Source organism: Agelaius phoeniceus, chromosome 19 (genome assembly GCF_051311805.1).
Source record: "Agelaius phoeniceus isolate bAgePho1 chromosome 19, bAgePho1.hap1, whole genome shotgun sequence".
Classification (NCBI taxonomy): Eukaryota; Metazoa; Chordata; class Aves; order Passeriformes; family Icteridae; genus Agelaius; species Agelaius phoeniceus.
In genome coordinates, this window is record NC_135283.1 from 2,439,152 (window position 1) to 2,510,574 (window position 71,423).

Below are 71,423 nucleotides of genomic sequence, written 5' to 3' on the forward strand. Positions count from 1 at the left end.
GTGCCGTAATATTTCCTCTATTCACTCTTCTGTTGTATTTTTGATAAGGTTTAACAACCCTTTTACATTTTTGGAAGTCAGTAGCGTCTCTCCCAGCCCAGATCAGCCCCCTCTGCCTGCAGGGTGCTCTCCATGGCTGGGGAGGTTTGCAGCCATCGATGAAGGGACTGGATCAATGCACAATCTGTCTCTCCTTTGTGCCTGGGAATCCTTCCAAAACCAGTTGAGTGCTGGGCCAGGCCCAAAGGAGGATGCTGCAGCTGGGGTTCATGACCCTGGCAGATGCCTGCTCCTCTCAGGCCACCCTGCCTGTCCCAAATAACCCCAGGGGTGACTCCCAGCCCTTGGGAAGGATTGAAGGGCACAGCAGGGCTGGGATGCCAGCACAGGGATATCAGTTTACCATCCTGAGGCAGCACAGCCACCTGCACACACCCAGCAGCTCCAAACTGGAATAATCTTCACCCTCAGTGTGATCCCAGCCCCAAGCCCTTGAGAGGAATGGCAGATTTGTCTTTCCAATCCCGCTGCTGGTGGATAAAACCAGCACTGGGAGATAAAAGAAACAATGGGAAGGATTCCACTGAGTGGTGAATGGAAAAAGATATTTGTTTTTACAGATAAACTTTAGTTTTGCTGATAAATGAAACTGGGTAGTGAAAGATGAACGAAACAATGAGGAAGAAAAACCTCTAAATTCCATAAGAATTAAAAATTAAAAGGGAGGGTTGTGCATTAGGGGGGAACCTCTGGTATTAGGTGTTTTGGGAAGTCTGAACCTCTCAAATACCTCAGCCAACGTAGGTATTAACCTTAACTCCACCAAACCCCTTAAACAGGAGGTTTTAACCCCTTAACTCCACCAAACCCCTTGAACTGGAGGTTTTAACCCCTTTAACTCCACCAAACCCATTTAATAGGAGGTTTTAAGCCCGTAACTCCACCAAAACCCCTTAAACAGGAGGTTCCAAAGGGCTCACCCAAGAGTTTTAACACCTTAACTCCACCAAACTCCTCAAACAGGAGGTCTTAACCCCTTTAGCTCCACCAAACCCCTTAAACAGAGGGGTTTAACCCCTTAACTCCACCAAACCCATTTAATAGGAGGTTTTAAGCCCTTAACTCCACCAAAACCCCTTAAACAGGAGGTTCCAAAGGGCTCACCCAAGAGTTTTAACCCCTTAACTCCACCAAACCCCTTAAATAGGAGGTTTTAACCCCTTTAGCTCCACCAAACCCCTTGAACTGGAGGTTTTAACCCCTTTAGCTCCACCAAACCCATTAAACAGGAGGTTTTAACCCCTTTAACTCCACCAAACCCTTGAACTGGAGGTTTTAACCCCTGAACTCCACCAAAACCCCCTAACCAGGGGGTTTTAACCCCTTTAGCTCCACCAAACCCATTAAACAGGAGATTTTAACCCCTTAACTCCACCAAACCCCTTAAACTGAAGATTCCAAAGGGTCCACACAAGAGTGAGGATCAGCTGCACAGCACCATCCAGAAAGAAGAACTACCTGGCACTTCTCTAGAGTGATTAAACCCCAAAAGAAGGTGATTTCCTAATGCTGTGGGTGTGTCTGGTTTGTGCAGAAGCTCGAGGGGCCACTGGTGGCCAGCTCTGTCCCACTGCTGGCCATGAGCTGTGCTCAGTGAATCCCTGGCCATGATTCTCATGCAAATGGGCCAGGCTGCAAGAACAGATGTGAAACGTTTGTTTCTGTTCTTGCTGGCTTGTAAAGAAATAATGCAACTGGAATGGGGTTAAAAAGGGGGCCAAGCAGGGTGTGGGGGAGAAAGTTTATAACAATGGTTCTCCCTTGGTGGCCCAAAGTGATGGAGTTTATGTCAGGCTGTGCCAAATTCCTATCTCTGAGTGAATTGGACCAGCCCAGCCGGGCTTTGAGGTAGGGGCAATACACAAATATTATAAATACAGGGAAGTGTGGAAGCTGTGTCATGTCCAGTGTGGAGCCATCAGTCATCCCCTTCCCATCCTCAGTTTATAAAGTGGTTTTTGATGGTGCTTAGGCAGTTTACAGCAGCTGTGTGGACAGGCTGGAAAAGCTGACTGCATGCTCCAAGTATTCCGTGTCTGCTCTTGGGGAGCAGCAGCGATGAGGTGCCCTGGCAGGTTTTGTTGATATTTGCAGCCAGAAAGAAGTAAAATCCATTGAAGCAAAGAGACAGGCAGCTGGAAAGCAGAGCTGACCTGGTGGCACTCCTGAGGGGGGTGCCCATCACCTCCCTGCCACTGCATTGCTCAGGGCAGGGCTTGGGGAAACCAGGCTGAGGAGAAAACCCCAGAGCTGCTGGGGTGGTGTTCACAGGGGTCCCAGGACGAGGGAAGAGATGAGAATGTTGACTCCATGTTTCAGAATATATATATATATATATATATATATATACATATCTTTATTTAGTTATTTCATATATGTTTCAGAATATATATATATTATATATCATATACATATGATATATAATATATATATCATAAATTTATTATTTATTTTATATATATTATATAAATTTATATATTATATTACATTATTTATATATTATATTATATTATATTATATTATAATATAATATTATATTATATATATTATATAATATATATTATATTATAATATATTACATATTATATATGTAATATAATATATTATTACATTACATTATATTATGTTGTATATTATATATTATATATATAATATAAGCGATACTAAAAGAATAGAAGAAAGGTTTCATCAGAAGGCTTGAAAGGAAAGAAAAAGAATGATTGCAAAATCTTGTGACTGACTGGACAGTCCGAGACAGCTGGGCTGTGATTGGCCATTAATTAGAAACAACCAACGTGGACCAATCCCAGATGCACCTGTTGCATTCCACAGCAGCAGATAACCATTGTTTACATTTTCCTCTGAGGCTTCGCAGCTTCTTAGGAGAAAAATGCTGGCCAAAGGGATTTTTCAGAAAATATAATGGCTACACAGAGTGACACGGTGTGCGGTGAGGCTCCATCCTCTCTGAGATGTTCTTCATCCTGGAGCTGTAGTCACTGAGCTGCCCACTCAGATATAAATGTGTTTTCAATGAGAGTGAGGCTCTTTTTCTGCAGATATCCACGCAGAGAAACCCCTGAAGAAGCAGAGCCCTCGGTGAGAACATGCCTGACGTGCTCAGAGCTCACACAGTGCAACCACGTGGGTGTCCCCCACAGCAAAACACACACCCACACCTCTGCCTGTGCTCCTGAGTGCACTGGAACACAAATATTTACACAGAGAGAGGAGAATCCCTTGGCAGCACACATCCTGAGCTTCCCTTTTCCCATCTGAGCTTCCCTTTTCCCTTCTTTTCCCTTCTCTTCCTGCTGGGAAGGGTTTTCCACCCAGGCCCTCGTTGGTGCATCCCTGGCTGTTTTTTCCAGCCTTTTGGAAGCCTGATTCAGCCCTCAGTGCTCTCCAAGCGTGACCTGATACCAAATTAAATCCATTTAAAGACTGCCCTTACCTTCAGAGCTGCTTCATAGAGAGACAAAGCATTTTATGGAGGAGCAAAGTGAAGCTGGGAGTCAGCAGCTCTCACCCCCATGCAGGGCACACCTTTCCAGTTGCTGGGGTAATTTTTCCAGCTGAAACGTCCATCCTGGCCTGGAGAGACCTTGCCATGTATATATCTTCATCCAAGCCAACCCCAGTCCACAGAACACACCACTTTGCCCAAAAGCACATTTTTAACAGAACCAAAACATTTTATCAGCAGTTAGTAGCCAGCCTTCCCTGTGTGTTTAATGAAAAACCATAAATGCAGATTTAGGGTTTAATTTTCCTTGTATTGTTTTCATTGCCTGACTTGGATTTTTTGGTTTTTTGGTTTTTTGTTGTTGTATTTTTTTTTTTAATGGAGAATAATATTAAAAAGCACAAAAGGCCTGGAAGGTATTTATTGTTGTTCCACTCACAAGTGTATCAACCCCAGCACAAGGAAGCACGCAGAGCAGAAATAAAACGAGACACAAACAAAGGTAATAAAAGAGACAAGTATCTGTTTCCAGAGCACTGGAAGAGCAGCAGGAGTGTAACTACTTCATGTTCCAGCTAATATAGCTGTCTGCAGTGATCCCCAGCAAGCTGCACCAGGCAGCACTTCATAGGTTCCCCTTGGAGAGCTCCTGGAAATATTTGCCTGCAGTGGCTGAGGGTTTTTGGGAACATCCCAGGCTGCCAGCCCCACAAGAACCCCACAGCTTGGGGTGTCCAGAGCAGGGGATCACCTTCAGAGGCCACACCATTGTTTTCCTGTTGTTCAGTAACTGAGGGATCTCACAGCTTGCTTTCATTTCCATCTCACTTATAGTTTCTATATTCTCAAAATCTTTTGCCAAGCAATCATATTTGTGAGGCTTTTTATATTTCATATATATAATCATAATATATAATCATAATATATAATCATATATCTATACATCTATATATCTATATATATATCTAATATATATCTATATCTATATTTATATATATGATTATTTATTATTTATATTTATATTTATTATTTATATCTATATATATGAATATAATAATATATCTATACATCTATATCTATATCTATATATGTCTATATATATGTCTACATCTATATATCTATATATCTATATATCTATCTATATAGATAGATATATAGATATATATAGATATAGATATATAGATAGATATAGATATATAGATAGAGATAGATAGATAGATAGATAGATAGATAGATAGATAGATAGATAGATATAGATAGATAGATATAAAATCATATTTATAAGGCTGTTTCATCTTCCCCAGCACAAGGCTGCCCTGCCTGGCTGTGCCACATGCACAGGGGGCCACCAAAGCCACAGCTGGGCTCAGTCAAGAGGGGAGAACACAGAACACAGACCATGGTCGGGCTGGCCCCAGGGCTCCATAGCCCTCTCCAGCCTTTGGGAAACTCTGCTGCTGGCATGGCAGGCTGAGCCCTCAGCCAGGCTCTGCCCTCCTGCATGGCACAGGTGTCCCCTGAGCAGGATGGGCACCTTGGGATGGGCACCTTGGGAAGGGCACCTTGGGAAGGGCACCTTGGGAAGGGCAGGAGCCCATCCAGAGCAGCCAGACACCGTGCAGCTCCTGCCATGGCTCTGAGGCCAATCCAGCCTCCTCCTCTTTCTGGTTCTTATTAATTCATGCTCCTGCTCTGAGGCCTCCCAGATGTCCTCGTGCCCTGTGCCAGCTCTCCAATCAAGCTGGCCCAGTCCCAGCTGGCCAGGAGGTGTCAGGACAAGGTGCATTCACTCTGTGCCATGGCAGGCAGCAGGTACAGGGATAGGTGGCCCCCAGCCCCAGCAGGACTCAGATTTCACTGCCTTTCTGCTCACAGGCCTGCTTGCTTTTGGGCACAGGCATTGCAAATTACACAGCAGACCAAGTCATTCTGTCAGGTTAGGAGAAGGCAGAGTGAAAATAGTCTCTCAAAACTTTTCTTTTTTCCCTGGTTTACATGGTATTTCCTGTGAGTACTTTTGTCCTTCCAAAAGAAAAAAAAATATTAAAAACCAAAGCAAAATCCCATCCCTACATTTTTAGTGTCTCTCCCTCAATATTTCAAGGTACCTTTCCAACAAAACTAACAGGCCTGGAGTTGATAATCAGGTCTCCAACACTTCTCCATCACCTGTCCCATCTGCTTGGACTCTGTGGATGCTCCTTGGGGATGCAGCTCCTGTTCCCAGTGCCCCCATGGCTCTGCTGCTGCCCTGAACACCCTCAGCACGTGCTGTGCCCAAGGAGCCCCTGCTGCCCCCTGTGCCCCCACAATTCCTATTTTTAATGATTTGGCAGCATTTGACTCTGCCAGGCTCTGGGCATCCACACCTTCTCTGCCCCTGCTGGAGCCCAGGACATTGCTCTGGGTGCCCTGGAGGACTCCAGACCCTGCCAGGGGGCTCAGAGACCCCAGCACAGAGCCCAAGACCCCTGTGCCTTTGATTTTGACCCATGGAAATAACTACCAACCTTATATGAGGATCTGCAAGCCATGAAAGTTCAAGTAGAATGACAGTTAGTTTATCACAGAGTGAAAAATAGATTTTTGAGGTTTTTAAAATGGCGGCTCGGGGTCCCATGATAGAGGAATCTGGGTGTGCCTTGTCCTTCTTCTTTCTTCTTCCTAGCCTCCATCTTTTGGGTGATGCTGGCACTTTTGGATTGGTTTAAGGTAGAAGCTCACTGTCTAACATAGGTGATAGGTATTGGGAAGTTATGGTGAATAAAGTACACGTAGTTTTTAGTATAAAAAGCCAACACCACTGTCACTGACATCTTTTATGAAAAGTCCTTTCCTTAGGATTTTTTCTCCTGAGAAGCTGAGAGGCCTCAGGAACAAAATGTAACCAATGGTTATCTGCTGCTGTGGAATGCAACAGGTGCATCTGGGATTGGGCTCATGTGGTTGTTTCTAATTAATGGCCAATCACAGCCCAGCTGGCTAGGGCAGAGAGTCTGAGCCACAAGCCTTTGTTATCATTCTTTCTTTTGCTATTCTTAGCCAGCCTTCTGATGAAATCCTTTCCTCTATTCTTTTAGTATAGTTTTAACGTAATATAGATAATAAAATAATAAATCAGCCTTCTGAAACATGGAGTCAGATCCTCATCTCTTCCCTCACCCTCAGACCCCTGTGAACACGGTCACACACCACCCCAAGGGCAGGGACTGTGCCACAACCCAACCTGCTGGACAGACCTCAGCAGGTCAGAGAAAGAATGTTATAGATAAGAAATAATAAACAACCTTGAGAATGAGAACAGAGGAATCCTGACTCCTTCTTCGACTGCCGGGCTGGGAAACGAGACTTGTACCCATCTCAGGGTCACTCTGACCAAGAAAAAATCCGAGATGCCCCAGAAATCCCAGTGGGTTTGGAAGCCCCTTGGCAGCTCTGGGAGCAGGGCAGCAGCCAGGGTGCTCCTGCCAGCACTGGCAGCCCAGGGCTGGGGACATGGCAGGGCACAGCAGCAGCAGCTCCCAGGGTTTGGGACATGGCAGGGCACAGCAGCAGCAGCTCCTCCCAGGGCTGGGGACATGGCAGGGGACAGCAGCAGTGGCTCCCAGGGCTGGGGACACGGCAGGGCACAGCAGCAGCTCCCAGGGCTGGGGACATGGCAGGGCACAGCAGCAGCTCCCAGGGCTGGGGACATGGCAGGGGACAGCAGCTCCCAGGGTTTGGGACATGGCAGGGCACAGCAGCAGCAGCTCCTCCCAGGGTTTGGGACATGGCAGGGCACAGCAGCTCCCAGGGTTTGGGACATGGCAGGGCACAGCAGCAGCTCCCGGGTTTGGGACATGGCAGGGGACAGCAGCAGCTCCCAGGGCTGGGGACACGGCAGGGCACAGCAGCAGCAGCTCCTCCCAGGGTTTGGGACATGGCAGGGCACAGCAGCAGCTCCTCCCAGGGCTGGGGACATGGCAGGGCACAGCAGCAGCTCCTCCCAGGGCTGGGGACATGGCAGGGCACAGCAGCAGCAGCTCCCAGGGTTTGGGACATGGCAGGGCACAGCAGCAGCAGCTCCTCCCAGGGTTTGGGACATGGCAGGGCACAGCAGCAGCAGCTCCTCCCAGGGCTGGGGACATGGCAGGGCACAGCAGCAGCTCCCAGGGTTGGGGACATGGCAGGGGACAGCAGCAGCAGCTCCCAGGGTTTGGGACATGGCAGGGCACAGCAGCAGCGGCTCCCAGGGTTTGGGACACGGCAGGGCACAGCAGCAGCAGCTCCCAGGCTGGGGACACGGCAGGGCACAGCAGCAGCGGCTCCTCCCTGGCCTCAGCCTGCCCCAGGGCTCTCCCCGCACACCTCAATGGCTCTCCAGAACAATGCCTGTTCCTACAATCTGAAAGCAAAAAGCCCTTGAACTTTCTGTCTGATTTCAAGGGGGGGAAAGCCCAGGAGATTATTGGGATCAATGGAGGATTTGGGTGGAACGGGAGCTGTCATTGCCTCCTCCCTCTCCCCTGGCTCTCAGATCCGTGGCCACTGCTGGCCTGTCCCCGTTAGCCATTGTTCCCATTCATTTTAGATGAAGGGGCTTTTGTTGTGGGAGCCTATGTGGGGTCACATCACCCCCTGGTTATCAATCTGTTTCCCTCTGCTCTGTCCCATTCTCCATCTCCCCAGCACAAAGGGATGTTTTCTTCAGCAGCAGCTTCCTGACAGGCAGGGCTTCCCTTTCCCTTCAGACCCTATAATCACTTGTTAAGTTGCACTAGCCCCGGGCTCCCGGGCCCTTTTCCACCACAGTCCCAGTTTAACCCCTGATCCCATCTGTGCCACGGGTCACTGGGAAAGGGGAACAAATGCAGCAATCCCAGTGGGGCTGGCACGGGTGTTGGGTCTGTCTGTCTGTCTGTCTGTGCCCCGACACGGGCAGGGCGGTTCTTGGGTGGACACGTTTCAAAGGACGAGTCTGGACTCTTCAGCTTTTCGATCTTCAGATTGTTTATTGTTTCTTATCTACAAAATTTTCTGTCTGCCCAACAGAGGTCTGACCTGCAAGGCAGCCAAGGGCACTCTGCCCACCCATGGGGCGGTCGTGTCTTTTTATACTAAAATCTACGTACATGATATTTACCTTTATTTTCCAATACTTTTCACCCATGTTGGCAAGTGCACCTTCACCATAAACCAATCCCCAAGTGCCAACATCATCACAGGAGATGGAGGACAAGAAGAAGAAAGAAGAAGGACGAGACACGCCCTGATCCCTCCATCTTGTCTCCATAACCCCCCTGTACCAAAAACCTTAAAGTTTATATTTCACCCTCTAAATGTGTCCCTTTTACACCCTTCACTCTAAAGTGATTCTCATGTCCTCAAACTCTTGTTACTTCTGTGGATGGATCAAAATCAAGCCACCAAACACTCTTGGCAACATTCCAGGATTTCTGAGACCCCCAAGGGTTCTCCTGGCATCTCTGGACATCGGGAGCGATGTGCTGAGTTCCCACACACACGGGCTGCTCAGAGCCTCTGAGGTGCAAGCCTTTCCCTTTCCCAGCTCTGGGGAAGCACCTGGAAACGTCTGATGGTGGAAGCAAAGCCTTCAGCTCTGGTGTCCCAAGGGGGCAGAGAAGGTTTTGGTTGCTCAGTTGAAGCCAGAGGTCTCTCCTGGTGAGCAGGCGTGGTTTTTTCAGTGAAGGGCATCCCAAATCTGCCCATTTGGAGTAGGAAGCCTCGCTGCTGAAAGGAGGATTTTGGCACCAGCCAATGCCAGGAGAGGAGCCCCACTCACCCCCCTCAACACCCCAAAATGACTGGAGCAGGGTGGAGGCATTCCTGAGGGGGAGGCAGGAGTGCAGCGAGGAGCAATAAAATAAATGAATAAATAATAAAACTGCGAATAAAAATAAAAAAATAATAAACCTGTAAATAGATAAAAGGAGAAAGGAGCAGGGCAAAGTAAGGAGCAAGTGGAAAGAGGAGCACAGAGGAGAGGGAGCCTGCCATGGCAGCAGCAGGACTGGTGCCAGGGAGCTGAGTCACAGCCAGGGGCACAGCCCGGGGGTGGCCACAGTCCCCTCCGCCCTGCCAGCACTGTGGGCACAGTGGGGAGGGCCCATGGGGCCAGCACAGGGGGCAGAGCTGCCCTGGGATCCCCCCAGGCTGGCTCTGTGATGGGTGCAGTGAACAGCTCCGACAGAAATTCAAGGGGCAGAGAAAGAGGCTGCTCTGAAAATGTTAACTCCGTTGTGCAAGGGACTGAGTAAAATGAAAAGCAACTTTTGCTGCAAGCTCTAAGTGGTTCAAAACCCCTGAAGTGATCCCTGAGAAGGGTTATTTTTGCAGCAGGGCTAAAACAGATAAGAGGAGTAAGTTCTCAGCGCTTGATGCCATGATCTCAGCCACATAATTTTTCTGGCTTTATAGTACACTGTTCATCAAATGCTCTCCGTAGCAAGAAAAACTCATCCAGAAATAAGGTCCAAAGCAGTCTGCTGCTAATAAAGAATCTCAGATTTGCAGCTGTACTAACAGAGCCCACAGCAATATGGGTGGAACTATTTCCCTGTATTGCCCTTTCTAAAGCATTAAGACACCTTCCTTCTTGGAGAGCTGTTCCTGGCTGCAGAATTACTGCTGCCTTCAGCCCCAGGAGGCAGAAACCATGAGTCAGGGTCTGTAAAAATATCACAAGTTTGCCTTAAATATCATAGGGCTCTTTTAAATATAGATATATTTAGCTTATTGCTTTCTAGACACTGAAACTTTTTATACAGGCTCTGGTCATATTTTCCCCAGTCAGCTAGTGACTCTTTAAAGGAAAGCTGAGATTCACACAAATATTTCCAGGAAAAATGCTGCAAACATAAGGCTTGCAATGCAATCCCAGCAGATACACGCTCTAAGCTCTCTCACACCAATTTCCCTTATCTTTTCTGGTTTTCTCCATTTGAAATGACCATTTTTTTTCAAACAGAAAGCGTAGCACTGCTCTAAGTGTCCAGGAAAAAAGTATCAAAATGAGAATAATAAGAAGTGAAACCACTTTTACCCTTCTGCAGGGCCCAGTCCAAAGCCCATTGATGTCAGCAAAGCCTTTTCATTGATTTCAATGAGCTGGATCAGAGCACAGATTTATAAAGGCATTTAGGTTCCTAATGATGTAAGAAGTTGCCTAGAGGTGTTGGTGGCCTAACCTGCTTACAGCATTTTGTAAATCTGCTTATATATTGGAGCACTGAAATACCTGAAATGCTACAGTATCTTGAAATCACCAAACACACCAAAATCTAGCGGAGTAATTCACTGCAAATAGCATTTGTTATTAATTTTGGTCTGTTTACTATTTGGAAACACATTTTTATTAGCCAGCCAGCTCTGCAGATGGCTGATTATAATTCAGTGCAATTTTTCTCCCCTCTTTTCATTGCATAATTTGTGGATACACCAGCTTTATTTCCAAGCAGTTGAAGTTTAAGTCCTCAGCTAGGTCCACACCAAACAGAAGGAAAAAAAAAAGATCTAAGTCAAGTGTTTCATGTGCGAGTTTGTTTGAAAATTCTATAATCTATGACAAACATTTCAAATTAAGAGGGCATTCCCACAGGCAATGAAATAACGAAGCCCTTAGAATCAGGCAGCCGAGCCACGGAGCTGAGAGCTATTTCCACATTTTATGTACTCTCAAAGGAGAAGAGCAAATTCCAAGAGCAATATCGTGTTGCTTTTGTAGATATTTCTTACCAACCGTGGGCCAGATTCTGCAGCCAGCCCAGGGGCAGCTCGTGCAAATTAGGGGGGAAAAGTCTGATTTTGGGTGTTTCTGTGTGCTGTGTTCTGCATGGAGCTCAGTGGAGCTGTTGGTTGTGATACCATGAGAGTGTTTTACACCCCTCAGTGGCTTTGCTGAGCTTTAGGGGGGCTGTTCTACTGTGCAAAGGTATTTGTGCCTGTCAGGGTGGATTATTGGGCACATCAGGAATTTGTTCTCAGGTCCGGAGGGATGCGGGGGCGTTAATTAAAAATCTGAGTGGCCGGACAGGCAGGTGGACAGCACGGACAGCCAAAAGTCCTGCAGGGCTCGGCTGCCAAAAGAGGCTGCCCGTGGGCAGCAGGATGTCCCTGTCAGCACCGAGAGGAAAACTAGCAAAGAGTTCCCAGCTCTCCTCCCTGCCCCGCGGGATGGACTCAGGGCATCCTTGTACCCTCCGCGATACCTTCTGGGGCATCCCTGCATCCGTGTACCTCTGAACAGCCTCCGGGCCACCCAGGGCATCCCTGCACCCTCCGCGACAGCTTCTGGGGCATCCCTGCATCCGTGTACCTCTGAACAGCCTCCGGGCCACCCAGGGCATCCCTGCACCTTCCGCGACAGCTTCTGGGGCATCCCCGCACCTCCCAGCACAGCCTCCGGGCCATCCCTGCATCCGTCTGCCTCCGGAACAACCTCCCGGCCACCCACGCATCCCCCGGCACGGCCTCCCTGGGGGTTTCCCGCATCCCCCGGAGCATCCCCGGAGCATCCCCCGGAGCATCCCCCGGCAGAGCCTCCCGAGGGGCTCCCGCATCCCCCGGAGCATCCCCGCATCCCCCGGCACGGCCTCCCTGGGGGTTTCCCGCATCCCCCGGAGCATCCCCGGAGCATCCCCCGGCAGAGCCTACCGAGGGGCTCCCGCATCCCCCGGAGCATCCCCCGGAGCATCCCCGCATCCCCCGGGACAGCCTCCCGGACACCCCCGCTCCCCCCTAAAGGGTTCAGCAGCGGCTCCCCGGCGGGTCCGCCCGCTCCGGGCTTGGCTTCGCCCCCCGCCCCCGCCGCGCCATTGGCCCCGCCGCCGGCAGCGCTCCGCCCCGCTCCCGGTGATGCCTCGGCCGAAGTTTTCCGCGGCGGGCTCCGCACGTGGGAGCCCCGCGTCGAGCCCCGTTCCCGCATCCCCGCCGAGCCCTCCGGAGCGGCAGCGGCTCCCCCGTCCAGCCCCGCCGTCCCCCGCGGGGGATGCCGCCCTGAAGGCGCCGGGGATGCGGCAGCGCGCAGCTCCCCGGCCCCGCGGAGCGCAGCGCGGAGGGGCCGCGCCGCGGGGCGGCCGCGGAGCAGGAGCATGGCCCGGGCTCCCCGCAGCCCTCTCGGGGTAGCATGGCCGTGAGCGCGGCGGCCGCCGCCGAGCCGCTGCCCCGCAGCATCTTCAAGAAGTTCCTGGTGATGCTCTGCTCGCTCCTCATGTCCCTCTACGTCTTCTACTGCCTGGCCGACCGCTGCCAGACGCTGCCCGGACCCATCATCGCCGCCGGCGCCGCATCGGAGGAGGACGAGGGCGGCGGCGGGGAGTTCCTGGGCGGCTCGGCCGAGCTGCCCCCCTGGCAGGCGGCGGCGGCGCGGCGCAAGCGGCTCCTGCAGCGGCTGAAGCAGCGGCGGCGGCGGCAGGAGGCGGCACCGGGCGCGGAGGAGCCGGCGGGGGGCGGCGGGAGCCGGGCCGGGGGCTCGGGCGGCGGGGCGGGCACGGCCGGCACCCTGGCCCTGCTGCTGGGCGAGGGCAGCAAGCGGCTGCCGCAGGCCATCATCATCGGAGTGAAGAAGGGAGGGACGCGGGCGCTGCTGGAGTTCCTGCGGGTGCACCCCGACGTGCGCGCCGTGGGCGCCGAGCCGCACTTCTTCGACCGCAACTACGAGCGGGGACTCGCCTGGTACAGGTACGGCACGGGCGGCGGGACGGGGACGGGGACGGGGATGGGGATGGGGACGGGGATGGGGATGGGGATGCAGCGGTGGCCGAGCCGCCAGTGCCCCCCGCTGGCCGCCGCTCCTCGCTCCCGAGCCTTTCCTCAGCCCCGTTCTCATTCCTCCGCTCACGGAGCCCTCTTCCCCGCAGCCTCTCGCTCCACCCGTTCTTCCGTCCCTGCTCCCAAATCCTTCAGCTCTCCTTTGCCAGCTGTCCCCATTCCGGAGTACCCCAGGACCACCAGCGCTCCCGGGGTCCCTCCGGCGCTCCCCGCTGCAGCCCGGCTGTTGCCTGCTCCCAGATCCTCCAGCCCTCCTGTCCCCGCATCCCCTTCCCGGTTGTCCCCATTCCCGAGTGCCCCAGGACTCTCCTGTCCCCACATCCCTCTCCCCATTCCTGCGTGCCCCAGGTCCCTCCTGTCCCCACATCCCTCTCCCCATTCCTGCGTGCCCCAGGACCCTCCTGTCCCCGCATCCCTCTCCCCATTCCTGAGTGCCCCAGGACCCTCCTGTCCCCGCATCCCCCTCCGGGCTGTCCCCATTCCTGAGTGCCCCAGGACTCTCCTGTCCCCACATTCCTCTCCCCATTCCTGAGTGCCCCAGGACCCTCCTGTCCCCACATCCCTCTCCCCATTCCCGAGTGCCCCAGGTCCCTCCTGTCCCCGGCGCTCCCGGGCTCTGCCGCTTGCCCCGGGGTCCGTGACACCACAAAGGGAGAAGCGGTGGGTGCCCCGCTGGCCTGGGGACTGCACGGGGATGCTGAGGCACAGCTAAACCCTGCCGTGAAAAGCACAGCTTCTCAATATCTTTACACTCCCCCAGCTCTTTGCAAAACCTGTGGCTGACCGCTGAGTCTCAGCCGAGCCCCGGCTGCCTCCCCATCGCCTCCCGCAGCTCCCAGCCCAGCGCTGCAGAAGCCGCTTTTCCTGTAGTCAGTGTGGACAAAACCCCCCTATTTCCCACGGAAATATTTCAGTATCCCGCTAGTGACTAACCAAAAATGTCACTTTCAGCATGTGTCACCCCACATGCTCACCTTGCCTTTGAAATACTAACAAAGAGTTGATCGGGTGGTTCTTGCAATGAATTAACGTTTTGTTAAACGAGCCAGTAAATGTTAAAGCTAAGAGGCTTCTCCCTGAAGTTGTTCAGGTCTTTTTTTGTCGTGTGTTTTAAAGTTAGAGGAGCGTTTTCCCGGCAGCTTGGTTAGGGTGAGAGCGAAACTGCTGTCTCCAGAAGTGTGTCCTGTGTTCGTGGCTTTCTTGAATGAACAAGCAAACAGGAGAGGATTTGGGTACCCCTGGAGTTTTGTTTTACTTTCACATAAAGCCCGGCTGTTAGCAGAGAGAAGAGGATTTTGGCTCAGCTCGTGGTGACAGTATTGAAATGCGGAGTAGGGTGGTACTGGCAGTCCGAGTGTTGATGTAAAAGTCTTAACACGTGGAAGGGATGAGTTTGCTTGTGTATCTGCCAGTGTCAGAAACACCCTGGGTTCCTGCAGCCTGCAAAGTGTGACTTCTCTTGAGAGGAAAGATTTCCTTTCGTGTGGGCTGAAGCTGTCTACAAAATGATATTTTTAGTCCGTGCTTATCCGATTTCCACATGCTGACCCTGTGGCAGAAAGGAAACGTTAAAAATGAATCTGAACAACCTCAAGAACTCTAATCAGGTCTTGACTTTGAAAAATAAACACATGGCTGTGGGGTGGCATCTACTGAAATTTATGGTGGATATGCAGAAAAGCTCATTTATCAAAGATGCTCTGGAAGCTTTGAGGAGCAGATGGCAGTGGGATAGACCTGCCTCTGGAAGCAGCCCTGAGCCACGAGTGCAGACCTAGACAGAGGAGGAGCCACAGGCATTTAGGGCATAGTGCAGCCCTCGGTGTTGGGGGTATCATTTTCCAGAGGTTTGGTCTTGATCTTGCAACTCTTTCTCACTGGCTGTGCTGCCCCGTGTGCTGTTTGTGTAATCGTTATGTTTTAGCAGTTGGCACATGAGCTGTCCCATTAATTGCTGCACTTTGTTTGTTCTGGTATTTGATGTGCTGAGTTGAGTTTCATCTTTTTTTTTTCCTTTCCTTTTTTTTTTTTTTTTTTTTTTTTGCTTTATTAGCCCTGTGGAGGCTGAGGTACAGTGAATTCTTTGTGTGGGATTATTCCTTTGAGACCTAATCTTGCTGGCTTTGCTTGTATGAGTAATCTTTGCTCGCACAGGATGGCAGAGCCGTGGTGCCAGCACGCTGGTCACCACTCACAAATACTCATTTACAAACCTACCTGTCTGTCTGCAGGCTTTGTTGTGCTCTTTGATGAGGGTTCAGGGCTGGGGAAATGGCCAGATGTTTGCCAGAGGTCCCCATTCCTTATCTTTGCCATCAGAGGCTTAGGTTTCATGTGTGCTGCTGTTTCCCAGCAGTCAGACTAAACAGGTTTAGGGTCATTACAAGGTATAAACACTTGGGTTTGTTTTCAGTGCCCCAAGAAGGCAGCCAGTGCCCAGGGAACAAAAAGCTGGTGGCTGTTGCAGAGATTGAAGGGGCAGCCAGCCTGTGGAGCTGTCACAGGCACACAGAGGTGCCCGTGGCGTTTTAGGCATCAGGAAAGCCCTGATTTTCCCTGGAAATAAAAGAGCTGCTCCCCTAGCAGCTGCTGTGAGCAGGGGGAATGGCTGGGCTGTGCCTGCAGCAGGGGGGGATGCTCCTGGAGCAGCCAGCCAGGTGCACCTGTGAGGCTTTTCCGTGCTGTTCACAGGGGTCTTATGGTGAGGGAGGAGATGAGGATCTGACTCCATGTTTCACAAGGCTGATTTATTATTTTATGATATATATTACATTAAAACTATACTAAAAGAATAGAAGAAAAGGTTTCATCAGAAGGCTGGCTGAGAATAGAAAAGAATGAATAACCAAGGCAGCTCTCTCAGACTCTCTGTCCGAGCCAGCTGGGCTGTGATTGGCCATTAATTAGAAACATCCAAGATGGGCCAATCCCAGCTGCACCTGTTGCATTCCACAGCAGCAGATAACCATTGGTTACATTTTGTTCCTGAGGTCTCTCAGCTTCTCAGGAGGGGAAATCCTAAGGAAAGGATTTTTTATAAAAGGATTTTTTATAAAAGTTGCCTGCGACGAGGTTTGGTGCCATGCAGGTCACCTGCTGGGGTGCATGGAAACATCACCCAGGAAAGGAACGGAGCAACAGCGCAGCCCCAGGTCCCCTGGAGAGGCTGACTCTGTAAAAACCATCTGTGGGATTTCCTTTGGTGAGTGTGACACCCCCGTGTGTGGGTTGGACATCAAGGGCAGCTGTGTGCCCAAAGGAGCTTTTTCTGGTTTGGGTTTGAGTCCCCTTGTGCACAAAGGGAGGGAGGGGGCAGCCCACAATGCTGGCATTGACTTCAGTGCTGAGCTTGCTGCTGCAGCCCTGAACAAGGCTATTGAGCCAGCAGGGTTCAGTAGCAGGTGAGCACGGGCTTTAATAGAGTTCAACTGCCAGCCCCCACCCCAAAATGGCTGCACAGCCTGGGGAAAACTCCCAGGAACAGGGGCTGAGCCAGGCATGTAAAAAAAAACCCCTGGATTAAAAGGAAATATCTGTGTTTGAGGGTGATACTGCAAACGTGGCTCTTTCCCTCTGATCTTTTGTTAGTCTGCACTGATTGAGCTGCCTGTTGGAATGCCATTATACTGTCACTCAGCCCAGGAACATTTATTTCATATGTTTTAATCTCCCTGCCTCTGTAGCACCAATGCCACTTTCACTAGAGTGAAGCCAAGTTAATGTCATTAGATTACATCTGATGCAGGGGAAGATGAAAGATAATTCAAAGTTACTCCGTCAGGTTGGGAGTTGAAATATCTCTCCTCCTCAGTGCTTCCAGAGCTGGGGAGTTCTGACTCCTAATTAATGTCCTCTTGGGATTTATTTCCAGGGGTTTTTTTTGTGGGTTGTTTTTTTTTTGCTTCTTTGTAATCTAGATAATGACATTTCTGAGTCAAAGGGAACAGAGAACATCTCAGGTGCTGAGGGGGTCTGAGACGGAGGAAAAGGGGGATTTTTGGGAGGGGAGATTCTCCCAGCAGGAACACAGAACATCTCAGGTGCTGAAGGGGTCTGAGATGGAGGAGAAGGGGGATTTTTGGGAGCGGAGATGCTCCCAGCAGCTGTGAGCAGCTGCATCCCTCCTTGAGCTGTGTCCCATCGTCTGTGCCTCAAACCAGGGTGGAATCAGAGCCTGATGGGGATGGAGGAGTCAGGCTGCTCCTGGGGCAGGGGTTTTGAGGCCTTTTTAATCCAGCAGAGCGTTCTGTGACTGAATAAGTGTGGGAGGGAGGGGAGCAGTGCGTGGGTGATGTTGGAGGGACATCAGGGCAGTCAATGCAATTTATGGAAGGTGGAGCAGGACTGGGTGGCCTTCAGGAGGAAAAGCCCTTGTTCAAACCCCCTGTGTGAGGGAGATGCTGTAGCAGGAGTTGCCTTGAAGTGCTCATCTCCCCACCTTCCTTCTGCAAGCAGCAGCAGCCCTGTGGCTGTGTTCAGGGTGTGCCCAGCACAGAGCGTGGCTTATGGGATTGCACATTACATTCAACCAGTTTGGGTTTTCCACTCCCTGCTGCAGGTGGGGCTGGTTTAGCAGTGCCTTCTCCTTGTCCTGGGAACATCTCATCTCATCTCCCAAACACATTTGACTCACTAATAGCATCAAGCACAGCCTGAAGCAGTTTCCCTGGAAATTGCAGCCTTGGACAGCCAGATGCTGAAGAGGATCAAGGTCCTTGTTTATTTATTAGCTGTGTAATCAAACACCTCCTGAACCGAGCTGGCAGGGCCAGGTACTGTATAAAAAGGAAACAAAAGGTGGTTGTGGCCCCAAAGTGCAGCTAATTCACTGTAAACAGCAGATGGAGATGGGCTGAGCCTGTGCTGGCTGGGAAACCTGGCTGGGCAAGGAGTCCCTGCAGATGGAGGATGAGGAGGGTCTGTGGGTGGCTGAAGGGACCTTTCTGTGCTGGGGAAATCAGTGCTGGTAAGACATTAACTGGTTCTGGTGCTCGTGTTCTTTGCCACTGCCTGGAATTGGATACTCCAAGGATCTTCAGCAGAGATCTGAAGCAGTTTGGAAGTCTGGGGAGGCGTGGTGGTGTGCCTCAGTTTGCCCAGGGGTAAAAGGAGGAGTCACTGCAGGGCTGCAAGCAGCAGGGCTGTGCTGGGACACCTCTCTGCAGCACAGAATGAGGAGTCACAGGCGTTCTGATGGGTTAAATATGGGTTAAATCCCACCCAGGGCTGCTGGCAGAGCAGCTGCAGCCTTGGCACAGCTTTGGCTGTGCCCTTGCACCTGGAGGGACCCTCCAGGGATGGCACTGCACAGGCACTGCTGGGGCTGGGCTCTTTCCCCTCTTACTCCTTAAACAGACCCCAAAGGGTTATTGGTTTATGGTGGTTTTTTCCCAAGCATTTTGTGTCTCTACATCTCCCTTCTGTTCTGTGTTAGTGGGGGAGTCCATATCTGGGGTTAGTGTCTGCTCCTGGTGATGGAGTGAGCTCTTGTGGGAGCAGCAGGGCTGTGCTGGGACACCTCTGCAGCACAGAATGAGGAGTCCCAGGCACTCTGATGGGTTAAACACCACCCACAGCTGCTGGGTTGTATTTAACCCATCAGGAACCTTGGCACAGCTTTGGCTGTGCCCTTGCACCCGGAGGGACTCTCCAGGGATGGCACTGCCCAGGCACTGCTGGGGCTGGGCTCTTTCCCCTCTTACTCCTTAAACAGGCCCCAAAGGGTTATTGGTTTATGGTGGTTTTTTCACCCATTTTGTGTCTCCTTCTGTTTTGTGTTAATGGAGGAGTTCATATCTGGGGTTTGTGTCTGTTCCTGATGAAGGAGTGAGCTCTTGAGTTGGCATATTAGGAGAAGTCAACCACATTCCTATCAGAAAGCACCAAAATAAATACTTCAGATTTTACTGACTCTTCTTTCCAGATGCTGTGGTCTGAACAGGGGGGTTTCAGAGCTCTGTAGCCCATGCTCCTCTTCAGTGCTGCTTCACACCCCAGTCCTGGAGGGAACAGCACCTTCCTGACCCACCCTGTGGCTCTGCTGAGATGTTTGCAAATAAAGCTCCCCTGGCCCTGTCTGCTGGTGCTGAGCAATTGGGAAAGCATGGCCTTGGCTGTCCAAGAAGCTGTCAGTGGAATTCTCAGAGCCAGCTCTCGTGGAGAGCAGTACAAAGCTGCAGCTGGCTGGGGTGAGAGCTCGTTTATGGCAAAAATTGGGATAAACTTTAGAGAAGCAGCAGATTCACCTGCTTTAGGCACTGTGGTTGGATTCTGTGAGTGTCCAGCTGTGCTCCCAGCCTGTCCTGCTGCCCTGGGGGGCTCCTGGGAGCCATTCCATGGGGGCTGGACACCATCCCCACCAGGATGTCCTCACCACAGCCCAGCTTGGGTTTCACCTTTTGAAGTTTGGAATAGGAGCAGTGAGGTCTGGGGAGGGGGAAGGGAGCTGGTGCACTTCCAGAGAGTTCAGGGCAGACAAGCAGTGATCAGAAAACCTGAGAACAGCCCCCCATGAGCCCCCTGTGGGACACAGGCATTGAAACTCCTGAGCTGCTAATGATGCTTTTCCCCTGGAGAATTCTGAGGTAACCCAAACTGCTTTCACAGGGAAACCTCAGATGCTGGAGAGGGGCAGCTGGGGCAGGGTGTTGTGGCCATAAATCTTTACAAATTCTCATTATGTGCAGGTATGAGGGGAGGGGAGTGAATTTAGGTCAGTTCAATTTGTGTTGCTGGGGTTGGGTACTGGGGTCCTACCCTGTTCATGCAAGGCCTGGAGTCACCCCAGGGATTTTTGACAGCATTTCTGCCTTTCTCCTGCACGAGCCACCTCCTGGGAAATTCACTTTTTCATGGCTTGGGGTTAAACATGTTCAGCTTCACACCCTCCTGAGCCCTGTGAGCAGGATGGTGCTCACAGTGAGGGTATAAATAGAGCTGCTCGAGGAAGTGAATTATTCCTGCCATTCCTTCCATGGAATAATGTGATTCTGCAGCAGGAAATCTTTCAGCAGAAGGAATTGCTGCTTCCCTTCATGCATGGCAAGAGCATCCTTCTTGCTTCCTTCCTGCAAGTGAGGAGCCTCGTTTTGTGCTCTTTCTCTTGCAGCACCATCTGTTGCAGGGTTTGAAGATCCCTGCTCAAACTCCCCCAGGCTGCTGGGGATGTCTCTGGTGGCAGAGAGAGGAGGAATTTCTCCCTGCTGCCCCAGGGCAGCTTTGGCAGCCTCCTGTGGTTGTTTTCCCCTGGCTGAGCAGCTGTGCCCAAGTGTCACATAAGGAAATCCCCCTGGGGTCATTCCAGGCATCTGGGGACCTTTCTGGCACCAAACTCCTGCAGCTTCAGTGGGATCCTGCTCTACCCCCTGTCCCCAGTTCCTGAGCACAGCTGCAAGCTGGGATGTTAACAGCTGGATCATTTCCACCCACAGCCACCCTTCCCACAGCATCCCCTGGGGAGAGATGTTCAGGTTCCAGTGCAACATCACCATGGGAAGCTGGCCATTTATCCATTTAGTTATTTATTTCTCCTCTCAATTTGTTAAAAACTGCAGAAAGCCAGGCTGATTTGCTCTGCCATTGCCTGTTGGAAGAGGGCTCCCTCCCATAGACCAAGCTGCCTGGGGAAGCCTTTTATGGAAAATCAGCAGATCAATAATTGTGCCTTCTGTGTTTTTCCACGTGTGGCTCTGTGTGTTCATATCTGCAGCTTTCAACTCCCAGTGTTGCATTTTGTCTTTACCATTTCACTGCTGCCTTCGTGCTCTTGTGTTGTAACACAGAGCATCTTTTGACATTATTTAAACCCTTTTGCACAGTCTGAACTGGACTGTTTGGGAAGCCTGATTACAGAGAGAAAGCCCAAGAACTGGCTCTGTAGAAGAAGTGAGGAAACATCTGGATTTCCCAGCTGTGTCCTGACTCCTCCAGCTCAGAGTTAGTGAGTGAGAGGCTGGAGATGTGAAGCCCAGGAGAGATGTTGTGCCAAGGAGGTGCCTTAATGTATTTGCAGGGATGCCCTGATGAAGGAAGGAATGATGAATCTCAGAAGGCTAATTTATTATTTTTATATATTTTTAAAATATAAATATAAATATAATATAGATAATATAAATAATATATAATATATATTTATAATAATATATATTATATATATTTTTAATATAATGTATACTACTTTATATTAAAAAATGCTAAACTATAGTATACTAAAAATACAAAAAAAACCCTTACTAAATACTAAAAAAAAATTTTAAAATACTAAAAAACCCCCTTACTAAATACTAAAAAAAAAAATACTAAAAAACCCCCTTACTAATACTGAAAAAATACTAAAAAGAATTTTAAAAACCCCTTACTAAATACTAATAAAAACTCTTTCTAGTGACTCTTTCTAGTCTCGACACAACTTGACATTAATAAATCAATAAAACAAAACAACTCACACTAAAATTTAATAAAACAATCACTTGTAAATAAACAATCTCCAAACACATTCCACACATAAACACGACACAAAAAAACCAAATAAAATAAAAATTATTTTCTCAGCTTCCCAGAAAAAAAATCCTCAACAAAAAGATTTTTTTTTGAAACATGTGAGTACCACAGGTGTTCAATGTGTGCTGAGCTTCCCTTGGCACCAGGCACATCCTCCAGGCTGCTGCTTGTGCTGAAGGTCAGGAAAAGTTCCCCTGACACCTCTCATGAGGCTTGAGGGTGCTAATCCCCATGTCTGGGCTAAATTCCATCCCTGGTAATCCTGGTCTGTGCCCCTAAAAATGAGCTCTGCTTGTTTCAGCTGGCTCCAGTTCCTTTGTTCCCTGCCCATGGGGCTGCTGGCAGAGCCCCACCACAGGGCTTGGGGTGCTCTGCTTTTGATTGCTGAGATGTGGATGTTCTGAAAGCCAATTTGGGTTTTTCTGTGTGCAAAACTGCGTGTCACAGCAAGGCACAAAGTGAATATTGCACAATTATCCCGTCCTCCTGCACTGCTGAACTCTGCCGTGTGAATGTGAATATTTGCCCTTAAATGTTTGCCTGGTATTCTGCATTCTTGTACGTGTGTGGCAAAGGTGGTTACAGCCTTCATCACCTCTAAAAGAGGATAAAAACACAAAAGGGAAAATCTCAGTGCCTGCAGCAAGCACAGCACAGGCAGTGACATGCAGAGCTGGGGTTTGGGGCTGACAGCTGGCACAGCCACCCCTGTGCAGGGCTTGGGGAGCCTTGGCTTGTCCTTGTTCACTCCTGGGGGATTTCATGGGGTGGTTTCTGAGGCACCCAGGCCTCCCCCTGTCCCTCCTCCTCCTCTCATTAATAATATAATTATTAATATAATAATTATTATCTTATCATATTATATTTTATATATAACATTATATATAGATATATATTATATCGTATATAAAAATATATATTATATATATCAATATATAAATATGTAATATATATTATGTATTTATATATAAAATATATAAAATTTTTTTATATATTTTATATATAAATATATTTATATATTTATATATATAAAAATATATATAAATATATATATAATATATATTATATTTATATATATAAATATATATATTTATATATATAAATATATTTTTATAAATATATATATTTTATATATAAAATATATAAAATTGGATAGTAGGAAAAAGATATTATTTATATTTATTTATTTATATTTATATAAAATATAAATCAGCCTTCTGAAACATGGAGTCAAGATTCTCATCTCTTCCCATGTCAGGACTGGGAAATTCCCACATAAGATCATTGTGTCCAACCTGTGCCCCAACACCTCAGCCAGACTCTAGCACCAAGTGCCATGTCCAGTCTTTTTTTAAACACACCCAGAGATGGTGATTCCACCACCTCCCAGGGAAGAGCATTCCAGTGCTTTATTATTCTTTTGGTGAAAAATTTTTTTCCCAATATCCAACCTACACTTTCCCTGACGTAGCTTGAGACAGCAGCACCTCCTCTGGAGCAGCCTCCTGTGGAATTCAGCTGGCAAATCGGAGAGGCTGGGGCAGGGAAGGGCTCCCAGGCTGACCCAGATGCAGAGCAGAGAATTAACGCGGAGTTAATTGAGTTTGACCATGCCCAGTGCCCCGGCGGGGTCAGCCCTGGAGCTGCTTTGTTTGCTGTGGGACAGCTTGAGCTCTGCCCTGCCTGCACGGGGGCTCGTGGCCCCTGTCACCCCCGGGACCTGCTGTCCCCATGGTGTGCTGTGACAGGGTCAGTGAGCTGTGAGCTGTGCCCTTGGGGGATGCACTGAGCAGCTTCATCTCCTCCCAGCCCCCTGATTGCACTCGGGCTCTTGGGCAGTGACAGCGTCTCGGGATTGCTGCTGCTCACAGTGACCCTGGGATGGGTTACAAAGTCTCTTTTTCCCAGCCCAGCGGTTGAAGAAGGAGTCAGAGCTCTTCAGTTCTCAGTCTCAAGGTTGTTTATTGTTTCTTATCTATCAAATTCTTTCTCTGGCCTGCCAAGGTCTGTTCAGCAGGACAGACAGAGGCACGCTGGCCGCCCCCAGGGCAGTGTTATATTTTTATACTAAAAACTACATATACAATATTTACCATAACTTCCCAATACCTATCACCTATGTTAGACAGTGAGCTTCTACCTGAAACCAATCTGTAAGTGTCACCATCCCTGCAGAAGATGGAGGCCAAGAAGAAGAAGGAGAAAGGCTGGACATGCCCAGATTCCTCCATCTTGCCCCCTGAACCCCCATTCTAAAAATCCCAAAAAATCTTTTTCACCCCGTGACAACTCACTATTCTTTTGCTTAGACTTTTGTGGCTTGCAGACCCTCATATAAGGTTGGTCATTTTTTCCATGGGTCATAATCAGTCACAAGGGTCCTGGGCTCTGTGCCAGGGTCTCTGAGCCCCCTGGCAGGGGTTTGAGCAATCCAGGACAGCCAGAGCTTTGGGGAGTGATGAACAGCTCAGCTGGGGCAGGGCTGTGGGTCAGAGAGGCCCAATGATTTCCTGGTGATGTTCCTGCTGCAGGGGATGCTAAACCAACGTGGCAGGCACAGATCTACCTGCACCCCCAGCTTTGGAGCAAAGTGAGGGCAGGGGCAGTGGGGACGTCCCCTGAGCCCTGCTCTGCAGAGGGACTTTCAGGCACAAACCTTGGGTCACCCTGGCATTGCTGACTCAGCCATGGGCCCTTCCCTCTGCAGAGATTTCCAGGAATGCCCTCCTTAACATCTCCCACTAGGCAAATCACAGCCAGCATATGGTTAGGGAGAAATTTGATTTACCCTGTAATCTAATCAATGTTAAATAACAGTAATTCTAACTCTGAGCTCCGTGTTTAAAGTGCTGCTGGTCTCTGGGGTTCACTGGAGTTATTTAATCTAATGAAATCCCATTACTGGCTCATGAGGGTGCACCACAGGATGCCTTTCCTAGGAAGGAAAGCAATGGTTAAAGAACTGGGACAAATATTTAGGGACAAATATCCAGTAGGGGAAAGGGGCTGAGTGCAGTAGGTTGAGGGTTTCACCTGGCAGGAGCTCAGAGCACTTTGGCTGCATCATTGCAGTGGTGGCTGTCATTGCTCAGGACATGGTGATGCCCAGGTTCCTCCTGTCACCTCCCTGGGCAGGCTGTACCACCTGGAGCCACCTTTTCCCTTTTCCTGGCCCTAACAGGGGTTGTGTTCCTTAACCCATCCCAATTCTCCACCCAGCATCACACTTGCTGTGCTTGCTGCAGTGTTGGGTTCTCAGCCCTGGCTGTCCTGGCTGTGTTGGACTTTGATAGAATCAGAGAATCACCAAGGCTTTGGTTGGATGGGGCCTTACAGACCAGCTCCTTCCAAGCCCCTGCTGTAGGCAGGGTCACCTCCCCCTAGCCCAGGTTTGTACAAGCCCCATCCAGCCTAACCTTGAACACTTCAGGGTTTTAAGATGGTTTCCCCCACACCTGCTGTGCTTTTCCCATTTGCATCAAGCAATTTTTCCTAATCTGCTTCATAGAGGGAGACAGGAGCTCTCCCAGGTCACATTTCCCACACTGGCTTTGTGACAGTTCCTGAGCCTTCCATCAGTTCCATCCCAACAGAGTCAAGCTGAGCCTATTGCACCAGTTGCTTTCCTACATGCTGAGCTGATTGCATTCAAATACCTTGGAATTCTCTCAGCAGAAGGCAGGGACTCTGCTGCTGACAGATCCCAGCCAGGCTGCATCCTGTGTGCTGGGGGAGTGTTCCTTCCCCTGGAGCACGTGCTCCAGTTTCCCTTTATTACTTCTTTAATAAGACTGGTATTTACTCTGCATTGCTCATGTGCTGCCAGAATTGGAACCATTAGAGCAGGAAGTGACAATTACCTTTAGAGCAGTGTGGGATAGGAGCCCAGTGAGGTGCTGCCCCCAAAGGAGGGGGATCAAACCTGATTTTGGGGTGTAAATTGCTGTCTCACTCTATTCCTCACTGTCTAGGACAGCTGGGATGGCTGTCAGGGGTGCTCAGCATCCTCTAGAGGAAGGATTGCACCCAGAGGTGCTGGGAGAGGACACATCTGGCTCAGTGGCAGTGGATGGGATGGGAATGAGGGGTTGTGGCTCTGTGCTGCTGAGTTATCTTGGGACATCTTCAGAGCTGCCCGTCCCCAAGGAACAGCTTGTTTCCTTGAAAACCATCTCTGTGCTGAAAAAAAAAACCAAAACAACAAAACCATTAAAAAGGAGCATGTCTGGTAATTTAATCATGTTAAGTGCTCCTAAAATCACGTCTGCACTGCACAGCAGCGTGCCAGAGCTCTCTGGAGGAGCAGATGTGGCAGGGTTAGGTGCAGAGAGATGGGGCTGATGCCTCAGGTTTTAACTTTTATAATTTTCAGATTCTGTGCTGCTTTAGTGTGTGGGTCTGAGCTTCACATCAGGGGATGCTGAGCTCTGTGCACAGAGCAGGGAGACAAAACAATTCCTGCTCCAGCTGGGCACCAAGGACAAATGATCCAAATCTCAGCCCCAAGAGCACAAACCCCGTGGGCTGGAGAGAGAAAAACAAGGATGGGACTGGATGGGCTAAAGCTGGAATGGGACAATGAACTGCAAGATGCAAATGGAGCAGAACTGATCCCAGGGAGAGACCCCGTGCCCGGTCGTGCATTTTGTGACCATTTTGGTTCATCTTGGGTTTGTTTTGTGACCATTTTGGTTCGCCTTGGGTGCAGCCCTGGCTGGGCTCTTGTGCTGCCCAAGGTGCATCCATGGAGGAGATGCTTTGAATAAATCCCTGCTTTATTCTTTAGTTCTGCTCAGCCTCTGCTCTAACTCAGCCTTCCCAAGGCATCAGCGCAAAGGAGGGAGGATGGAGGGCGAGACACTGCCCGTGCTTTGGCAGGCGCTGCAGGAGCAGCCCTTGTCCCCCGAGGGGTGACACTGTGTCCTCAGCCCCTGGGGGAGGCTGGCAGGGTCCCCTGGCCCTGGGCTGGCGTGGGAGCAGTGGCAGAGCTGGCTGTGCTAACGAGGAGCTGCAGTCCCACCGTGGCTGCGCTCATTATGCGCGTCCCTTTCACACCGCCTTCATTATTCCCCTGCTATCTAGTGTCATTAAGATATCAAGTTCATTTAGGTACATCCACATTGGCAGTTTAATTATGTCTGGGTACTACTCTGTATTTTATTCATGGACTATCTGGGGGCGGTTGTCAAACACAAGGCCAGGAGATAAAGGTTTGGTGGCTGCAGAATGCTAATGTCCTGCTGGCTCCCTTTTGACAAATACACATGCCAGTTATTGCCAAACTGATTATTTCATTCATTAACACCACATACATCAGCTCCCTTCACCCAGTATTATTGTGTACATTCATCTTTTCATAAACAATTACCTGACAAAGTTGAGAGGGGCAAGGATTGGGGACTGAATGCTGTGCTGGGAAGTTCCTGGTGTGGGTTAGGAACAAGGTGCTGGGGGTGTGCAGGACGCTCCCTTGGCGTGATGGCTTCATTAATCAAATTAGGGACAATGGCATGTCACATGTGTGCCCTGCTTCCCAACAGCCTGCTTGTGCTCTGCTCCCCCTTGGGCTCCCTCAGCAGTTTGTGGTGATGGGGTGGGTGAGGTGAAGCCCAGGGGACCCTGTGGGAAGGCTTGGAAAGCAGCCAGACCATGACCTGCATTTCTCATTATTATTGTTATTATTTTTAGTAGTAGTATTATCATGATTATGATGAGGAATATTTGCATGAAAACAAACATTCTTTGTTTATTGTTTCTGTCTTTTTTCCAGCCTCCTCATACTGCTTTTTCCAAAACTGGAACCATTAGAGCAGCAGGTGACAATTACCTTTTGAGCAGCGTGGGGTAGGAGCCCAGCGTGCTGCTGCCCCAAAGGTGGGGGATCAAACCTGAATTTGGGGTGTGAATTCCTGTCTCACACTGGAGCAGCTTCCTAGGGCCAGCTGGGATGTCTGAAGCTGGAACCCTGTGCAATAGGATTAGAAATGGTAGCAGGAATGATTAGGACATCACGAATATGTAACCAGCTGGGAGCAAAGCCCCCACCCTGACTTCTTTCTGCAGTTTTTGACTGTAAAAGCTGGAGATGGAGGAAAAAAAATAGCAGGGAGATGAGAGCAGTGAAAAGTAACCAAAGTCATGAAATAAGTGATTCCTGCAGCTTTCCTAGAGATGGTGGTGAGACCCTGTCACAGACATCTTTTAGGGAAAATCCTTTCCTTGGGATTTTTCCTCCTGAGAAGCTGAGAGGCCTCAGGAACAAAATGTAACCAATGGTTATCTGCTGCTGTGGAATGCAACAGGTGCAGCTGGGATTGGGCTCATGTGGTTGTTTCTAATTAATGGCCAATCACAGCTCAGCTGGCTCAGACTCTCTGTCCGACACAGAAGCTTTTGTTATCATTCCTTCTTTTTCTATTCTTAGCCAGCCTCCTGATGAAATCCTTTCTTCTATTCTTTTGTATAGTTTTAATATAATATATATCATAAAATAATAAATCAGCCTTCTGAGACATGGAGTCAGATCCTCATCTCTTCCCTCACCCTGGGACCTCTGTGAACACCATCACAAGACCCACCAGGAGGGACCTGCCCAGGGGAGATCATTCCCATCTCCAGCTCCTCATGTCCAGCACAACCCCCTGTGGAAGGGATCAGACCTGGAGCTGCTCCCAGCCATCCCCTGGAGCACACAGCCCACATGTTTTCTGTGAGGTGTCTTGTTTTATTTCTTCAGATGCTTTGTCCCCTCGGCTGTTCCTGCAGGCAGAGTCTCCCTGGTGTGGAGGAGGAGCAGCTGCAGGAGGCCACCAATAGAGCCAGGATCAATTCATCTTCTCACTCAAGCAGACACGCTCCAGAAGTAATGCTGCGGGGGTCACGCTGCTCCAGTGCACGATTTGCAAACTAAATAAAAGATCTGAGTGAGCTTTAAGTGCCTAACTCCCTTAGGCCCCTTTGGAAAAGCCCCACTGGAGTAACTAAGAAGCTTTCAGTGTGCGTTTGCAGAAACATTAATCCCCCTTGCTATGTCAACTCTCTTTGATCACACTTCAAAATCTTCATCTCCAGGGGTCCTGTCTGGGCTTTCCAAAGTGGCTTAAGAGCAGAAGACCTGTGCTCCCAAGGCTCAGAATCCTTTTGCAAATCCCTCCATGCTGGAATGGAGAGATCACCCCATGCCAGGGGTCCCTGTGTCCCCCTTCCCTGCAAGGTGGGACCCACCATGGCTGATGGGTGACTGTTGGGGTGGGTTCTGGGGTTTAAAATCCCTGCTGCTCTCAAGAGTGTCAGCCTTGGTCAGTTCTGCCTGTGCTTCCTTACTGTTCCCAGGGAGGTGTGATGGAAGAGGAAGGGGGTTTTGTCTTTGGGTGCTGAGAAATGAATGGTGAAGGAGGGCTGGTCTTGCTAAGCAGGGCAGGGCTGGAAAAGGAGAGGCTGGAGTCATCTTCAGGAGCTGATCTGAAACCTCCAGCCCATGTTCAGAGCTGGGTGAGGAGCAGCAGTGTTTATTGGCCTGGATCCAAATGACTCGAGTTGACTTATGAACCTGAGGTCAATAATTGGGGTTTTTTTAATCCATCCATCCATATTCTGGAGAGCACTTCATCCATCTTTCTTTCTTTCTTTCTTTCTTTCTTTCTTTCTTTCTTTCTTTCTTTCTTTCTTTCTTTCTTTCTTTCTTTCTTTCTTTCTTTCTTTCTTTCTTTCTTTCTTTCTTTCTTTCTTTCTTTCTTTCTTTCTTTCTTTCTTTCTTTCTTTCTTTCTTTCTTTCTTTCTTTCTTTCTTTCTTTCTTTCCTTCCTTCCTTCCTTCCTTCCTTCCGCCACTTCCTTCCGCCACTTCCTTCCGCCACTTCCTTCCGCCACTTCCTTCCGCCACTTCCTTCTTCTCTTCTCTTCTCTTCTCTTCTCTTCTCTTCTCTTCTCTTCTCTTCTCTTCTCTTCTCTTCTCTTCTCTTCTCTTCTCTTCTCTTCTCTTCTCTTCTCTTCTCTTCTCTTCTCTTCTCTTCTCTTCTCTTCTCTTCCCTTCTCCTTCTCCTTCTCCTTCTCCTTCTCCTTCTCCTTCTCCTTCTCCTTCTCCTTCTCCTTCTCCTTCTCCTTCTCCTTTTCACATTATTGAGCTGTATTCACTCTGAACAACCTCGGTGTCTCTGCCCCATCCTGAGCCTCCACATCCCTCCCTGTGACCCAAAGCTGAGCATGGTGCAGACCTGCAGAGCAGAGCAGAGCTGGCTGCTGTGCCATTTACTCATGAGATCTGCATCTGCTGCAAACTAAAACTCCCTGAAACATGTCAGATGGCTCTGATAGTGGATCAGACAGTGATGCATTCCCTGGGAGAAGGTGGAATTGCTGAGCTCAGGGAAGAGCTCTTGCTGCACGATCTTGTGAGGAATGGCTAAATTCCCTGCCTTGTCTGGGGGCTGGAGACACCAGTGTCCATCCCTGTGCAGCTTCCTCAGCACTGCCCCTTGCCTTGCCCAGAACTTGCAGATTAGGGCAGGAAAAATCTTTTCCAGCTTTCTGGAGACTTTTCCCCCTTTTGCACCTGACTGCTTCGCTCTAGGAATGAAAGTACAGAGCCCTTTCCCAGCATTTAAGGTTTCATTTACAAAAGGACAAAAAGAATTGGCACAGGAAGGATGAAGAACCACTGCGAGAGTAAACTTGTGTGAGTCTATGTATTTTAGATCATAGCCTGAGGTCAGGCTCCCTTTCCTGTAATACAAATAAAGAGTTTGCGGCCATGCAGCAGCAGGAAATGTGTAGTGATACATAAAAAAAGTCACTTCTCAGCATAATTTAAGGAACAACCTCTGCTCTCAGCAGTGAGGTCTTTGAGGTGTCTGGGTGTTTCATTAAACCCCCAGCAGGCACAGATACACACACAGATGTGCACACAGCATCTCCAGCAGCCCAGGGCAGGCCACAGGAATTTCCAGAATTTATCACAATCTCTGCTGCACTGTTGAGGACTCCACAACAATATCCTGGCTGACAGATCCTTTTACCCCTGCAGATAAGGGAGAAAATCCATCTCCTTGCTCCCCAAACCCCAGCAGCCCGTTCATAATCTCCAGAGACACCAGGGTGTCCAGAACTCCCCAGGTGTGGCTGTACAGCCCAGTGGTCCCAGCCTGCTGCATCCACTGCCCATTTCCAAGATTATTTCTTTACCTCCAGCTTCAGCTGCCTTAATTTAGCCAGTTTAGTCCCTGCACTCCTTTTCAGTCTCTGAGATTTGGTGGCATTTCTTCAGAGGGAAGGAGAATGGAGGAACACTGGGTTTGTTGTTTTTTGTTCTTGGTTGGTTTTTTTTTTTCAAAATCCACCTCAATTTAGTGTTTTTTCTGTGTCTTTCCAATTTTCAGACAACATTTTATTCCCCTTTACATTGGCTGCAGCTTCTCAACCCCCACCCCTGTCTCCAGCTCCATTTCCCACCCCAGCTCCTCTCCATCCTTCTCCTTTTCCATGGCAGGAGCAGTGAGTGTGCGTGGCCTGCCCGGGCACCAAGGAAAAATGAGGCAGACATGGAAAAGGAGCAAATTGCATTATGTATTGCAGGCAATAATGCAGCTCCCAGGGGACAGAGATAATGCAGTGAGAGACAAAGGAACAAGAGTTTTTGCTGGCCTGAGCACTCACTTGATTGTGGCCTTTCTGGAATTATTCCTGACTTCTTCTGGGTGATTGTTTGTGTCACTCTTTTGACTTTTCACTTTTGTCTGGCTTGAATCGAGCCCCAGGGTATTGTATTTGTGGGGTGCCCCGTGGCAGGAATGATAAATATGACCCCATGTTCTCAGAAGGCTAATTTATTATCTTAGGATACTATATTATATTAAAGAATACTAAACTAAACTATACTAAAGAATACAGAAAGGATAATTAAAGAAGGCTAAAAAGATAATAATGAAAACTCGCGACTCTCTCCAGAGTCCTGACACAGCTTGGCCCTGATTGGCCAAAGAGTGAAAACAACTCACAGCAGAATGCAATGGAACAATCACCTGTGGGTGAACAATCTCCAAACACAGGAGAGCAAAACAGAAGAGAAGCAAATGAGATAATTATTGTTTTCCTTTTTCTCTGAGGCCTCTCAGCTTCCCAGGAGCAAAATCCTGGGCAAAGGGATGTTTCAGAAAATGTGAATGCCATAGAATGGTTTTTGCTGGCCTGAGCACTCACTTGATTGTGGCCTTTCTGGAGTTATTCCTGACTTCTTCTGGGTGATTGTTTGTGTCACTCTTTTGACTTTTCACTTTTGTCTGGCTTGAATGGAGCCCCAGAGCTGATGAGGGATCAGGATGTGGGCAGAGGCATTCCCCAGCACCAGGGCTGGGGGCTGTTTTCAAGCTGGCTGTGATTTTTGGGGTTTATCTGTCTGGGGGACATTTTCTGGAGAACACAGAAAAATGGTTTGGGTTCCCATTTTCTGCTGGGGGCAGATGTGCCATTGGCAGTGGGAGGGAAGCAGTGGAGATTCCCTGAGTTTTGGGTGCAGAAAGAGGCATCAGGGTGAAACTGCTGGCATCAGCCATGCAGTGTGTGTGTGTCCCCAGGCCACATCTGGGTTTGGGGCTCACAGTGGGGCTGGTGATCCATGGCTTTGCAGGACACTGAAGTGTCCCTGTGATGGCTGTGGATTTCCTCAGCAACCTAGGTGGTGAGAAGCTGTCCAAATCAAAGTCCCTCAGCTTTTGGAAAAATCCCATCTGGGATGTTTGCCTGGGGCTCCCCAAGGTCCCCCTGCAGAGACAGCCAAGGTTCTAAGATGTGCTTTGGACCTTCTCTTTTCTCTCTCTTCTCTTTTCTCTCTCTTCTCTTTCCTCTCTCTTCTCTTTCCTCTCTTCACTTTTCTCTCTTCTCTTTTCTCTCTTCGCTTTTCTCTCTCTTCTCTTTCCTCTCTCTTCTCTTTTCTCTCTCTTCTCTTTTCTCTCTCTTCTCTTTTCTCCCTCTTCTCTTTCCTCTCTCTTCTCTTTCCTCTCTCTTCTCTTTCCTCTCTCTTCTCTTTCCTCTCTCTTCTCTTTTCTCTCTTCTCTTTTCTCTCTTCTCTCTTCTCTTTTCTCTCTTCTCTTTTCTCTCTTCTCCTTCTCTTCTCCTTCTCTTCTCCTTCTCTTCTCCCTCTCTTCTCCCTCTCTTCTCCCTCTCTTCTCCCTCTCTTTTTCCTTCTCTTTTTCCTTCTCTTTCTCCTTCTCTTTCTCTCCTCTCCTCTTTTTCTCTCCCTCTCTCCTCTTCTTTATCTCTTCTGCTTTTTCTCTCCTGTCTTTCCACCTTCTCTGAGACATAAGCAAATTCCAGGGAGGCATCAGTTGTCTTTAACACCCAGAGGAAAAATCGAAGGGAAGGGTTCAATTACCCACATGAAAAATGAGTCTCCTAACAGAGCTCTATCCATTTGCTAGTTGTGCTTGTTTTAAAACTGAATTATAGAGACTGCACATTTTTCCAGAGACAAATGCATTAATTTTTCTCCAAACAGACAAGGGAGAAGCAGAGGGAAAATAAGATAATAAGAGTTTCCACAGTGATTTATATGCCTTTGTGAGAAATAATGGGGGCAGGCAGCAGTGTGCTCCAGCAGCTGGGAGGAAGGGGCAGGGGGGTGGCAGGGACAACTGCAAGGAAAACTGCCAGAAGTCCAAGTCTGATTGTTGGTTTTAGATGATATAAGATCACTTTATGTCTCTTGACTGGCTTGAAAAATCTCCCTTCCTCTCTCTCTCTCTCTATATATATATACACATATAAAATATAGACCATATGATGCACTCAGAGCCAGCCCAGGCTGTGGTGTTTATACAGGAAGGGATTGTGTTTCTGGCCGACCTCTCCCCAGCCCTCCTCCTTCTGACCAAGGATAAACTGGGACCTTTAGAAAACAAAGTGGTAGCTGCAATTTTTAACAGATTTGCTCTTGTATATATTTATACAGGGCAGGCAAGCCCTTCCCCAGGGCAGTCTGCTTGTGCCTGTGGGCAGAAACCAGGGGGGTTGAGTTTATTTTTTTTTTATCTGTTCACTTGGGTTTGATTTATATGGTAAAAGAGATATTTTTATTATAGTGCACAGTAAATTGGGTTTCTTTATTGCTCATGAGAGCTGTTTCCCAAAATTGGACTATTTATATAGTACACTGATTGCAATGTATTTCTGATCTTGATGTCTAACTGTAGGGAATAAAAAAAAAAAATTACAGAAAATCAGATGTTTTTTAAGAAAACCTGCAACTTCTCTTGAAATAAGATTAAACTTTTTCCTGAGATGATGATGTAGCTCTCAGCAGCTCCCAGGAAATCATCTTGGTTTGGTGACTAAAGACTTTTGGTGGGAATTGGAGGCTCTGGGAGGCTTTGAAGCAGTTTTGTGGTTTGTCCATTGGTGTAATCCACAGGAAACACATCCGTGGGGCCAAAGGCCACCCTGGCTGTGGTACCTCCACTGATGTTTCTCTGCAATTATGGGAATGATTCAATGAATTAATTCCCACTTGGTTTCCCAGCAGAAAATCCTGCAGCGTTCAGATGGACGTGAGAGTGGAGGGAAGTGATGCTTTAAAGCAAATCTTAAATCTGTTCCAGGGCAGATGGTTAATTGTGGAGTTCAATTTATTTGCCTAATGCAAATCATGTCCCATTTGCCCATGGCGCCAGGAGAACCCAGATTCCTGTTTGTTTTTGCTAAAAGCTGAATTTTCAGGGAATATTCTGCAGCTCCCACATGAACCTCCCATTTATGGCCTAGGGGAGGATGATTTGCACACAGGACAAGCAGCATGGAAAGGTGCTGGGATGAGAAATAAGAACCCAGATTCCTGTTTGGTTTTGCTAAAAGGTGAATTTTCAGGGAATATTCTGCATCTCCCATATGATCCTCCTGTTGGTGGTCCCAGAGGGTGACTTGCACACAGGACAAGCAGTGGTTCCCTTGGAAAGGTGCTGGGATGAGAAACTGAGAAATAAGAACCCAGATTCCTGTTTGTTTTTGCTCAAAGCTGAATTTTCAGGGAATTTTCTGCAGCTCCCACATGAACCTCCCATTTATGGCCCCAGAGGAGGATGATTTGCACACAGGACAAGCAGCATGGAAAGGTGCTGGGATGAGAAATTAGAACCCAGATTCCTGTTTGTTTTTGCTCAAAGCTGAATTTTTAGGGAATATTCTGCAGCTCCCACATGAACCTCCTGTTGGTGGTCCCAGAGGGTGACTTGCACACAGGACAAGCAGTGGTTCCCTTGGAAAGGTGCTGGGATGAGAAACTGAGAAATAAGAACCCAGAATCCTGTTTGTTTTTGCTAAAAGCTGGTGTTTCAGGGAATATTCTGCAGCTCCCACATGAACCTCCTGTTGGTGGCCCCAGAGGATGATTTGCACACAGGACAAGCAGGAGTTTCCTTGGAAAGGTGCTGAGATGAGAAATTAGAACCCAGAATCCTGTTTGTTTTTGCTAAAAGCTGGTGTTTCAGGGAATATTCTGCAGCTCCCACATGAACCTCCTGTTGGTGGTCCCAGAGGGTGACTTGCACACAGGACAAGCAGTGGTTCCCTTGGAAAGGTGCTGGGATGAGAAACTGAGAAATAAGAACCCAGAATCCTGTTTGGTTTTGCTAAAAGCTGAACTTTCAGGGAATATTCTGCAGCTCCCACATGAACCTCCCATTTATGGCCCCAGAGGAGGATGACTTGCACACAGGACAAGCAGCATGGAAAGGTGCTGGGATGAGAAATTAGAACCCAGAATCCTGTTTGTTTTTGCTAAAAGCTGAATTTTCAGGGAATATTCTGCAGCTCCCACATGAACCTCCTGTTGGTGGTCCCAGAGGGTGACTTGCACACAGGACAAGCAGGAGTTCCCTTGGAAAGGTGCTGGGATGAGAAACTGAGAAATAAGAACCCAGATTCCTGTTTGTTTTTGCTAAAAGCTGAATTTTCAGGGAATTTTCTGCAGCTCCCACATGAACCTCCCATTTATGGCCCCAGAGGAGGATGACTTGCACACAGGACAAGCAGCATGGAAAGGTGCTGGGATGAGAAATTAGAACCCAGATTCCTGTTTGTTTTTGCTCAAAGCTGAATTTTTAGGGAATATTCTGCAGCTCCCATGTGAAGCTCCCATTTATGGCCTAGGGGAGGATGCCTTGCACACAGGACAAGCAGGGGTTCCCTTGGAAAGGTGCTGGGATGAGAAATTGAGAAATAAGAACCCAGAATCCTGTTTGTTTTTGCTAAAAGCTGAACTTTCAGGGAATATTCTGCAGCTCCCATGTGAAGCTCCCATTTATGGCCCCAGAGGGTGACTTGCACACAGGACAAGCAGGGGTTCCCTTGGAAAGGTGCTGGGATGGGGATAGGCTGCCTATACCCTGTTGGTTTGTAAAACTCAGCCTCCCATGCTCATGGCTCCAGACCTGAGCAGGTGATTCAGCCTCCTCTTTTCCCATTCCCAGTGTCTGTGGGGCTGGATTCCTGCCCTGGGCCAGGAGGGTCTTTCTCAGGGAACTTCCCAACTTCCCAAAAGGGCCTAATTGAAGGCTGTAGCAATTTTTTTTCACAGATTCATGGCTTTTCAAAGGAGAAATTTGCATATTAATAAGAAGCTGTTCAGACTGATTGGCTTAATGTGTTTGGTGTAAGTATAATTAAATGTCAAGGGAAATATATCATGAAGTAATAGAGCTGGAGTTAATTTATCAAAAAAAAAAAAAAAAAACAACGAATCCTAAAGAGGGAGACACTTCCAATAACAAACAGTTCTTTAACCTTCCTCCCTAAGATGATTTGCTTAGTCAGGGCTGAAATGTGAAATGTGTGGTCTTGGAGATCCTTGAGTGAGAGAGAATGAAGTTGGTTTGGGGATGGAGGTTTTTCCACACTCTCCCATTTACAGAGCTTTCTGTCCTGGATCAGCCAGGATGGATTTTTTTCAGATCCTGCACTGCATTGGTGCCTAACTCTGAACTCCATATCAAGTGTCAGCTTCTGCCTTCACATTTTGGTCAGACAAAACAATTCCTCTAGGCCTGAGATCCAAGGACACCCTACAGCCTCAGGCCCCAAAAAGTACAAACAAAAGTGCATTTGGAGGGGAGAGCAAACTGAGGGAATAGGACTTCATTACCTGAAGCTGTAATTGGACAATTAACCCCTGATATGTAAATGGGCCAAACTTAAAATTGTCTGAAAAATTCATGACCATCATCCATCCTGGGTGTAGCCCCTCTGGGAGGCTTTTGAGTGCCCAAGGTGAATCTGTTGAAGGCCTTTAATAAATACCATAATAAATTGAAGGCCTTTAAAAAGAGGATTCCCCCATGTCCAGGTGGGGGAAGGTGCAATCCTGCTCCCTCCAAGCCCAGCAGCACCTCCTGTGAGGGTTTCTGGGTGGGTTTACCCCTGTAAGACTTCAGGGGTGCCCTTAGGGAGGAAGAATGAGATTGAGATTCATTTATATCAGGTGCTGGGCCACTTGTACCCATTTTTTGGTCATCCCTCAGTCTTTGCTCTTTAAACTTTTCAGAGCACGTGCCATCTCCTGCTCTGCTCACATCCTGGCTGGGCACAAACCCCACACAGTGGGGTTTAAAGCTGTGCCCACACAGGCACAGCTTTAAAACAAACAAAAACTGCCATGCAGGTGCTGAAAGTGGATGGTTTAAGATTGTAATTGAGGAAGGTGAGGTGCAGGCTGGAGGCTGTGCTGATCTCTTCAAGGCTCTGGCTCCTGGCATCCTTTGGTGTGGTGGAAAGAGGCTGGGAGCTCTCTCTTCATGGTGCAGTGGACAAACAGGCAAGGACTTCCCAGCAAAACTCTGCTTTAGGTGGGTGCTGGGTTCATGGATTCGTGTCCAGCCACGTGCTCTGCTGTCCTCTTCCAGCAGGGACTGTCCCTCCTGTGTGCTGGGATGGCAGAAAGGAGCTCTTGATTTGCACTTGCAAGGGATGCAAAAGGATCATGTCCATTGTTTCAGCTGGAAAATCCTCCTTTGGCGTGGCAGACATAGAGGGGAGTCAGCAGGCTGTGATGGAGAATCCCTTTTCATTTGGGAATGGCATTGAAAATATGACAAAATCACTGTGAGCCTGATTTTCAAGATTTTGGCAAAAGGCTCCTGCCTTAAGTGTGGAGCTCTGCTCACTGCTGGGGTTAAATGAACGTGGTGCTGGGGACACCAGAGGTGATGAGTGTTGGGTCCAGCTCTGATGGGAGAGGAGAAGTTTCTCCTTCCCAGTGCTTGACTGGAGCTGCTGGGAGTGCTCTGAGGTTGGCTTAAAGAGCTCATGGCCAGCCCAAGGGGATGTCACACCAAGGGCAGTGACACCAAGCACTGCAGAGGTGGCTGATGAACCCAGCCCCAGCCCCAGCCCTGGCACAGAAAGATCCTTCAGAAGATGCCTGGTGGTGTCTCCATTCCCATACAAAGGATGGACACGTGTTGAAGGGGCTGTGACCAAGAGCCCTGGGGCTCTTCATCTGTTCCTGGTAGGCAGAGGGCTGGGATTTACCAGCAATTAACCATTGGAGAGAAAACAATCTGAAACACCTTTTCTCCAAAGGCCAGCTGGACAGCCCAGAGGAGCTGGTGGTGCCACCTGTGATTGCCTCAGCCTCGATGAGTTTCTTGTTCCAGCAGAGAAAATCAATGGCTTGCAGGGCTAATGACACCAGGGAGTTTCTGCTGTCAATAGCACTTGGGCACTGCTGCTCTCCAGATGTGCCTTCCAGCAGGGTGGGTTTTTTGGGAACCTCTTGGCACAGTTTCCTCTCCCAGACTGGTCCCAGGATGCTGGGACGTGGGGGTCACCTCTCAGCACAAGGAGGCCCCAGGGCACTGTGCTCCCCACTACCTGCTGCCCTCAAAGTAATTCATTTATAATTCATCAGAGCAATTAGACAGAGGGTTTGCGTGCTGTAATGAGCTCTGATCCACACGCTCTCCATCCCAGGAGAGGAGGGGGGCAGGAGCTGAGCACGGGAGGCACAGCAGGGAATGGGGTGGAGAGCAGAGCCCCCTCCTTGTGTGCAGCTGCTGCCCCTCACGGCACTGCCCCGAGGCCCTGCGGACAGGGCAGGGACACCAAGGGCAGGGACACCAAGGGCAGGGACACCAAGGGCATTGACACCAAAGGGAGTGACACCAAGGGCAGTGACACCTGTCACCCTGTTCTCTAAGTTCTTCCAAGCCTTCTGATGTTTGCATTCTTGTAATGAACTTCCTCACACGCTTTTCTGTTCCGCGTTCTTTTCTGGAGGAGGAGGGGAAATGTGATGGAGTGTTGGTTTGTCCAGTGTCATTGGAGAGGTGGCACTGTCACCCTCCAATTCACTGTCACTTTCAGAAACCTATAAATGTTGGAATCAGAAATCAAACTGCCCTTCTTCTTACCTTTGAGATTCCAGTGTCCGCATCATTTTATTTCATGTCATTTAGCGAGAGACCCTAAGAGCAGTGACCCAAGTGTAGGGACCCCAAGGGCAGTAACACCAAGGGTAGGGACACTAAGGGCATTGACACCAAAGGGAGTGACACCAAGGGGAGTGACACCTGTCACCCTGTTCTCTAAGTTCTTCTAAGCCTTCTGATGTTTGCATTCTTGTAATGAACTTCCTCACACGCTTTTCTGTTCCACGTTCTTTTCTGGAGGAGGAGAAATGTGATGGACTGTTGGTTTGTCCAGTGTCATTGGAGGGGTGGCAATGTCACCCTCCAATCCACTGTCACTTTTAGAAATCTATAAATGTTGGAGTCAGAAATCAAACTGCCCTTCTTTTTACGTTGGAGATTCATTCCAGTGTCCAAGTTGTTTTATTTCATGTCCTAGAGCGACAGACCCCAAGGGCAGTGACACCAAGGGCAGTGACACCAAGGGCAGTGACACCAAGGGCAGTGACACCTGTCACTCTGCTCTCTAAGTTCTTCCAAGCCTTCTGATGTTTGCATTCTTGTAATGAACTTTCTCATCCGCTTTTCTGTAAATAATTATTGTTTCACGTTCTTTTCTGGAGGAGGAGGGGAAATGTGACGGACTGTTGGTTTGTCCGGTGTCATTGGAGAGGTGGCACTGCCATCCTCCAATCCACTCTTAAAAATCTATAAATATTAAAGTCAGAAATTAAACTGCCCTTCTTTTTTTTAACCTTGGAGGTTCCAGTGTCCACATTGTTTTATTTTGTGTCCTAGAGGGACAGACCCCAAGGGCAGTGACCCCAAGGGCAGTGACCCCAAGGGGGTGACACGAGGTCACACTGTGCTGCTCTGACAGGGTCTCCTGGGGGTGTGTGAGCCCCTTATCTCAGGGACCCTGCTGTTTCCTGCCTTGGCTCCCTGAGGTGCAGGAAGGATCTTCACCTCTGGAGGGATCAGCAAACAAGCTGGATTCTCCATGACATTCCTTAGATGGATTTCCCAGCTCCTCAGGAAGGGATGAGGCTGTGACCCTGGGACAGGATGGTGGCAGCTGTGACCTCCTGGGAGCTGGGTGTGCCAGGCCATTCTGGAGGCAGTGAGATTCCTGCAGAGGGCTGTTTTTAAATGCTGAGGTGGTTCCAGCTTCCAAGCCAATGGTGGAAGGAGTGGAGGTGCCCATGGCACTGGGTGTGCAGTGGGGAGGGTCTGCAGAGGACCCCTGGGTGGGAAATGGATTTGTGGGAAATGGATTTGTAGGAAATCCCCAAAGATTTCCTACAGAAGGCTCACACAGTGTGCATCTGTGTGCAGATGTTGAGATAAGAAATGCTGACTTAGAAATGCCATGGGATAGGACAGACATTGCTGAGACAGAAATGGAGCTAGAAACAAGTTTCAAAGGATGGCCTTGCAAAAAAACCCCATATATATATGATATATATCATATAGATATACATGTATGGAGAAGAAATCCTGGGCAAAGAGGATTTTTCATAAAATATGACACTGACAGGAGGGAGCTCACTGCCCTGGGCACAGGGACCATGGCAGGGGGCAGGACAGCCCCCTCAGCACATCCTGAGGGAGCCAATAATCCAGGGGTTGTTTCCTGACAGTGGGAGTGAGGCAGTGCTGCTGGAAGCCTTTCTGACCACAGGCAAGGGAAAGAAACCACAAATATTTCAGCAGGTGACACCCTCATCCTGCATGGCTTGCAATGCTTCCATGGGCATGGAAGAGCAGAGACAAAGGAAATTCCAAGGCCCCTGACTTGTTTTGTGAGGGTGCAGCATCCTCTGAGAGATGGCAGTTGTGTCACAGATCCCTCCAATAACACCAGAATTTCCCTGAGCTTTATCTTTGTGCAGGGAGAATGCCTCTGCAGCAGGATGGGCAAGGAGAGCAGAGCCCCAGGGCTCCTTGTCCTCTCCCAGGGCCATTCCTGCCTCTTGTTTTGCTCCAAGCTCAGCTTAATCCATCCTCATTAAAATCAGTGGCAAGAGTGTCCTTTTGCTGTTGGGTTTGATTTTACATCCCACACCACAATGAGTGATTTTCTTTTTTCCTTGCAGACCTCTCTGATCTTTTGCCCCTCTCCTTTCAGCTTCCACGGTCTCACAGCTTTTCTTGGAGGGTTTTTTGTAAACTTCTCTCCGTTTCCTGAAATGCATCTTTCCCTGTATCGATTCCACCTGAGATCTGAAGGAAGGCAGAGCAGGAGGCTCAGCTGACTCCCATGCACACTCACAGCTCATCAAAGCAAACACAGAGCCTTGTGAGAGCTGCTGGGGCAGCACAGCCCCTGGGCTTAGCAGCTGGCCTCATGGGAGGGAGGAATTAATCTCTTTAGGCAGCATTTTTGAATTTATATCTCCATCCACGCTCCTGGTTACATGGAGTTATCACTCTTGCTAGAGCATCTTTCTTTTCAATCATCTCCTGAACATGCTGTAATGGCACTTCTGGGAGTGTGGGCTGAGCTGGGGGAAGGGGAGTGCTTCTGAGAGCTGGTTTGGGGTTTTTTATAAATTCCTCTTGCAGAGTCACTGCTTAAAATGATTTGGAAGAAAAAGAGAGATGGTGGGGTGTGGGAACCCAGGACATCCCTCTGGCTGGGGGCTCAGAGGCCTTGGCACAGAGTCAAAAACACCTGTGCCTTTGATTTTAATCCATGGAGAAAATTACTAAGCTTATATGAAGATTTACAAGCCATGATAGTTTAATTAAAATAACAGTTAGTTTGTCACAGGGTGAAAAAGTAGAATTTTGGGGTTTTTAGAACAGGGGTTCAGAAGCCAAGATGGAGGGATTTGGGCGTGCCTTGTCCTTCTTCTTCTTGTCCTCCATCTTCTGGATGATGGTGGCACTTTTGCACTGGTTTAGACTAGAGACAGACTGTCTAACATAGGTGATAGGTATTGGAAAATTATTGTAAATAAAGTACAGGTAGTTCTTAGTATAAAAAGCCAACACCACCCCAAGGGCAGGGACTGTGCCACAACCGGAGCTGTTGGGCAGATCTGAGCAGGTCAGAGAAAGAATGAAACAGATAAGAGAAAACAAACAACCTTGAAAAGCAGAACCAAGGAATCTCGACTTTTTCTTTGGTCACAGGCTGGGAAAAAGAGACTTTCTGACACCTTGGGCTCATCTTGGCCACAAAACCCCCGAGAATGGGAGATGAAGAAGAAGAAGAAATGAGTCGCTGATGGCAGCAGTGGCCCAGGGAGCAGCACACAGCCCTGTGGGGCTGGGAGTGAGGTTGCACTAGGCCAGGATGCTGGCTGTGCCTCAGTTTCTCTGTCCTGCTTGTCTGGTAGCTCCATGGTGCAGGAGGCTCTGTGTTCTCCAGGGCTGCCAGCCCTGTCACACGCCTGTCACCACCGTGGCTGGCTCCTGCCTGGGCACAGAATTCTGGCTCTGGTTCTGGGGAGAAGTCAGAGATGCCACAAGCCCCCTCGGACAGTTCATTTTCCCTCTCTGCCCTGCTGCTCCACCCTGTGACCTTGCTGCATTTCTGGGAGCAGATCTGGCCCTTCCTTTCCCTTTTCCACAGCACCCAAGGCTGATGGCAGAGCTGTGGGGCTCTTTCAGAAAGAGCAGCGTTTTTTTAAAAACAATGTCCCCTGCAATGATCCCTTCAGTGGCACCTCCTTAAAACCAGCGCTTGCCACCAGGACAGATTTCCTTTCCCACCACCGCCTCAGGCTGGGGTCTCCAAATCCCAGCCAGACCCTGGACATTTCTCCAGAAGAAAATCAAGCTGCAGCAAAGCAGGGGAAAGCTAACAGAGAGCAGATTTCCCCTTTGCAGTTTGCTTTAAGGTGTTTGTGATCACATCCATTGGCAGCTCATCCCAAACCACGAAAGCAGGAAGGTGCTCTCACACCACATTATTGTCAGTGGTGATTCCCTTTGTCTTCACATCTTCAGGATGCATGAGAAACCTTTCCTGCTCCTCAGCTTGCTTATTCCTCAGCCTGAACGTCCCAAATTCTTGGAGTTTCCCCCAGACAGAAGCCCTCAGCAAAGGTTTGACTTCTCTGGGAGCACATCTTTGCTCAGCCCCTGCGTAAGGGGGCTGCAATTGCTTTAGGAAGGTCCATTCCTTGCTCTCTCATTTGTAACATAACAGCCTGGGGTTTGGTTATTATTGCTGTTTTTAGCTGCTGTTGGCTTTCCATTGTTGCTTTTTTGATAGATGGGTTCAATTTTGCTGGCAGATTGCTCAGGTTTGCAAAGCAGATGCTGCTGCTGCTGCTGCAGGATGGTGGCAGCGAGGCGGGCAGGGAGCGTTCGCCCCACACACGGGGTCAGAGCCAAGGGGGCAGCGTGTGGGGGGCTGCAGCTGCCAGGGGAGCTGCTGGTGGCAGGGGGGTGACCCTCAGAGGGGCTCCAGCCACCCCCCAGTCCCCCTGGGAAGGATGGGACCATGGGAGGAGCAGCTGTGGAGAGGGAAACGGCTGAGCATGGATTTGTGTGTCACCACATGATGGGGTGGTAATCTGGTGTTTTGTGGATGCTCTTGAGAAGGCTGAGCTAGAACAGAGGCTGGGCAGAGTTACAGAATAAAGCAGGGGTTTATTAAAAGGGTCTCCTCAATGGATCCACCTTGGGCAGCACAAGATGAACCAAAATGGCCCCAAAATGCACGGCTGGGCACAGGGTCTCTCCCTTGGATCAGTTCTGCTCCATTTGCACCTTGCAGTTCATTGTCCCATTCCAGCTTTAGCCCATCCAGTCCCATCCTTGTTTTTCTCTCTCCAGCCCACGGGGTTTGTGCTCTTGGGCTGAGATTTGGATCATTTGTCCTTGGTGCCCAGCTGGAGCAGGAATTGTTTATTTCCCTATTCTGTGCACAGAGCTCAGCATCCCCTGATGTGAAGCTCAAAATTACACACTAAAGCAGCACAGAATATGAAAAATATAAAAGCCAAAACCTGAGGCATCGCTGGGTCTGGGTGTGGTGTGGCAGTGATGTGTGTGAGGGATGGGATGTGGTGTGGCATGCAAGAGGGATGAGGAGGACAAGGAGAGGAGCTGGGAGTCACCTGCTCCTGTGGCTCCTACACCTCACTTTGGGTAAGCAATCTCCACATTGCATTCCACTTTAGCACAACACAGGCACAGCAGGCGAGATAAGAATTGTGTTTTCCTTCTTCCTTTCCTTTCCTTTCCTTTCCTTTCCTTTCCTTTCCTTTCCTTTCCTTTCCTTTCCTTTCCTTTCCTTTCCTTTCCTTTCCTTTCCTTTCCTTTCCTTTCCTTTCCTTTCCTTTCCTTTCCTTTCCTTTCCTTTCCTTTCCTTTCCTTTCCTTTCCTTTCCTTTCCTTTCCTTTCCTTTCCTTTCCTTTCCTTTCCTTTCCTTCCCTTCCCTTCCCTTCCCTTCCCTTCCCTTCCCTTCCCTTCCCTTCCCTTCCCTTCCCTTCCCTTCCCTTCCCTTTCTCCTTTCTCCTTTCTCCTTTCTCCTTTCTCCTTTCTCCTTTCTCCTTTCTCCTTTCTCCTTTCTCCTTTCTCCTTCCCTTCCTCCAAGAGATAAGAATTGTGTTTCCCTTCTTCTCCACTCATCTCACAGCTCCTCTCTGTTCAGAGGGCACGTGGGCACCACACATTTTGGCCCTGACGTGTCCCTCGTTGCCCCTCTGCAGGGAGCTGATGCCCAGGACACTGGAGGGGCAGATCACCATGGAGAAGACCCCCAGCTACTTTGTCACCAAGGAGGCCCCAGCCCGCATCTCCTCCATGAGCAAGGGCACCAAGCTGATCGTGGTGGTGCGGGACCCCGTGACCAGAGCCATCTCGGACTACACCCAGACCCTCTCCAAGAAGCCTGACATCCCCACCTTTGAGAGCCTGACCTTCAAAAACAGGACTACAGGCCTCATAGACACCTCGTGGAGCGCCATCCAGATTGGCATCTACGCCAAGCACCTGGAGAACTGGCTGCTGCACTTCCCCATCGGGCAGATCCTCTTTGTCAGCGGGGAGAGGCTGATCAGGGACCCCGCGGGGGAGCTGGGCAGGGTCCAGGACTTTCTGGGCCTCAAGAGGATCATCACGGACAAACACTTCTACTTCAACAAAACCAAGGGCTTCCCGTGCCTGAAGAAGGCGGAGGGCAGCAGCAAACCCCACTGCCTGGGCAAGACAAAAGGCAGGACCCACCCTGACATCGACCAGGAGGTGGTGCAGAGGCTGAGGGACTTCTACAGGCCCTTCAACATGAAGTTCTACCAGATGACAGGGCAGGACTTCGGCTGGGACTGAGGCTGAAAGAAATAATTTAAGAAAAGGAAAATATAATATAATATATATCTATTTTTTTTACGTATCAGTAGAGAGGCGGGGGGGAGGAAAATACGGGGAAAAATAATAATAATAGCTGTGCTGAAACACACTTTGGTTTTTTTCTTTTTTTTTTTTTTACACTGCTTTGTATCCTTTCTTCTCTCAGAGAAGAGGTGCTGTGTACACCCAGAAAAGGAAAGGCTGTGGAGAAACAGCCTGGTCCTACTGACATGAGCAGCTTCCCTCAATGGGCCCAGGGTTTAGCACAGCCTCTGTAAAAAAACACAGGTGCAAAGTTTCCAGCAGTGACAGGGGTGCTTGGGGTAGCTCAGAGTCTTCCTGAAAGTTCAGCCAGGTTTTGGCTTGCAAGGGCCATTTTGGCCAGACCTCACCACTTTTGACAATAAAACAAAGGTGGCTTAATACCTAATTTGGCTTTCCAAATGTTACTTTAGGGGATTTTTTTATTGCATGAAACATTTGGTGAATTTCGCTTCCACTTATCCAATTTTTTTTGTTTTACTTTTACCCCCCTTAAATCAAGCTCTTTTCATCAGCCAAGCTTATTTTTCCTCTTAAGGAAGCCAAAACCAATAATCCTTTGTTTTGTTTTGAGAGAAAATAATTTTGGTAGCCAAAAGTGAAAGAACACAAATGATTCTTTTGACTCTCTAATGAAAATTGCCAGGTAGTCAAAGGCCTCATTCACAGGAGCTGGCTCTAACCCAGGGCTCCCTATTGCATCCCTTTTGCTACTCTGACAGCAAAATGGGTTTCTAAGGGTTTTTTTTTTTTTCCCTAAGGGGGGGCCCATCTGAAGGGATTTTGGGGATGGGAAGGAGGTTCCACGCTGAGATGATGCTCATGGCACACCCTGAAGGTGTTGGGGGCACCAACCATCCCACCAGTGACATGGTTTAAGCCATAATGAGGAATGTTTTAAGTTGGGCCAGTCTTAAGTAGACTGGAGGAAGGGTTGGTTGGGAAAAGGTGAGCAATAATCATGTCCAGAAAGAGGAATTAGAAAACAATTGTTCTTTCCTGAAGGAGAACTGAGGGGAGACCTTGAAGGTTGTGAAGGGCGCCAGGCAAAGCCTTTACCACGTTTTTTTAGCTGGTGGAAATGATTCAGTGACAGAAATCTGTTAATGAAGCAGAGTCTTTTATTACCATGGGCTCATTTATCTGCTGGCTCTTGATCTTCAGCATTTCTGAGCTCTGGGAGTACCCAGTTACACCTTGGTGCATAAAACACATGGAAGGGCTCCCTGTCCTGAGCCTGGCTCTGAAGGGGTAAAACCTGAGGGGGTAAAACAAACTGTGTGGGAATTCCTGTGGGAATTCCTAACCAGGAATGTGGTTAGGAAGGAGCCTGGGGATGAAGTTCGCTGGCTGCCTGCACACCAGAAAAAAATATTAACAAAATCCCAGCAGAGCAATTTCAGAGTCCAGAGAGAATTGGATCAGAAGTTACGATTTCACCTGAGAGGGAGGCAGTTCCACCTTGGAAAGTCAGGAAAAGGGTTTGGGGACCCTGTCAGCCTCATGGCACTGAGTTCCTCTGCATGTGCTGAGCCACAGCTGCTCCTGGCTGCCCTGAAGCACCTTCCTGCTCAGCCCTACACATCTCCTGTTCCCAAAAATGTGAGTCCTGGAACCTTCTCATGCCCTGAAGCACCTTCCTGCTCAGCCCTACGCATCTGTTCCCAAAAATGTGAGTCCTGGAACCTTCTCATGCCCTGAAGCACCTTCCTGCTCAGCCCTACACATCTCCTGTTCCCAAAAATGTGAGTCCTGGAACCTTCTCATGCCCTGAAGCACCTTCCTGCTCAGCTTTACGCATCTGTTCCCAAAAATGTGAGTCCTAGAGCCTTCTCATGCCCTGAAGACACAAACCCAGAGGGTTTTGCCTGCCAGGCCCCTTTCCCAAGGGGATGAAAACAGCTTCATTGAGCTCCTGAGGCCCCAGGAGCTTCTCCCGCAGCAGGGCTGAGCCTGAGCCCAGGCTCCCATGCCCCAGCTGGTTCAGAAGTGGTGCTGGGCTGGTGGCACCAAAGCCAGGCTGTGCTCAGCCCTCTGCCCTGGTGTGGCACACTCAGTGCCATCTGCACCCCCTCCACTGCTGCTTTCACCTCTTCCCCCATTTATGTCCCTTTTTAAGGCCTTTTTTTGGCAATGTGCCATGCCACATCTGCACAAACACAACACCTTACAGCAGAAGGGAGGATGAGGCACCACACAGACCCCCAACATCCCTTCTCTTGCCTGCCTCCCTTCAGCCCCTCAAAATTCAGGCAAGACATGACCTGAGAAGATCAGAGATGGTCACAGAGATGGGACCATGGTCCCTCCCAGCATCAGAAGCTGGGAGAACCTTGGGCTCTTGGTAATGGTGTCACATTATTCCTTCCCACAGGAGGTGAGGGGAGCAGCCTGCCCGTGCTGGTCAGAATGGGCATGAGCTGTAGGCAAAAGGATGGTGGGGAATTATTGGGATAAATATTCCAAGAGCAAGGTTTTGGGGCAGGAATAGGGGATGGACAGGCCCCCATGCTGTGCTCTTTATTCACATGGAAAAACCAAGGTGGTAGCAAGGATGAGGCATCAGTCACTCACAGGCATAACCAAACAGTGCCAGAACCAGTGAGGCACAGAATCTGAGGTCTTCCAGGTGAAAAGAAGATTTTAGCCAAAGAAATGCCATTTCTTTGGTATTTCAAGGAGAATGAAGGCTGGGATAACACAGAAATGGCTTTGACAAATTATTGTGGTTTAAGCCCAGCTGGGATCTCAGCCCCACTCACTCCACAGGTGAGACAGGGGGGAGAATTGGAAAAGTAAATCTAAGGAAACCTGTGGGTTGAGATAAAGACAATTTAATAAGTAAAGCAAATGCTACACACACCAGCAAAGCAAACCAAGAAATTAATTCCAGGCTTCCCATGGGTGCTCAGATGCTCATGCCCAGGACAGCAGAGCTCCCTCTCATTTGGAATGGTGACTTGAGAAGACAAACACCATCACTCCAAACATTCCCTGCTCCTTTTTTCCCCCCACTTTTATATCCTGACCATGATGTCACATGGTCTGGAATATGCCTTGTAGCCATCAGGGTCAGCTGTCCTGGCTGTGTCCCCTCCCAGCTCCTTGTGCATCCCCATTTTCCTCACTGGAGGAGCAGGAGGAGCCTTGATGCTCTGTAAGAGCTGCTCAGCCCCAGTGAAAACAGCCCTGGGTTATCAGTGCTGTTCCCAGCACAAACCCAAACCGCAGTCCTGTGAATAAAATGAACCCTACCCCAGCCAAAACCAGCAGAAAAATACGAACATCACTTAGGAGTGTGATGCTTTAAAAAATCAATATAGTGATATTGCTGTTTTCTCCCACACAGTCACATTTGCGCTGCCATAAAGCAGCTTTATAGGGCCACAGCCTGGTCTCCCCATATTGCACAAGCTGCAGCACTACCAAGCATTTTTTACAGCTGAATATCTGCACCTGCCACCAAATCCCTGCCATTAAATCAGCAGAGCCTTGATCTGTACACAAGCCCATCAAATGTGCCTTTAAAAACTCTTCCCAGCACATCAAGCTCAGCCACTTAGGAATACTCTCCCCTAAATGCTTCAGTGTTTTGCTTCCCCTCATTTCCAGGGGTTTGAGTACCTTGTTGCACACCTTGTAAAGCTATTTAGGGATCTGGGGCTGTGATTGATTGGTTTTGATCTGGGCCGTAAGTAGTTTGGAAAATCCCTCCACATATGAACAATGGCTTTTAAAAAGAGGTCATGCAACCAAATTGCTTTGAACTCTAATAGCATTTAAGCCTCTAAACTCTTTAGGCTTATTTGAAAATCCAGCCATGAAGTTTAGATTATTTTAACCTAAGAAGAATTGGGAGGTAAACTATTGAAAACCACATCCCTCCTGGGCCTGCAGTGCTGAGCACGTGTGTTGGAGGGGAAATCAAAAGTAGCTATAAATAAAAAAAGTGTTTTTCTTAAAAAAAAAAAAAAGGGCAGAAAAATCTAAACATTAACTATGAGAAAATAATTAAGTTATTAAAATGCTTCTGGTCTCAATAATCAAATCTGCCATTAGGCATTGATGAAGCTCAGACTTACACGTGATACAACGTTTGGATTTTAGAACAAAATCCAAATTTTAGATTTGTTTTGAGGAAAAAAAAACCAACCCACACCAACCTTTCTATCAGCATCAAGTGCCAAATGGATCATAAATTTTACACAATGAGGGTGGTGAGGCCTGGGTTGCCCAGGAGTGGATTTCCCATCCCTGGAAGTGTCTGAGGCCAGACTGGACTTGCAGCATCCTGGGGTGGTGGAAGGTGTCCCTGGAATGAGATCAGCTTTGTGGAGGATTCCAGTGCAAACCATCCCCTGGTTCCATGATCTTTGAGGAGACAGACACAGCCACAAATGGCACCACAGCTCTCCTGCACTGAGGCCACAGGAGTGTGGGCTTGGCTGTGCTGAGCACCGGGATTGCCACAAAGTCTTCAAAAATAATTTTTTGCCCCCACTGCTGTTGCCCCCAGTGCTTTGGAGCCCAGTTCATTGAAGGTGAGATCTCCCTTTAACCCATCACCAACAGCTTTCAGCCAGACCTGGAGGGTGGGGAAGCCCTTTGCTCTCTGTTTCAACTGCAAAAATTCAGAGAAATGGGGTTTTCTTTACCAGTGCAGTTTGGCATGGCAATGCCAGGCGTGTCTGCTGCTGTGAAACCCATCCCTGCCATTCCTGCCTGGGGCTGCTGTGCCCGTGGGGTCCTTGGTGCTGATTTTGTGCCACTGGGAATTTTATCCTCAGCTGCTGTGGAAGCCACTCCATGATCCACCCAGTTAAAATGAGTTTATTCACCATGGGGGTCAGTGTGCGACACTCCTCTGCCTGATGTCAGGGTGCCCTTTGGGTGCAGCACTAAGGAGTCAAATTTCCAGCAATAATTTGGCTTTTCCTACCCTGCACAGGGTGATTCTGGCCTGCACTGATTCCCAGTTCTCCCTTCACACTTCACAGCACCAAGTCTCCAGGTGAAGGGGAAACATTGCCCATTTTCCCAACCATTTAAGCACTCCTTGGTTGTATACAGCAGTTTCTGGGTTTTCTCTCCTCCCTCCCCTTCACTTGGTGATACTGTCATCCTTCTCCCTTTGGTGCTATTTCAGTATGGAAAAAAAAAAAAGATTTTAATTTAATTTAAGAATGAAAAAGCACACATTTAATAAAGTTTACGGGTACTGAGAGGCTGTGCTCTCTTTTTGCTGGTGGCAGCAACATGGAAAGAGGGGGCAAAAAAGGGGGAAAACCACAAAATTTATAAAAAAAATGGGGAAAACCACAAAATTACCCATTTGTGTCTGATTTTAGTGTTCTAAACCCAACTCACGCCATGGCTGAGCCTTCTGTGAACTCCCCAATGGCATCACTATTCCCATGACCTCTTGTCTTCTACCACATCAAGGTCAATGCCATATTCCTTTCTTTAAATTGCAAAAATCCTCCAAAATTCAGGTCTCCCTGTCTCCCCCAGTGCTCATCCCTTTGCTGTCCCTGGCCCTGCCACGTCCACAGCATTTCTCCACTGAGATGGAAGAATTCCTGCTTGCCCTGACCAGGATTGTCCCATTTCACAGTGTGTGAAACCCGAGGGGAAAGGAATTCCACAAGAAATATATACAGTGGAGGAACCCCCCCCGTATCAGGTTTGCTGTGTGGTCAAGTAAAATGATATTCTATTTACTTTTTTAGATGTATAAACAGATTAAGTCCCAGGGAAAATATGCTCCCAAACTTCATAATATTTTATTAAACCACTGAAGTTTAATATAATCTTTTGGCTTCCACAGAAAAATTTTCCATTTCTTTTCTGAGCACCTTTGATTTTATTTTCTTTTAATTACGGTTATCCGGAGTTAACGATCTGGGGTTTGCACTCCACCCAGAAAGGACTATCCAGATTAGGAGCGGGGAATTCTGCTGAAATACAGAAATATCCATGTGGTGGTAAGAAGTCAACAACACCAGGGCAGAAAACTCTGGAGAAGCCAATGTGCAGAATAAATTCTGGCTGCATTCCTCAGTTCACAGCATTTCTTACCTAAAATATTGGCCAGCCATGGCTTTTGTGAAGAGTTATGCCTCCTCCTTCTTCTGCCTGTCCATGCTGCTTTTCCATCCTGGGGAAATCTCTCCTGAGCTCATCTCCAGCCCTGCCCTTGGGCTCAGCACTCATGGACACAGCCCTGGATCATCCAGAAGGTCAACGCCACACTGAGCCTCCAGCACACAGCTTGGCCCAGACCTGCCCGTTGTGCTGGCCAAGGAATGCCCCACAGGCAGCCTGGCTCCTGGGGAAAGCTGCTGGGAGCCAAGCAAAGCCCCTCAAGAAAGCCCCAGCACCTGCATTTTTTCCACGTTGTTAATTGGAATAATGACGGCCATCGTGGTGTTGTGGTTCTTTTCCAGCTGTGTGGCTTCTGGAGGCCAAATTTGCTGGTGTGAGCGTTGCCCTGAGGTGCTCAGTGCTGCAGAGGAACTTCAAATGTTGCTTGTCAGCCCCACCAATGTGTCCCTGCAGCTCAGATCAACTTCTGGGAATGAAGATCAACTTCTGGAAATGGAGATCAACTTCTGGAAATGGAGATCAGCTTCTGGAAATGGAGATCAGCTTCTGGGAATAGAGATCAGCTTCTGGGAATGGAGATCAACTTCTGGGAATGGAATTTGCCTTGGAGATGGAGATCAGTCTTGGAAAGGGAGAGCAGCTCCTGGAAAGGGAGATCAGTTCTGAAAATGGAGATCAGCTCCTGAAAATGGAATTAGTCCTGAAGATGGAGATCAGTCCTGGAAATGGACATCAGCTCCTGGAGATGGAGATCAGCTCCTGGGGATGGAGACCAGACCTGGAGATGGAGATCAGCTCTGGAAATGGAATTTGCTCTGGAGATGGAGATCAGCTCTGGAAATGGAATTTGCTCTGGAGATGGAGATCAGCTCTGGAAATGGAGATCAGCTCGTGGAGATGGAGACCACCCTGGAGATGGAGATCGGTTCTGGAAAGGGAGATCAGTTCTGAAAATGGAGACCAGGCCTGGAAATGGAATTAGCCCTGAAGATGGAGATCAGCCCTGGAGATGGAGACCAGCCCTGGAGATGGAGACCAGCCCTGGAGATGGAGATCAGCTCCTGGAGATGGAGACCAGCCCTGGAGACCAGCCCTGGAGATGGAGACCAGCCCTGGAGATGGAGACCAGCCCTGGAGACCAGCCCTGGAGATGGAAGGTCCTTCCTCACAGACACACCAGCTTCTCTGAGTTTCTCCATTGGTGCCAAGGCAATGGTGAGGCTGGAGGTCAGACTTGCCTGGCCAGAGTTTCTCCAGCTCATTTCTTTTGTTCTTCCACCAGCTGCTGAGATGTAGGGGTGTGAGCAGCAATCCAAAGGAAATGACTGAGAGGGATTGGCTGGGGAGCACTCACCTTCCCTTGGAGGAGAATCAGTAGATTTCCTATCCAGCTCACACTGGGCACCCCCAAGGCTGGGCACACAGGAGGTGGCAGGGCAGTGAGAACCTTCTCTTGAGCAGGACAGGTCTGAGAGCACAGAGGAAAGAGGCCAAATGCATCCTTTTGACAGGGCAAACACAGCCACCAATCTAATTCCTCGCCTTTCTGCTCACTCACAGAGCTCTGCAGGGCTCTGCCAGTGCACAGTGAGCACCAGTGGTGTCCTGGCATCCAGGGCTTTGGGATGTGCAGGGCTGGTGGAGCCAGAGGGAAACATCCAACCAGGGCCCCCAGCAGCATCACCAGACCCAATGGAATGCCAGGAGCCATCTCCCTGCTGGGCTTTAATCAGCTCTGGTAATTTCTGACAGGGGCTGTTGGCCCTACAGTCCAAGAGGTGCAATTTAGGGGCACATCCTCTCCCACCCACCTGCCATGGGAGTTACAAGGACAAACCCAATGGCAATGATGCACCATGACTCAAAAACCCCCTTACTGCTCCCCTTCCCTTTGGCTCTGAGACCAAAACTCCTTCATTTTGCCACAAGGGGAAGATTCAAGGTGAAATGAAGGAATGATTTGTATGACTTCTCCTGGGAGCTGCTGGGGCTCAGGGCACAGCCAGCTCTGCCTGTAGAAATTGGATATTAACCCTGAGTGAGCAAGATGGGAGCTCTGCCTGACCTGCAGTCACCCTGGTGTCTGGAAGATGCTGCTGATGGGGAAAAGGGCTGCACATACACATCTGGGATCATACCTGGGCTTGCACCAGCTTGGAAAAGCTTTTAAATGGCAGAATTGACCTTTTCCCAGCAGAGGCTGGTCCTGGATGCAGCATTCCACAGCAGATCCCAGAATGGTTTGGGTGGGAAGGGACCTTAAAGATCATCTCATTCCACCCTCCTGCCTTGGTTAGGGAAACTTCCACTGTCCCAGGCTGCTCCAAGCCCTGTCCAGCCTGGCCTGGGACATTTCCAGGGATGGAGCAGCCACAGCTGCACTGAGATCCCAGGGAATGGGCACCCAAATTCAGAGTTTGATGTCTGAACCACCTGAACCCCTGTGAGGCACAATTGCCCTGGAGGGGGAGGACATGGGGACAGGGAGGGGCTCATGGTGTGTGACCGTGCTCACAGGGGTCTTGGGATGAGGGAAGAGATGAGGATCTGACTCCATGTTTCAGAAGGCTTGATTTATTATTTTATTATATATATTACATTAAAACTATACTAAAAGAATAGAAGAAAAGGTTTCCTCTGAAGGCTGGCTAAGAATAGAATAGAATCAGAAAGAATGATAACAAAGGCAGCTGTCCCAGCCTCTCTGTCCGAGCCAGCTGGGCTGTGATTGGCCATTAATTAGAAACAACCACATGAGACCAATCCCAGATCCACCTGTTGCATTCCACAGCAGCAGATAACCATTGGGTACATTTTGTTCCTGAGGCCTCTCAGCTTCTCAGGAGGAAAAAATCCCTAACGAAAGGATTTTCATGGAAAGATGTCAGCGACAATGGTGCATGTTGGACCCTGGGCATTGTCACCCCAGAGGGCAATGCCACCTCTGGAGGAGCTGCAACCACTGCCTGGACAGCCCAACCATCCCCCTAGCCTGGGAAACTCACCCTGCTTTGACACCCCATATTTTACCAGCTTCACTGAAGGGAAAATTGTCATATGCTTCCACTTTTCGAGGAGCTGAGCTGTCCTTTTGATAGCAGCTGCCAGCATAAATATACATGAGAAACAGGTTTTCAGTTCCTGAAAAATGTCTAAAAATTGTAAACAATCCCCAAGTCATATGGGGATAAACAGTCAGAATTTTAATATTGTTTATAGTTTTAAAAAAGCAACAGTTGTCTGAGTCGAGTCAAGCCAAGTCCTTTTGAATAGATAATTTTCAAACATTTGGTTTCAATTCTCCCAAACCTTCAGTAGAGAAATCCCATTCATGGAATATTTAGCTTACAATTCAAAATGAAGAAGTATTACAGAGTAGAAAACTGGATTTTCTATTTCAAAAAATAAGTGGCCTCAGATACTGAACCATCTTGAAAACCCTTTTTAGAAAAAAAGAAAAAAAGGAGAAACAAAACCACTCAGCCAAGAAGTTTATCCAGGCTGTTCTACTGCTGAAAATTCCAGTTTTGCTGAGTTTGTTGTTTGTTTCACTTAACAAACAGGAATATTCCATCAAAAACACAGTCCTGCTTGTCAGGCTGAGAGCAGACATGGCCCCGTGCAGAAGCACAGAGCTTCTGCAACTGGGGAGAGTGGAAAAGAGAGTTCTTTAATTTCCTCTTTGCATTAGAGTTCATCAGGAAAAACTCCCCTCATTGTGCCTGCATTTGCATGTCTTCTGTGGATGTTTAAATTATATTTTCCTGTGGTTGTTTGGTTTTTTTTTTTTTACAGTTTCATGTGTCTTTCCTGTATCACTGATGCTGGATTGCTTCCCTGCTCACAATTAGTTCCTGAAATAATTTATTTCACTTCTGTCACTGTTCCTCAGCTGGATGGTTCACACAAACAGAATTTGCTAGTTATGTTGGTGGGAAATTATTTATTTAAGCTATTTGCTGGTATTAGGGAATAATCAGTCAAGTTATATGGCAGGACTCCTCTTCCCAGTCTGGATAAGACATTTCTCAGGAAGAAAGGAAAAGTTGCTAAAAAGCTTTACTGGATGCATTTTGGATGCTTCACTTCCCCTCCTGAAATCATAGAGAATAATTAAGTTTGGAAAAGCCCTCTAAGACCATCAAATCCAACCATCAACCCAGAACTGCCAGGCCCACCACTAAACCACGTCCCCAGGGGCCGCATTTGCACATTTTTTAACACTTCCAGGGATGGTGATTCCAGAAAAAAATGCACCAGATCTGATGGATTTTGAACCAGAATTTGGTTCTTTGCTCAGAGGATGGGCAGGCCCTGGCACAGGGTGCCCAGAGCAGCTGTGGCTGCCCCTGGATCCCTGGAATGTCCAAGGCCAGGCTGGATGGGGCTTGGAACAACCTGGGACAATGGAAGGCGTCTCTGCCATGGCAGAGGTGGCACTGGATGGGATTTAAGGTCCCTTTTAACAAAAACCATTCCATCAATTGTCATTTTGGTTTGGATTATTGTTGCTGTCCTCTGATCCAGATCTCCTGGGTGCACACAAGGGGTGGTTCATGTGGGACACTGGAGCATCTGGAGCTCTGTGCAGAGCATCAGAGAGTTCCTGCCCTGAAACACAGCAGAGGCAGCAGAAAAAGAAAAAAAAAAAAAAAAGAAAAAAAAAAGAGCTCCCAGATGTTTCACTTGACTTTCTATCAGGCTCTTTGCTACCTGTGTGGCCTTGGCAGAGCCCTGGGGTTGCTTGGATGCGAGCTCCCCTGCTCCTGCTGGACCCATCCCAAGCTGGGAGCTGGCTGGTGCTCAGGGAGGAGAAGCCAAGCTGCAGCTATTTCCTCCTTCCTCTCCCAGCCCATAGGCTGTGCTCCAGCATCTCTGCTGAGAGGAGAAGTTTTTTTTATTGTTCATCAAATGAAATAAAGATTGGAGGGATGAAAGGGAAGGTTCCAGGGAGCTGCAGGTGGGGAGGCCTCACATAACTGGAGTGCAGCAGCTGTCTCTGTAGGGCTCAGTCCTGCAGAATTTGTGCTTCACCCCTTTCTCTATTCCATCTCCAGGAATGAGAGATTTTTTTCACCCTTCCTTTTCCCCAGCCCTTGTCCCCTTCACACCCAGGGTTTGGGCACTGGCTCGTCACAGACATCTTCTATGGAAAATCCTTTCCTTAGGGATTTTTCCTCCTGAGAAGCTGAAAAGCCTCAGAAACTAAATGTAACCAATGGTTATCTGCTGCTGTGGAATGCAACAGGTGCAGCTGGGATTTGGCTCATGTGGTTGTTTCTAATTAATGGCCAATCACAGCCCAGCTGGCTCAGACAGAGAGTCTGAGCCACAAGCTTTTGTTATCATTCTTTCTTTTTCTATTCTTAGCCAGCCTTCTGAGGAAATCCTTTCTTCTAGTCTTTTAGTATGGTTTTAATGTAATATATATCATAAAATAATAAATCAAGCCTTGTGAAACATGGAGTCAGCATTCTCCTCTCTTCCCTCAGCCTGAGGCCCCTGTGGACACGGTCACTCTGGCTAATGCTGGGCACACTGCCCACCCACACTCTGCTGGGAGGAAACAGTGACCAAACACTGACCAGACACTAACTGTTCTGTCAGATACTCTTGGAATCTCTGCTGCTCACAGTGGCCCAAGATGTGTTAGAAAGTCTCTTTTCCCAGCCTGGCAGCTGAAGAAGGGGTCAGAACTCTTCTATTCTCGTTCTCAAGGTTGTTTATTGTTTCTTATCTATAAAATTCTCTCTCCAACCCGCCGAGGTCTGTCTGGCAGGTCGGGTTGAGGCACACTGGTGTTATCTTTTTATACTAAAAGCTACGTGTACATTATTTACAATAACTTCCCAATACCTATCACCTATGTTAGACAGTGAGTTTCTACTCTAAACCAATCTAAAAATGCCAGCATCACCCAGAACATGGAGGCCAAGAAGAAGAAGAAAAAAGGACAAGGCACATCCAAATTCCTCCATCTTGGGACCTCGAGCCCCCATTCTAAAAACCTCAAAAATCTGTTTTTCACCCCATGACAAACTAACTATTATTCTACTTAGACTTTCTTGACTTTTAATTCTTCATATAATGTTGGTAATTGTTTTTCCAAGGGCTCAATCAAAGGCACAGGGGGGTCTTGGGCTCTGTGCCAAGGTCTCTGAGCCCCCTGGGCAGGGGCTGGAGCCCTCCAGGGCAGCCAGAGGGATTGCCTGGGTTCTGACAAGATAAAGGGCTTTGGGGATTTCCATGCCCAGCCCTTGGCCCTCATCCTTCCATGTGCCAATCACCCAAACCCAGAATGAAGCAGATAAATGAGCTCCAGGGCGTAAAAATTACTCTCTGCCTTAGTAATCTCAGTTCCAATTTATTGGCACACAAACCACCAGTTTCCCTTGGTTACTCCCTGTTGGAAATTCCTTTCCCAAGCTCTCCTTCCTTTCCAGCACCACCACACCCATGTGCAAGCAGACATGACACCAAGAGCTGCTGCAAATCTCCGTGCACAGAGGGTGTAGCTCCATCCTCAGGCTACCTCCTTGCTTTTGTGCCTGCCCATATCCACCCCCTGCTCCTCTTCCCTTCAGCTTTTTTTGCTAAACCTACAGCAAGCAGATTTTGGCCATCCCTCCTTGGTGCTGTCACAGCGGAAACCTTCACATCCAGAGGAGCTCAGTGTGCAGCTCTTGCACTGTGTGGAAAAGTGGCCTGGGGGAATGTGATGGTGTTCACAGGGTCTGAGGATGAGGGAAGGGATGAGGATCTGACTCCATGTTTCAGAAGGCTTCATTTATTATTTTATGATATATATTACATTAAAACTATACTGAAAGAATAGAAGAAAGGATTTCATCAGAAGGCTGGCTAAGAATAGAATCAGAAAGAATGAATAAAAAAAGGTTTGTGGCTCAGACTCTCTGTCTGAGCCAGCTGGGCTGTGATTGGCCATTAATTAGAAACAACCACATGAGCCCAATCCCAGATGCACCTGTTGCATTCCACAGCAACAGACAACCATTGGTTACATTTTGTTCCTGAGGCCTCTCAGCTTCTCAGGAGGAAAGATCCTAAGGAAAGGATTTTCCATAAAAGATGTCTGTGACAAGGGGACCTGGAGCTGCTGCTGCTGCTCTGAAGAGGAAGGACCAAGGGATCTTTGTCTCCCTGGAAGGATTGACATCCCCACAGCAGACTTTCAGCAGCATTAACAGCCAAAGCCTGCACAGAAAAATGTCTGTTTGTGGGTAATAAAGGCAGACAGATGCCCCCTGCATGCAAACTGCCAGTGCCTCGGAGACAAGAGGCTCTAAATAAATAATAACAAATCCTAGAGCTGAATGCACAGTTCCTATTTGCATCATAAATAAATGAGGAGGCTTTTATTTACTCATTCTGGGGGCAGAGCACAAACCAGAGGAAATCCTCAGAGCTCCCAGAGATTGTCATTAGCTCAGCACAAGTGCTCTGTCCCCTTCAGCTGCTGCCCCAGGAGATGCCCTCGGTGCTCATCAGTGAGAGGGAGAAGCACACAGGGCCTCCATGAGGATGGAGAGCTGCTGGGAAGCAGGGAAAGGGGCCTGGGCGTGCTGGCCAGTCCTGGGGATGAGCCAGCAGTGCCCTGGCAGCCAGGAGGGTCAGCCTTGCCCTGGGGACATCAGGGACAGCATTGGTGGCCAGGCAAGGGGGGGATTGTCCCACTCTGCTCTGCACTGGGATGGCCTCACCTCCAATCCTGTGTGCATCACAATAAAATAAAGACATTGAACCGTTAGGAAGCATCCAAAGGAGGCCGTGAAGATGCTGAAGCTCCCTGAGGAGCAGCTTGGTCTGTCCAGCTGGAGAAGGCTGAGGGGAAACCTCAGGCAGCTGCAACCTGCTGGAGCAGGGCTGCCATGGGGGTGGGTGACAGCTCAGCCAAAGCAAACTGGCTTGGTTTTCCAGTAAAACATTCCTTTCTAGCTCAAAAGGAGGTTGGTTTATCAGCTGGGGCATGCACATCGTGCGTGGCCTCTTGCTGTAGGAGGAGGATGGGTTTCCTGTGGGCCCTGGTGGGTTATTTATTCATAGAATTGCAGGAGGATTTGGTTTGGAAGGGACTCCAAAGAAGAATTCCACTCCCCTGCCATGGCAGGGACACCTTCCACTGTCCCAGGCTGCTCCAAGCCCTGTCCAACCCAGCCTTGGACATTTCCAGGGATCCAGGGGCAGCCACAGCTGCTCTGGGCACTCTGACACACCCCATCATCCTTCCTCCTCTTCCTTCCAAAAGAGGACTTGAGAATCTGACTCCATGTTCTTAGAAGGCTCATTTATTATTTTATGTACTTATATTATATTAAAGAATGCTACACTGGAGCTATATTAAAGACTAGAGAAAGGATACAGACAGAAGGCTTAACAAGAATGATCATGAAAACTCGTGACTGTTTCCTGATACAGCTGGCTGTGATTGGTCATTAAATAAAAACAATTCACATGAAACCAATCAAGCATTCACCTGTTGGATAAACAACCTCCAGACCACATTCCAGAGCAGCAAAACAGGGAGAAGCAATCAGATAATTATTGTTTTCATTCTTTTCTGAGGCTTCTCAGCTTCCCAGGAGGTGAAATCCTGGCGAAGGGATTTCTCAGACAATGTGACAGTGACAGGTCAGCAGAGGAGCTGCAACCTGATCTCCTTCCCTTCCCTTCCCTTCCCTTCCCTTCCCTTCCCTTCCCTTCCCTTCCCTTCCCTTCCCTTCCCTTCCCTTCCCTTCCCTTCCCTTCCCCACCCTCAGCTTTTGCATGGCAAAGCAGGAGATGCTGAAATGCAAAGGGAGCCTCCATCAGCTGCTCCTCCTCTAACCAGCCACCCCTTGACCCTAAATCTGAACCAGCCAGGCCCTGGGGCAGGCTCATACATTTTTCATGGCTCATGATGTCCAGGTTTCATCCGTGGGGGTGGTGGCAATGAGGAAACCCCCAGTGACCAGCACAAGCTTGCCTCTGGCAGCCTGGGCTGTGTTGTGTGAGTGTGTCAGGATTTTCAGCTCCACAGGAAGAAAGCCAACACTGTGCAGAGTGGGAGAGCTCTCAGAGAAATCCCCTCAGCCTGGTGTTTCTTTTACTGTGCCAGACACTGAAACAGCCCTGGGATTTTCCTTGTGAGCGTTGATTTTGGAGGTTTCCCTCGGCTGAATCATTACTTATTGTGGCACTGAATGACTGCTCTGCCTGGCTCTGCGCCACCTCCATGGCAGTGGCCACGTTCTGTAATGCTTTGGGTTTCCCCATTAGAGGAGAGCAGGCCTGCCCATGTTTCCTTGGCAGAAAAGCAGGCTATGACATGAGATCTGTGGCCAAGAATCACCATAAACCCAATGCTGTTTCATTTTAAATGACAGCTCCATTTACACGGTGCTGGGAGTGAAGAAAGGCCTTCCCCTACAATCCTATTTGTTTATTTTTCCATGCCCATTGCTAACAAGCACAACAGCAAGTTTTTAACACTGGCCATGTCAACCCATCCCATTACAGTAAATTCCTGTGCTGCATGAGCAGCTAGACACACGAATAATTTAACCATGGTTTGAACAACATTAAGCTAAAAGTTTAATCAAGACCAACTATGACTTCTTTCCCTAAAAGAATTACAGACCAAGGCTCTGGCTCTGGTTTCACTGCTCTAGAAGGACACACAAATCCTCAGTGAGGTTTCAAACAGACCAGGGAACATCACCCAGGTACAGCAGGAGGAGCAAGGGGAGAGCCAGGCAAGAGCTTGGTGTTCCCATGCTATGCTTGCTGCAAGGATGGAAATGCCATGGAAAATGCAAGGAAAAGGGGCAGAGTAGCTCAGCTGGTGGATATGAAAATGGCAAAAAACACCTGGGCTAAGCAGAGACCATTGGGAGGAGCAACCATGTGCAGGAGGCAGGAAAATCAGAGCCCAGGTAGGAAAATCAGAGGCCAGGCAGGAAAATCAGAAGCCAGACAGGAAAATCAGAGCCCAGGTAGGAAAATTGGAGCCCAGGCAGGAAAATCAGAGCCCAGGCAGTGGGAGAAACCTGGTGAATCAAACAGTGCAGAAAGGGTCATCCCTGAACATAGAGAGGATCATCCATGAACACAGAGATGGAAATACCATGGAAAGATGGAAACAAACACAGATGGACAAACACAGAGAGGACCATCCATGAGCACAGAGAGGGTCATCCATGAAAAAACACAGAGGGATCACCCATGAACAAACAGAGAAAGAATCATCCATGAACACAGAAAAGATCATCCATGAAGAAAACACAGAGAGGGTAATCCATGAACAAAAACAGAGAGCATCATCCATGAACACAGAGAAGGAAATATCATGGAAAGATGGAAACAAACACAAATGAACAAACACAGAGAGGGTCATCCATGAACAAACACAGAAAGGATCATCCATGAATGAACCCAGAGAGGATCATCCATGAACACACAGAGGGTCATCTATGAAAAAACACAGAGAGATCACCCGTGAACAAACCGAGAAAGGATCATCCATGAACAAACACAGAAAGGATTATCCATGAAAAAACACAGAGAGAGTCATCCATGAACACAGGGATGGAAATACCATGGAAAGATGGAAGCAAATACAGATGAACAAACACAGAGAGGGCTGTGAACAAACACAGAAAAGATCATCCATGAACAAACATAGGAAGGATTATCCATGAAAAAACACAGAATCATCCATGAACACAGAAAGGACCATCCATGAACAAACACAGAGAGGGTCATCCATGAACCACGAACACAGAGATGGAAATACCATGGAAAAACAGAAACAAACACAGATGAACAAACACAGGGAGGACCATCCATGAAAAAACACACAAAGGACCATCCATGAACACACAAAGGACCATCCATGAAAAAACACACAAAGGACCATCCATGAACACACAAAGGACCATCCATGAACACACAAAGGCCCATCCATGAGCACACAAAGGACCATCCATGAAAAAACACACAAAGGACCATCTATGAACACACAAAGGACCATCCATGAACACACAAAGGACCATCCATGAAAAAACACACAAAGGACCATCCATGAACACACAAAGGACCATCCATGAAAAAACACACAAAGGACCATCCATGAAAAAACACACAAAGTGCCATCCATGAACACACAAAGGACCATCCATGAACACACAAAGGACCATCCATGAGCACACAAAGGACCATCCATGAACACACAAAGGACCATCCATGAACACCTGCTGGTCTCACCAAAGGACCAGAGAGCCACATTCCTCTCCTTCTGTGTGGGAGCCCTCAGACACCTGAGGTCAAAACGTGGCACACCCTGGCACATTTCTAATGCCACCAAAACCAGGGAAAGCAGATGCTGACATCCAGCTTCCCTCAGGCAGCATCAGCCTCTTCAGCTGAAATCCACATTTCACCAGAGCATTCTGAAGGAGAAACATTCACCAGTTACAAGCTGAAACTCAATGGCAGCCAGGCAAATCCTCCCTCTCTGGACCTTTCAAATCACTTTCTGAAGCCCTTGTGCAGCCCAGGCCTCACTCTGCCCAGGATCTCTGATTTATTAAGTGTTTTAAAGGACTTTATGGCTGTTTCTGCAGTGGGAGATCACCACAAAGGCTCAGGCCACACTGCTGGCTCAGGGCTGCATGTTTGTGCCTCTCCAAAATTCACAGCCATGCTGATTCTGTTCCAAGCAGCCAGGGCATCCTGCAGTCCAAATGGTTCATTATCTCCCTTTCTTTAAAAGGTCAAGAAATGCTCTCTGCTTGGCAGATGGACTAGGGTAGGAGTCAGGGAGTCTCAGGATTTGTAACATAACAAGGTTATTAAATTGCAAACCCTGAGCAGAGGCAACACCAAAAATTTGCCTGAAGTTTTTAAAGAAAGGGGGAAAAAAGTGATATTTTGAGAAATTTTTTTTTTTTACCAAAAACAAAAAAAAAGGAAAGTTGGCACTCAAAGCAAATAACTCTGCTTTCCAAGTAACTTGATTTCTCATTCTTTATTTATTTTCTGACCTGTTACCTCCAGGCCCTTCTTCCCTTTTGCTATATATTTTTTTCCCTGCTGCAGCAAATGGAGAAAAGAAGGAAAAGACAAGAAAAGAGTAGGAACTCCCTCCCCCAAAAGTTGCCTATTCTACAGCTGTTCAGCTCCCACTGCCTTTGTGTCAGACTGAGAAATTCAAAGCTCATGAGGACCAAGTACAACCACCAGCTGCAGGTGCTGCAAGGGAGCATCTTTGGGTCCAGGGCTGTTTTGGGATGGATTGCCACCCACGCCCTGTACTAATGTCCCACCTGGGCACCACCCATGGGATCACAAAAACAGAAAGCATTCAAACAGCCCAGCATTAAAAATCCACATCCCATCTTCACCTCTTGGCTACTGAGTCTTGCTGACTGTTTAAGCTGGAAGAAACCAAATGAAGACAAATGCACTTAATAATGATGAGTCCCCAAAACAGAAAACCTCTGGGAGTTTGTGGTGCTCTCCTACTGCTGTGAAATCCAGCAACAAAACTCCTTGGCTGCTCTCAGGTTTCTGTGCTTGAAATGGCTCCTGAGATATTAAAAAGTCTCTTTTTTCCCCAGCCCCACGACTGAAGAAGAAGTTGAGATTGGTCGGTTCTGCTTTTCAAGGTTGTTTATTGTCTCTTATCTGTTCCATTCTTTCTCTGACCTGCTGAGATCTGTCCAGCAGCTCAGGTTGTGGCACCCTGACAGCCCTTGGGGTTGTGTTGGCTTTTTATACTAATAACTATGTGTGCTTTACTTACAATAACTTCCCAATACCTATCACCTATGTTAGACAGTCTGTCTCTACTCTAAACCAACCCAGAAGTGTCACCATCCCAGCAGAAGATGGAGGACAAGAAGGACAGGATGCACCCAGATTCCTCCATCTTGCCTCTTGAACCCCCATTCTAAACCCCCAAAATTCTACTTTTTTCACCCTGTGACAAATTAACTGTCATTCTACACAAACTCTTGTGGCTTGAAAATCCTCACACAAAGTTGGGAATTGTTTCCATGGGCTAAAATCAAAGGCACAGGTGTTTCTGACTGCGTGCCAAGGTCTCTGAGCCTCCTGCCAGGGTCTGGACTCCTCCAGGGCAGCCAGAGCCATGTCCTGGGTTCTGACAGTCTGGCAAACAAGTTTGGCTCCAACTTCCATGGGCTGGGTGCTCAGGAGCTGTTCCTGTACAACCCTGAGTCCTCATTCCCCTTCGTACCCCCCAGCTCTCCATGGAGCATTGGCCAGGAGCCATGAATGCCAGCCCCAAATTCCCAGCCTGGCAACACTCAGCAGAACTCAGACTTTTACTTCTTCAGAGCTTTATGGAGCCCAAAGTGAGCTTTATTGACTCCAGTAGCTGCCTGGACAAAGCATTCTTTGTAAACCCCATTAAGTTCCTGCTTCCAGCAAACACTTTTTGCCTTCCACATTGTAATTATCTGCCAACAAAGCAGAAAGCAGGATCCACTCCTGGGGCTTGCAGCACCCATTTCTGTGTCACAGGTGCCTTGGCACAACTGGTGCATTCCTGCAGTTGTGGGAGGAGAAGCAGAGGGTGCAGGGGGAGGTTGCAGGCTGGAGGAAGAGGAGCAGGGGGAGAGTTGATCTCTGGGATGAAGCTCCTGCCCAGATTCTCTGCTTCACCTGAAGCAGCACAAAGGGTGAACGTCACTAATGTCACTACAGGACACGAAATAACACGACATGGACACACAGCTCTTTCTAGGGTAAAAGAGTATATTTCATTTTTGACTTTAATATTTATAGATTTTTAAAAGTGACAGTGGATTGGAGGGTGACAGTGGCACCTCTCCAATGACACTGGACAAACCAACAGTTTATCAAATTTCTCATTTTCTATAAAAGAATGTAAAACAATGAGTTATTTACATAAAGTGTGTGAGGAAGTTCGTTACAAGAATGTAAGCATCAGAAGGTTTAGAAAAACTTGAAAAATCAGGGTGACAGGTGAAGAGAGTGGCTGCAGATCCAGAGGTGCTGCTGCAGGCAGGGGTTTTTCCATAACTGGGTTTTCCAGCCTGGGTTGTGCAACCTTGGCAGCCGAAAGATCTCTCATGCAGTCTCAGCTGGGCAATCCAACCTCAGCTTCCAGTTCCCAAAATGATGAGAGCTGGAAAGGGACAAGAACCACAGCTGGAGAATCTGCACAGCAGGAGTGCAGGTCCTGCCAAGCCCCAGGGCATCCTGGCCTTCAAGTGGCTCCAGGAAAACCAATTCATATGAAACCAAACAAACAATGACCAGCTGGGAAACAATCTCCAGACCACATTCCAAAGCAGCAAAACACAGGAGAAGCAAATCAGATAATTATTGTTTTCATTTTTCTCTGAGGATTCTCAGCTTCCCAGGAGAGGAAATCCTGGCGAAGGGATTTTTCGGAAAATGTGACAGTGACAACCTGACATCCTTGTTCCTGTGACCTTGTGGAATTTGCCCTCCTGGATTTGGCCCTCAGGCACCTCAGACTGCCCAGCAGAGCCCAGTGCTGGCTGCTCCTGTCCTGCTGGCTCGGATGAGGATGCAGCAATTCAACCCCACCCTGGACCAAAGGCACCTGTGCCCTTTCCACTGCGCTCATTCATCTCCAGGATGGGTCTGTGGTGTTTGAGGGTCCCCAGAAAGAGGTGAGAGATGAGAATTTGACTCCATGTTCTCAGAAGGCTGATATTAATTATATTATATTATATTATATTATATTATATTATATTATATTATATTACTACTCTAAAAAAAGAGAAAGGATATCTCAGAAGGCCAAACAAGAATGAATAATAAAATCCTGTGACTGACCAGAGTCTGACACAGCTGGCTGGGATTGGCCATTAAATTAAAAACAATTCACATGCTGGGTAAACCACTCTCCAAATCACGTTCCAAAGCAGCAAAACATGGAGAAGCTGAAACTTCCCAGAAGAAGAAATCCTGGTGAAGGGATTTTCCATAAAATATCAGGGTGACAGGGTGTCTGTGCTCCCCATCAGCTCAGAGAAGATTTTCCCCTGGGAGCAAGGGCTGGTGGAATCCAGGGAAGCAGCCCTGGAATGTCCAACCTGGCTCAGGGTATCCTGGCTCCTTTAAACAGCTCTTAAATACCCTCTCCTTGCTCCTGTGCTCACTTTCTTTTTGTCACCTGCAAATTTAGATTAACAAGGAGGTTTGACAAAGTGCTGCTGTATATGTTAATAAACCCATTAGTGTCGGCCTGCCTGACATATAACCTGCAGAGCCTCCAGTGTTTACTAATATGATTGTCAAAGCAGAGGAACATTACTTTTTAATGACATTTCATATCACTTCAGTTGAAGTAATATCCTGGGACACGATAATCAGAAAGCCATTTAGCCACAGAACTATGCGCTGAATCGAGGCTGGTGCATGAAAAAATGCTCATTTTGTCAGAATTAAAACATTTGTGTTTGCTTCATAAGTTGTAAGTGCACTTGTGGAGGAGAAACATGTTGTGAAATATTTATTGGAAGCAGCCAGGCTCAGGTAAATGGGGCTTCAAAATGAAATGCTGGGAAGGGTTATTATTCTAGTCGCTGTCTCTTTTGCATGTGATACATCAACTGACAGTTCAAATGTATGAAATGCTTAATAAAGCAATGAGATTTTAGAACTTCTCTTTAAAGAGCAGTTCTGAAGGGGTATGAGTGGCCATAACCAGCCCAGCTGAATTTATTGCTGCTTTCAGAGCCAGGCAATGGCTGCAAGATGGACTGAGAGGGAGTTTGATTTTATAGTGCGCCTCACATGCTCCAGGTGATTCCAAAATGCTTTCTAAAGCAATGAGTGGGGTACAAAGGCAGCAGTGGCACAGGGAATGCAGCCCTGCTGCTCTCCATAATGGTTCTCTCCCCAGCCTGGCTGTCCAGGGCCATCTCTGAGCTCTGCTCTGAGCTTTAGAGGCAGCTGATTGAGGAGCAAAGGAGGAAAGCAAGCTGGGAAACTCCCTGAAACATCCGCAGAGCTGCACTGGAGTCATTGAATAAGACAAAGAAATTAACCTGGTTTAGATATAGATATATAAATTAACAATAAATTAATAGTTTCTCCTTTTTTTTGAAATAAAGAACCAAGGGGATCCCTCTTTCAATGTGGTCAGAGCAATCCTTCTGATAGAAATCAGCAATTGATTTAGTTCAAGTCTCCTGTTGGATGGTGGAGAGAGCTGATTAAAGCTATGCATGTACTCCTAATAGGAGCAGGATGCCTTTCTGTCATTATTATTAATTATGCTACTGTGATTACTATCTGTTCATCCATCCACTCGTTCCCCTTTCTAGCATCCCAGCACTGGCCATGTACGTATGAATACAGATTTTTATTATCTTTTTGTTTCAGGTTTTCCAGGGAGAAAAAAAAAAAGAAACAAACAAAAAAAACCCCACAAAGAACAAACAAACAAACAAACAAAAAAATCCCCCCAAAACAGAAAATAAAACAAAAAACCCAACAAAACAAAACCCCAAAAAAACGAAAAAATACTCCCCAAAAAAAACCCAGAAAAACCTCAAAAAAATCACCAAGCCAAACACAAGAAACCCAAAAATCCCCAAACCAAATGCCTGAATTTGCAGGATTTCTTTGCAGAATGTGTGAGCGTGTGAGTGTGTCTGTGTGAGAAAGTGGTGGGAGATGTGTGGGTGTGATGTACGTGGGAGCATTTGGCTGTGACAAATGCACAAAGGGAAGGTTAAGCCAGAAAAAAAAAGAGACTTTGTGTTTAATTTGGACCCACTGGTCTCTTCCAACCTCCCCTGCCACAGAAGAATCTGGGTGTGAGCCCTGGGAACCCTCTCCCACTCTCACATCCCACCTGGCAGTGAGGTTTTCTCGACTGGCCCCAAGATAGGCAGAAATTCTCCTTCACCAAATAATTAGGCTGTGATAAGAGGAAACAAAGGAGCAGTGAGGGCTGCACTAAGAGATGAATTATTAGGCCAAGATGGAAATCTCTGTTGATAAATGACTGGCCCCAAGCAAGGAGGGACTCAGCAGAACACGGCGACATCCTTGTTGTGACACAAGGAAGGAGCAACATTAAAAGGCACAACAAAGACCCTGTGCTGCCACCTTGACCAGCTGATTAATCAACTGCTATCAATACTTCCCCCTCTTTGTTTGCATCAGTTCCAGCATCCAGATGTGGTGTGCAGGGTGCTGTGTCCAGTTCTGGAGCTGGTTTGAAACCACACAGGGGTTCCTGGCAAATACCACCATGGGGAAGGAGGGGAGAGTGAAGCTGCCAACACATCCCAAGGATTGCTGCCAAAACCCAGTGGATCCTCACAGAACTGCAAAGTTAACACTCCAGCACTGAGCCACAGCAGTCTGGGGACAAAAACAAAGCAGAAATAACCAGGTTTTTCCCTTTCTTTCCTTCAGTAGGGCGGGTGATGCCTCGTCCTCCAAGTGGAAGAGCTGCCATTTATTATTGCTCAATTCCTGGGATATTTAAATCCTAAAATGAACCTGACAGTGAGGCACTGGGTAAAGCACTGAGATCAGCAGGTTTTGACATTGCAGCTACTCCAGGGCTTTGGGAGGGGAGGGTCAGAATGTTTTTATGCCAATAAGGTGCAAGAAGAACCCTGGGATTGATACCAGCCACGATCAATGGCACTATTGAGTTCCCTGTGGTCTGGAATGCTGTTATCCCTGGGGATATTTTTTTTTTGTGGTGGAAGAATTAAGTAGAAACAGCCAGCAGAATGTACATGTATGTATACCTACATACACACACCTTTAAAAAACTGAAATGGCTTGATCTGGAATTTCTAAACTTTTTCTTTTTCTTTTTCTTTTTCTTTTTCTTTTTCTTTTTTTCTCCTCTTCCAGCAACCACTACCAGAATACACCTCTCCATTTAATGGGATTAGCAAGGTACCATGCTAGATCTTTATTAGTGAAAGCTGACCATGCTGCAGAACTTAGAATTGTAATGAGCTGACTGCCAGAGTGAGGAGTGCAGCCAGCAAGCAGATTTATTCCAAATGGGTCTCTGCCTTAGGGAATATGCTTCCTTCTCTTTAACTCCTGCAAACTGGTAGTTTTCAGGGAAAACCCTGAAAGTTCAGCTCTCCTTGCCTGTGGTGCCAATGCTTCCTGCTCACACTGGTTTTACACAAGCTTAATTGCACTGCTGTGGTGATTTGCATGAACACAAGGTAAGAGAGAAATGGATTTATTTGCTCTGATGGCTCACAGCAGGATTTAGCATTGAGGACAGCTCTACGTGGCAAGTCCTGCCTTCTCTGCTTTACTTGACTGGCAAATTGGAGAGACCAAAATATCAAATATTAATACTGTTGGGTGTTGATATCAGCAGCACTTATTTTTACAGCCATCTTCTGCCCTCAAGCCAGTTAGTTTGGATCCCAATGTTTTATTTTGTGAAATGGGGGCAGGGAAGAACAAGTGAGAGAGAGAGAGAGAGAGAGAGAAGTTCTGCTCTCAAACAAACAATGCTGGCCTGCCCTTCCATGCTGATGTGGCCCATCAGAAACCTTTCAGGAGATCCCATGGCTTTCCCAGGTCATGCCCAGGAGTTTTAAAGGTCTCAGGAGGACCAGCACGTGCCCTGGGGAAGGAGCAGAGGCCAAAGCATGGCCCTGGATGAGCCTTTCACTGCTAGGGGTTTCTTGCTTTGGAGCTGAAATGACAAGCACGTGCAGAGGAGATCTGGTTTCCATCAGGGTGTTATTTATAGCCCAGCTTTCACACCATGGACTACATCCACTCATGCTTGTTCTTTGGGGCTCTGCCTCCTCACCTGAGCAATGAATCCGTGTGTTTCACCCTGCCATGACCAGGCTGTTCACATCTCATTTAGCTGTGTGTTCACTAAATGTGCTCTGCAGAGCTTGGCTGCCCCTGAAAAGGGGTTTTGCAAGCAGAGTTATCTCCAAAACATCCTTCTGAGCCTTGGACCAGGGTGGTGAAGGCAGACTGGTTCATCAGCTGTGCACAAGGGAGAGGTCCCATGGAGATGCTTTGGTACAGGGGCCCCAGAGGACAAAGTGCCTCTCTGCAGCTGGACCAATTAAAGTTGGCATGGAGGAGAATTGTATTTGCAGGGAATGTCCCAAGGAATGTAGGAATGATGAATCTGACTCCATGTTCTAAGAGGGCTATTTTATTACTTTATAATATGAATATTATAATATAATAGTATAAGATAATACAATACTATATATATATACAATACATATATATTATGTATTATATATACAATACTATATATTACACTATAATATAATACAATTAATTAAATTAATATAAAACTATAATATAATATATTATATCATAATATAATATAACATATATAATATAATATAATATAATATAATATAATATAATATAATATAAATTATATTATAGTTTATATAATATATATTCATATAATATATATTATATTATAATATATTTTATTATAATATATTATATGATATATATAATATGTATATTATATATACAATACTATATATAATACTATAATACAATTAATTAAATTAATATAAAACTATAATACTATATTAATATAATACTATATTAATATAATGCTATATTAAAAATACTATACTATACTAGAGAAGACATAGAAAAGATCCTTAGTTCCCTAACAGGGTGATGATGATGATGATGATGATCACAGGCTGATAGGGGCTCAGTATTTCCATCTCCTTAACCTTAAGGCAGACTCTAAACCTTTCCATGTATTGAT

The 71,423-nt window shown here is 48.0% G+C and overlaps 1 protein-coding gene across 1 annotated transcript; it reads left to right on the top strand.

The window, feature by feature from the left end:
- Window positions 1-12,378: 12,378 nt before the first annotated feature.
- LOC129128141 (heparan sulfate glucosamine 3-O-sulfotransferase 3A1-like) lies at window positions 12,379-45,576 on the top strand. The gene is made up of 2 exons (XM_054645265.2): window positions 12,379-13,204; window positions 44,848-45,576. The coding sequence occupies exons 1-2, from the start codon at window positions 12,651-12,653 to the stop codon at window positions 45,464-45,466; spliced, it is 1,173 nt and encodes a 390-aa protein (XP_054501240.2). The 5' UTR covers window positions 12,379-12,650; the 3' UTR covers window positions 45,467-45,576.
- The last annotated feature ends 25,847 nt before the right edge of the window (window positions 45,577-71,423 follow it).

Coding starts and splice junctions, on each gene's coding strand:
- LOC129128141 (XM_054645265.2), top strand. CDS start 12,651: ATGGCCGTGAGCGCGGCGGCCGCCGCCGAGCCGCTGCCCCGCAGCATC. Junction 13,205..44,847: donor CGGGGACTCGCCTGGTACAG/GTACGGCACGGG, acceptor GCCCCTCTGCAG/GGAGCTGATGCCCAGGACAC.